This window comes from Rattus norvegicus, chromosome 3, assembly GCF_036323735.1.
Source record: "Rattus norvegicus strain BN/NHsdMcwi chromosome 3, GRCr8, whole genome shotgun sequence".
NCBI lineage: Eukaryota > Metazoa > Chordata > Mammalia > Rodentia > Muridae > Rattus > Rattus norvegicus.
Window position 1 is genome coordinate 115,311,953 of NC_086021.1, and position 72,089 is coordinate 115,384,041.

General features: G+C 37.5%; 2 long non-coding RNA genes across 2 annotated transcripts in view; both read left to right on the forward strand.

The window, feature by feature from the left end:
- Positions 1-30,550: 30,550 nt before the first annotated feature.
- On the forward strand, positions 30,551-58,333 carry LOC134486419 (uncharacterized). Its single transcript, XR_010065285.1, has 2 exons — positions 30,551-30,699; positions 56,347-58,333. It is a non-coding gene; the product is annotated as an uncharacterized LOC134486419 (long non-coding RNA).
- A 2,685-nt stretch (positions 58,334-61,018) lies between these two features.
- Positions 61,019-72,089, forward strand: part of LOC103691856 (uncharacterized) — a 13,468-nt gene continuing 2,397 nt past the window's right edge. Inside the window, exons 1-4 of the long non-coding RNA XR_591596.4 lie at positions 61,019-61,776; positions 68,069-68,260; positions 68,757-68,914; positions 71,083-72,089. The exon at positions 71,083-72,089 is cut by the window's right edge and continues 2,397 nt beyond it. This is a non-coding gene — a long non-coding RNA (uncharacterized LOC103691856). The remainder of the gene's footprint in view (positions 61,777-68,068; positions 68,261-68,756; positions 68,915-71,082) is intronic.

Below are 72,089 nucleotides of genomic sequence, written 5' to 3' on the forward strand. Positions count from 1 at the left end.
GACTTTTATTTAGGAAACCAGAAACTTTTATCCTTAATATATTTAACTCAAAGTTTTGTCTTGTCTACTTATAATTTGTGTACAGTTGTGGAATATCCCCATGTGCCACAAGAAAATTTCCTAACAAACTCAGGATATTGGCGATAATTAGATTTTGTACATAGTTAGATTAAGAGAGAGAGAGAGGCGCAGATAAATGGAAAGAAAATTATATATGATATAGACATGTAAGAATATATATTAAAGATGTCTTACAATTCCCATTTAAGTTTTGTAACTATTTTTATTCTATTTCTTAGGGATAGAATATATTATGTATCTTGATGTATCATTCATTTGTTCCATATTAACTATCCCTTTTTCTAAGGACCTACGGTACTAGTTTCTATCATGTAGCACATATACATGTTAAAACCTATAAACAAATTCTACAATATCTGAAAAAAGCTTGGGATGAGAAGTAACTTCTTATGCATCTGAGTCTAATGATGGCCTTTTCCCCCATCTATGCTTATTTCCACTGTATTGTTTTTCTCAAAAGAATATAAACCATTTCCAGGCAGGTAACATGGTTTTGTAGTGGCAACATCTGAAATCTTCTGATTATCTCCATTTGTCTTAATTTTAGATCTTGCCATGGCATATCCAATGAAAACATGGTAGGAAAAATAAAATGGAATGATGCATGCTATTTTAAGATGAAGAATTATAGCTATGATTTTGGTGCATGATCCAATGCTCAGTTCTTAAAATAACAAAAGCATTTTTGCCTGACAGACTTGATTTGAACAATTAAAACTTTTTGTAAATTAAAACTTTGTATTTAAAGCTTGCATCTTTTGAGAAACAATGAAATAATTTCAAGCACAATGAATGATACACTTTACTTCTATGTCAGGACATTCATGCAACAAAAGGGTGTATATATTTCACACACTGAACTGGACTGATAGAATTTCAGTGAGTAAAGTACAAGTGACCCAAATCCTAAAGAAAGCTGAATAGAGTGTACACACAGCACAGCAATTCAGTTAATTATATAGGGCGATAACAGATGCCAAGTGAAACAGAAATTAAGGCTCATGTGGATACTTAATCCCCAAAGTCATATATTAATGCCATTTGGAAATGAACCCTTTAGAGACTGATTAAGAATAGATCAGGTGAAGAGGGTATTGGATATAAGAAGAGACTTTCTATTTATTGTATTTATTCTGTGTGGCCATTCATATCCTTTCCCACCAATGATGTATCCTCACCAGGAGTTTGCATCATGAAACTATAACACCCACCCTCTGGGACTGTAAGAAGTAGCTTCATTCTTTGTAGTATGGATCTGATTTGTAGTTGTTGGTTTTTACAGGAGGAAATTAAAATTGACTAAGGTCAGCTATGCTACTTATTTTCATATATGGGAAGAAATCACATACTCAAGTTAACTGAAAAATAAGAACTTATTGGGCCTCACAATTATAGAAGTTTCAGTCCATAGTGGTTTGGTTCAACTGATTTGTTGCCTTTAAGAATCAGTACATCATGACTGGAGCATAAAGAAAATGGAATTGCTCGCCTTATGGAAACTGGGAAACAAAGGGAAGAAGTGGGGGAAGCTGGAGTGTCCACATCCCCTTCGAGGGACTGGCTCTGTGACTTAGGCTATCAATCCCTGTCTGTTGTAAGATTTATATGACCAATTCCAGCTATGGGCTGGGGAATATGGCTTCAATACACAAGTCTTTGAGGCAAGTCCAAGAACCAAACTAAAGTGGGGAGTATGATATAGTAGAAAAAATTGAGTTCCCCTCTACTAGAAAATCTTGCTGTGTTTTCAGAGATAGAAAAATGGATAAGAGCATACAAAGTCTGACAGAAAAGAAATATTTAACAGTTTAGCTTGGTTCCCCAATTACCTGTTACTTCTATCATTGGAAAATTGTTGATTATAGCTCAGTCTATAGGAATATAGCCCAAATTACCACTGAGATGAGGAGTCAGTGACTGGAGAGAGGACAACAGAGAAAACTAAGGTTTCAGCAAGACACTGGAAACAAGGGAGAAAGGATACTAGCAGCATATGTAGGTCAGCGCCTACCTATGTAAGAATTCACAACAAAATTGTTACAGCTTTTGAGAACACAATTCCACCCTGGATGGATATAAAGCTTTATGTAGAAAAGTGACAATTACACTGTCAAAATTCAAAAATGAAGAGAAAATTCATGAAGCAGGCAGAAAGGAAGAGGAAAATACATGGCATCGTTTACGGTTTCTAGTCTTACATATGAGACTTTGGGAAGTTGTTGTTCTGAACAGTCAACAACTGAAGAAACTGGACAATAATGAACTCTTTGACTTTTAGGATAACTGAAGTCACAGGAAAGCTCTGATGCTTTACTTATGCCAACTGTAGATAGCAAATTACCTAAGCAGAGACTCTTAATAACTGACCACAGCAGAAACCAGCATCAGGTTAGGTAGAAAAATGTGAGTTAGCATGGATATGTGACTGGTGGCTAGCAATTACAAAGCTGAGAGGAGCACTTGGGAGATGACTCCTGTGCAAGTTATCCCCAGAGCCTTGACTGATGTCTCTGAAAGTATTGAAGGAATATTCTTATCCCCCACTGCCCCAGTATGGGGAGGAGAAAAATATTTCAATATGACAGGATCTCTTTATTTATATCTGACTCTACTGGAACTCACTATATAGGCCAAATAGACTTCAAAATCTCAGAGATCAACCTGCCTTTTCCTCTCTGGTATTAAAGGCATGTACCACTACAACCAGCTTGAATATTCTTATTTCACTGAGCTAACTATAATTTACCGATAAAATGTAGTTATAGTACTTCTAGGTGTTTTATTGAAAGTAAATGAACATTTATATCAATGTAAAGTCATATTCAAAATGTTCATAGTCATTTTATTCATAATAGTAAAAATAATCAGAAGCATCGGAAATACCGAGACAACTACTAAGAAGGAAACTAATGAAAATATGTTCAGCATAATATACTCAGCAGTGATAAGGAGAAACTACTCACAAATATAAAATTGCTACATCTTTTTGAGCAATTGAAATGCATAAAAGCATGTTATATTATTTTACTGAAGTAAAAATCTAGAATAGACAAGATAAATAGATAGCTGTCATGACTACAGGCATGGCTCGGTAGAAAAATAACATTCTTACTTGACTGGCAAGTTATTATTATGATCCTGATGATAAATGTTCAAGTATGTTTCTGAAACCCCACATACCACATTTATTTGATTGCATATAAATGATACACAATAAAGTATGTAAAATATTTACAGTGAAAATAGCAACATTATTGAAAAGTACTATTCAAATGGATAAGATTAAGTGAGGGATTAGCAGAAGATCAATCAAGCATTCTGTACTATAAAAGAACTTTGTTTTAGGTTAGACTGAAATGGTAACAGTGTTCCACACAAAAGGCCACATAAGAAGAGATGTGAATGCAATGTAGCTAGAAAAGATGTGGAAGCTATCTGAGTTGGTATCTAAGATATATATCTAAGACTATAGAGAGAGGGAATATAATCTAGGGAAAGCCTAGAAGGTCTTGTATAAGAATTTCTTGGTACATTAAAACAAAAAGAGGTTCCTATGACTATATTATATTAAGAAAGCAAGGGTAATGGAAATGTTCAGCATTGTGTATGGTCTTTCGATTTTATTAAAGTTAAGCTTAGAGCCACTAAATTGCTTTGAGAATCATGGCATCTCTATTGATGTCATCCCTTCAACCTTCAGAAACTATTAAACTTTTACAATTATGTATCAGTGTCTTACAAAAAACTCTAGCAGGAATGTGGGAGGGCTGCATACACATGTAGATGTATACATAATTAGCTATACAGAGAACAGTACACAGAGTATCATAATTTATTCACATATTAGATATTAATTATAAGTTATGATACCTTTGTCCAGGCATTATTTACTTGGTACAAAGTTCTTTAGTATATTATGTTGTCAAATCTACAAATCAATTTTTAATTTCTGCATAACGCACAGAGCTTGTTACATGACTCCTCTTATTCACTGTGGGTGTTTTGGGAAACTCATTGAAAAAAGTTGGAAGGCAAATGCTTCCTTTTATCATCCTGCTTCAAGAAGCCCAACAGAAAGCAGTCAAATTAGGTAAGCAGCTCATTTTCCTCTAATGTGGAAAAAGGTTTCCACTACCGAGAAACAGTTCACTTAGACAGGTGAAGTAAGGGGAAGCAAAGTCCCACTCACTGTCATGGATCTCACAGAGCAAAGTGTGACAAAGAAGATTCCTCAAGCAAATAATGAAGTCCCCTTCCCCTGAAACAGCTCACAATTAGAGCTCCTGTTCACCATGGCATCCCATTGTTGCAGAACTCTCAGGAAATGTTTGTCTCCCAGCAGTTATCCTGACAATGGGTTCTCTGAGAACTGAAAAGGTCTTGTTTAGAAAGAGTCACAGATTTATAAATTCTAATCACTATTTTGAAATACAGAAATGATATAGGAAATTAGTAAGAATGTAATATGTTTATATTACAGCATATTTTACCAAGCGATTTCATCATATCCTCACTTTTTGAATATGGCCTTGGTCTAGTTCCTTATTTAGCAAATGGAACCCAAGCAGACATAAGGAGAACTTGTGTATTGAGACTTCCTATTGTCATATGGAAAACTTGAATAAATTTGTTGGAGAAATAAAGTTTATTTACTCTAGCCAAAAGTCACACATGAGTAAGGCTCTAATTGAATTTTAACAAACTCTCTTAGTTATTAAAATTATCTAGCCAGCCCTTCAATAATGAAGACAGATTCATATGGATTTATTCAATCAGCTTAACGCAATTACTCAGGAATTAATTCAATGTATTTTTCTATATGCTAGACTATCTACTTCCCAGCTTCACTACTTCTGTTTGAGTCTCACACAGGTTACGCTTGGTCCATCAGTCCAGCCTCAGGGGACATTTAACTGGATCATGTGTTTCTAGTCCACTAGGTCTCATAGAGACCTCCTTTTCTCTTCATCTCCTTTCTCCTCCGTCTGCTTATCAAACCTGCCATACTCAATTCAGTCCAGTAACTGAAATTTCCCCTATTTCTGTTCTCCAAAGTAATTGGCAGTAGCCACCTTTATTTAACTAATAGCTTTAATTTGGGGAGCAATGTTAAAATAGCATCACTTAGTGTATATGAAGATCTGCTTGGCATGGGCAAACAAATCTTGGAGGCCAGTATTTAACATTTGAATACATAGCAGCACCAGACCAATTCCTCCATAATAAGGACACAAGGATTAATCAACTCATGTAATGAAATGCCCATTGTCCACACATGGATGAGACCAGACAAATCAAACAGAAAATTCAAGTTTACTTAAACCCATAGTAGTCACTTACTTGAGTCGTGGATTAAAAATATTGCTAAACATATTTGTTATATGTCAATGTTTGACTGATAGACAGTATAGCTGTTTAAAGCTACAAAAGGTTTACATTGTAAAGGTTCATTTTCTGATTACTTCTAGTCATACAAAAGGTACTCACTGGCAAAAAAGTAATTTGATTCAGCTTTATGTTTTACCTTCATGGAACAGCTTCAGTGATTTGAAAACAGATGCCATTAAATGGGCACAGCATTAAACATACCCTTAAAGACTCCCATTATTTGCAAAGATGGCTATGCATGTAGCTTTTTGCTACCCTGCCTAAGCTCTGGGAACAGACAGCACTACAGCCTGTGCCTAGAGATATAGGATCCACAGATGAAAAGCTCAGACACACAAAGTTGTTCAATTTCAACTTGCCTTATTGGCTCAACTGCTCAATGCCTCTAATCTACCTTGACTAGAATGCCCTTCTCAGTACTCCAAGCTGAATACCCTAAATCTGCTCAATTTCAGTTGCTTAGCCATCTTCAGTCCCAGCTCAACATTCCCAACCTCCCATTTGGAGAAGCGACCTGTGGCCACTCCAACACAGATCTTACTTGGATGGTTAGCTTTGTTGACTTTTCTCCCTCTGAAGCTCACTCTCTGTCTCTCTGACTCTGTCTGTATGTATGTATGCATGTATGTTTCTCTCCCTCTCTCCTCTCCTTGCATCTTCCAGCTTGCCTGCAGGTACCTAGAAATCTTGTCTATTCCTCTGCCTAAAATTGGCCCATGGCAGCCTTACTAGATCAAAAACCGATCGGGGAATCGGACCTTAGCATTAGAACCACTCCCACAGATAGATGCATTGCTCAATGATCATCAGAGCTTGTATTTGCAGTAAATGTTGATTCACACAGAGATCCACAGCTGGTTAAGGTCCTGAGAATAAGAGACTGCAGAAAAGTCATCTCTAAAGGAGACCCCTGCCTTTTTTTTAAGTCTCAGGGATCATTGCAGAAGAAGGGACAGAAAGAGTGTGAGAGAGAAAAAGGTAAATTTAAGACTACAAGGAAACACAGTTTTCCTGGCGCATCAGGACATTTGCACATCCAAACTCACAGTGCCTGTGACAATATCCATAAGAGCTCTGCAAGCCCAAGCCAGACCACAGTGCTGTATACCTAGTAAAGGAGCTATCAGGAAATTGTAGCTACTGAATAGGAAGTTAGTTTATTTTAAAATTGCAGCCCCAGTAGCATTTTGGGAGCAAAAGTTGGCAGATATCTTTGAGTTCAAGTCAACCTGGACAATATAATGAATTTCAGGCCAGCCAGGATGACTCAGTGTTCATACACACACACATGATATATACATATACATTATATATAAATACATACACATATGCATCTTATACATATACCCATATATGGTTGACAGAGGCTACACTAATATAATATATATACATTAATTATATGTAAAATATATTTATATGATATATATATGTATATGTGTATATATATATGTATATGTGTGTGTATATATATATATATATATATATATATATATATATATATATATAAAACTAGAGTAGCTCCTGTCAACCAAGCTCCAGTAGAAGGTCACATATCCACAGATACTTGAGAAACACATATTGATCTCTATGAGTGTTAAATAATTAAGAGGATACACAGCTTAGTGGGTAAGATATGAAGAGGAGTTGAAGAAATTATCTTTTTTTTAATTTTTTTTATTAACTTGAGTGTTTCTTATTTACATTTCGAGTGTTATTCCCTTTCCCGGTTTCCGGGCAAACATCCCCCTAATCCCTCCCCCTCCCCTTCTTTATGGGTGTTCCCCTCCCCATCCTCCCCCCATCTCCACCCTCCCCCCAACAATCACGTTCACTGGGGGTTCAGTCTTAGCAGGACCAAGGGTTTTCCCTTCCACTGGTGCTCTTACTAGGATATTCATTGCTACCTATGAGGTCAGAGTCCAGGGTCAGTCCATGTATAGTCTTTAGGTAGTGGCTTAGTCCCTGGAAGCTCTGGTTGCTTGGCATTGTTGTTCATAAGGGGTCTCGAGCTCCTTCAAGCTCTTCGAGTTCTTTCTCTGATTCCTTCAACGGAGGTCCCGTTCTCAGTTCAGTGGTTTGCTGCTGGCATTCGCCTCTGTTTATAATCAAATATTATATGGAATTATTGATAACTAAAATTTTTTTAAATGAACAAAACAAATAGAAAAAAATCTGTAACATTACCTTCCATCCATAAGTGATGAAAACTGACCCACCTACTGTACCTTTGGGTTTATGTCAGTTTAAAGCATGCAAAGCACGGAAGATGAACTGCCAATCAGGATTTACTCCTCTAACCTGAAAGAGGCTGAGACATAAACATCACAAATACAACATCCATAAACATCACTGTATTTATCTCTCAAAATAATTTCAAATTTCTGACTAAAAACTTGCCTAACACCATGAACGTTCTGGCAAACACTACCGATGCCAATGATTTTTAAGATGTATTGCAGGAAAGAAATGAAGAAGAGACTGAGGGAAAAGAGGTCCAATGACTAGCCCAACTTGGGATCCATCTCCAGGGGAGGCTCCAAGGCCTGATACTATTACTGATGCTATGGTGTGCTTACAAATAGTAGCCAGTATGACTGCCCTCTGAGAGGTCCAACAAACAGCTGAAAGAGTCAGATGCAGATACTTACGACCAACCAATGGACTGAAATCAGGGACCCATGTGGTTGAATTAGGAAAATGCTGGAAGAAGCTGAGGAAGAGGGTGATCCCATAGGAAAGCCAGCAGTCTCAACTAACCTGGACCCTGAGACACTAAGCCACCAACCATGCAGCATACACTAGCTGGTACAAGGGCCCTGACACATATACAGTAGAACATTGGCCTCAGTGAGAGAAGACGCTGCTAACCCTTGAGAGATTTGAGGCCCCAGGAAATGGGGAGGCCTGTTGGGGTTGAAGGTTGGGGTGATGGGGACATCCTTTTGGAAACCAGAGGGGGAGGAATGGGGTAAGAATCACTGTCACTCCAGGAGGACAGACCTGGAGCAGGGTAGTGACTGGACTGTAAAATTAATAATGATAATAATAACAACCATATCAACAAATGTATATGGTTTGGGGAGGGAAATTTAATGGTGGCTTCTGGGGGAGGAGATGGAGGATTAGGAGTGGATTTGATCAAACCATGTTTTATGTATTATAAAAATCCCAAAATAACCAACTAAAAGATAAATTATACAAATAAAACATCTAGATGAGGAGGAACCCAGCAGCAACAGATTAAATACACCTTTGGGTTCCTGAGTTTATCCCACAAATGTCTTCTTAATGCAATCTTTCCTACCTCAAGGTTTATTCCTATTAAAATTTAACTGCCTGGATTCTTTCTCCACCTCTCAGGCCACCTTCATCAGACCTGTGGAGCCTGATGCACACAGGTAAACTTCCCTTCCCTCACCCATCTTCCCTATTTGCTGAGTCCACTAGAGCAAGCCAAGCTACACTGCGCAGCATGCTATCTCAGGGGGACCTCCCTTACACTTCCCCTTCCTCCTCCATCTGACCTACTGAGCCTGAAGCACACAGGTAAGCTTCCATTCCTTGGCACATTTCCCATGTTTGCTGAGTCCTCTGGGCAAGCCAAGCTACCCTGAGCAGGCTGCCAGCCCAGGCAAACATCCATTCTCCAGCCATCTCTCTTCCTTCATCAGATCTTCAGATCATGAACCATACAGATCTGAAGACCTGAAGATCCAGAACCATACAACCCAAGGACACTCATCAGAGGCCTGTCACACCAAGTACATCGAGGTTCACCCCTTCCTAATAGCAACTACAACAGGAACATGCAGAAAACAAATGACCCAGATAGCTAAAAGTCCTAGAAAGAAACACAATCAAAAAATGACAGGGCAATATGACACTTCAGAGCACAGCTAGTCTTCTATAGCAAGCCCAAAGCACAGGAAGATAACAGTAAATCCAATCTTATAACGATGATGGAAGTCGTTAAAGAGAAAATTAATAAATCCCATAAAGAAATACAAGAAAATAAAATCAGACAGAGGTCTTTAAAGAGGAAATAACCAAACCCTTAAAGATAAACTGAAAATGCAATTAAACAGGTGAAGTAAATAAATAAAATTTTGCAAGACCTGAAAGTAGAAATAGAAGCAACAAAGAAAACACAAACTGAGGAATTCCTGAAAATAGAAAACCCAGAGAAAAGAACAGAGACAACATATCCAAGTATCATATACACAGTACAAGAGATGGGAGAGAGAATCCCGGGTATAGAAGTTACAATTGAAGAAAAGTATACATCAGTCAAAGACAATGTTAAATCTAAAAAACTCTTGGAATAAACCATTCAGGAAATCTGGGATACCATGAAAAGTTCTAACCTAAGAATAACAGGAATAGAAAAAGGTGAAGATTCCTAGCTCCAAGGACCAGAATATATTTTTCACAAAATCAGGGAAGAAACCTTTCCCAACCTAAGGGAAAAGATGATGGTGAACACATAAGAAGGTTATTAGACTGGACTAGAACAGAAAATCCTCCCATCACATAATAATTAAAACATATAATCTACAGAATGAAGAAAGAATATTAAAAGCAGCAAGTGAAGATGGACAGATAAAATATAAAGCAGACCTTTCAGAATTACATCTGACTTGTCAACAGAGACTCTTAAAGCTAGAAGGGCCTAAACAGATAACTTACAACCTCTGAAACACCACAGATGCCAATCTAGACTACTATACCCATCAAAAATCTCATTCTCCTAAGCGCCATATTGTCTGTGGTTTGTAATGTGGGCATTTTGTGCTTCTTAGCCAAAATACGCAGTGAAGGGGAGATTGAGACCACCTCCAGTAGATAGGCATAGCCCCCAGTTGAGGGACGGGGCCACCCATGCATCTCAAAGTTTTAACCTAGAAATTTCACTGTCCAAAGGAAAGACAGGGACCAAAAAGAGCAGAGACTGAAGGAAGGGCCGTCTGGAGACTGCCCCACCTGGAGAGTCTTCCTTTCTGCAGACATCAATCTCTGACACTGTGGCTGTTGCCAAGAGTTGCTTGCTGACAGGAGCCTGGTGTGGCTGTTCCTTGGTAGGTTCTGCCAGCGACTGCAGCAAGTGATCAATGCAGATGTGGATACTTGGAGCCAACCATCAGACTGAGTTCAGGGACCTTGGTGGAGGAGCTGGCAGGAGGACTGGAGGAGCAGTGGGGGATTGCAACCCCATAGGAAGAACAATGTCAGCTGAATGGACCACCCAGTTCTCTCAGGGACTATTAACCAAGGAGTGCACAGGGAAGGATCCATGGCTCCAGATACATATATAGCAGAGAATGGCCTTGGCTGAAATCAATGGAAGAGGAGACCCTTGGTCCTGTGTAGGTTTAATGCCCCAGCATAGGGGGATGCTGGAGCAGTGGGGCAGCAGAGGCTTGATTTGTGTCAGATTATATGGTTAGTTAGAGAGAAGGATCTTTCAGGTGCTAAAAAGAAGATATAAACTTTTGTATTTGGATGAAATATTCTATAGGTGTCTGTAGGGTCCATTTCCTTCCCAGTGTCTGTTAGTCTCATTTTCTAGGTAAACTTTCCTCATCAGTTACTTGGTTAAAACTCTATTTCATTGTTTATTCTATTTTATTTTATAAATTTGCATTAACACCAAACTCACTTCCAGTAATCATCACTAATTGTCTTTGTAAGACAAGTCTCTTACTATTAATTGCTGTTTCTCATCTGCTATTTTATTTTTTATTTTTACCAATATGTTTCAAATAAGTGTACCTGCATTCCCAGAATTCCTTGCAGGTTTCTGTTTTCTCAATATCTCCTGATTTTCAAAAGACATGACATTTATCAAATCCTCTGATCTTAGTCATGTTTCAGTTCTCCTTTGCTGCCTCTGAAGTCTTTATTGGAAAGGCTTTGAATATATCACCCACTGAATCACACAGTCCATAACAATACCATCTCTGTGCCTTGCTTTTTATCTTGAAAAGTGTTTGTGCACGTCTGTATCAACAATATCACCTTAAGTTCTCCAATTTCCAATAAGCAGTATGACAGGAATACTTACCTAAATTGCTGCCTATAATTTAGTCTTCATTTTGCTTTTCAGAAACATCTCATCTCTAGTTACCTGCTTTTCTGGGATACTCTGAAATCTTTTTTATTTGAAGAAGGAAAAGAAAAATAAAGTCTTAGGCGTTGATTTGTAATTTTACACAATCATCAGGGTCATTTATGTAGATTCTCAAATGCCTTCCACAGGGTCTGTTGTTCACTTCCCTGATCTCTTCTTTCTCTGCTTAATGACTTCTGCACTGTCACTCTTTCATACACTTACATGACCTCACATTGATAGGATATCCTTAAAGACGCTCTTTTCACAACTGTCAGTCATGAGAAGATTGCTGCCCTAAATTTTACTGTTTCTAATGTGTCTCTGACTGAATCTGGCTTCAATCAACATCTTGTCACAACTTGCATACCTCGAGCAGCAACTAATATATATTCCTGGAATAAAGCACACAACTAACTGCATCTAAAAGAGTAATTTTAACTTCTCCCTTTCCAACTACGATGTCTGTTGTGTAAGATTTGAAAAAGTTAGAACTTACTTATAGGATGATCACCCTAAGGAATATATACTGAAGTCTAAAAAGAACAATTAGAATAATGGCCTAAATAACTAAATTATATTCTGATAGAATGCATGGAGAAGTCATAATCCTTTCTGCTTATGAATGTCAAAAAAAAAAAAAAACCAACACAGCAAACAGAGGTCACAATCATGCTCAGGTCTTTAACCCACTAATAGTCGGGAGTGTAAACTGATAGACTCATTAACTTTAACCATCCTTAAAGAGGAAACTGACTCTAGAAAATGTATTCCTTCAGTTTTCAGCTTGCATAATTAAAGCCATGGAGAAAGCTCATTTGCACAGTTTGTTTTCCCTAAATACATAGTTACCATGACAATGGTTATTGTTTATGGAATATCAGGATATTATTATGAGTATTATTCTGCACACAGTATCAGAGAGTGATCGTGGTCAGTGTCACTGTATCTGAAAAATAGAGAATAACCATTTCAAATTATGCCATAAAGGAGATTTCCTAAATAACTTTTATGAGGAATAGAACTTTTTTTCCAAAAAGGGGCAGTATTACTAATTTATTCAAATGTCACAAGACACTGGTTTATATTAGGTGATGCACAAGTTTGTTCCTTATAGAAGGAAAATATCTTCTTCTGGTAATTACCTGCTGTGACAATGTGACAAAAGAACATTTTTTCTTTTTTTATTGGTTTTTTTATTTACATTTCAAACATTATTCCCTTTCCTGGTTTCCTGTCCATAGTTCCCTATCCCAGTTTCCTGTCCAAAAGCCTCCTATCCCATCCCCCATCCCCCTTCATCTATAAGGGTGTTCCCCCTCCCCAACCATTTCCCCTTCCACTCCTGACATTTCCCTACCCTGGGAGGTCCAGCTTTTGCAGGACCAAGGACTCTCCTCCCATTGGTGCACAACAAGGCCATCCACTGCTACATATGCATCTGACGCCATGGGTCTGTCCATCTGTACTCTTTGGGTACTGGTTTAGTCTCTGGGAGTTCTGGTTGGTTGTTATTGCTGTTCTTATGGGGTTGCAAACCCCTTCAGCTCCTTCAAACTCCTCCAGTGGGGACCCTGTTCTCAGTTCAATGATTTGCTGCTAGCATTTGCCTCTGTATTTGTCATGGTCTTGCTGAGCCTCAGGAGAGAGCTATATCAGGCTCCTGTCAGCATGAGCTTTTTGGTTTCATCAATATTGCCTAGGTTTGGTGGCTGTGATATATATATGGACTGGATTATCAGGTGGGGTAGGCTCTGAATGGCCTTTCCTTCAGTCTCTGCTCCAAACTTTGTCTCCATATCTTCTCCTATGAATATATTTATTCCCCCTTCTAAGAAGAACTGAAGCATCCACGCTTTGGTCTTCCTTCTTCTTGAACTTCATGTGGTCTGTGGATTGTATCTTTTCAAGCTTTGGGGCTAAGATCCACTTATCGGTGAGCACATACCATGTGTGGGTTTTTTTTTTTTTGTGATTGTGTTACCTCACTCAGGATGACATTTTTTAGTTCCATCCATTAGCCTCTGAATTTTAAGAGAGACTTCACAACTGGAAGGAAATTCCATCCTAGAAAGTTACTACCAGAGGCTCTGGAATGCGGCTCATTTTCTCCTGCTTGTAAATGACATCTTCCATAGTATACTAAGATCCTTATGTACTAAGAAAGAATAAGGTATTGTTTTTTCTGGGCAGTTATGAGCATGCTGTATCAAGATTGAAGAGCCTTTTGTTTTCGGAAAACAAAAAATCAAAACTAAACTAAAACTAAACAAACAATGACGACGACAACAACCCTTTAACCTGTGAATAGAGTGTATCCTTGATCTTACCAGCGGTCACTTCCCTTATTCCACTGCCACTGCTTATATTTCCTCTTGTCAGTGAATTCCACCATCACCACCACTTAAAGGAAATAAACTTGGTAAGCACTGCTTCACAAAGTTTGGTTATCAGTTATAGTTTATTATCTTTACTCACAGAGATCTAAACCTTGGATCCTAACTTAGTTGATGTTAGAAATACTTAGTTACTGAAAGGTTTTGTGGGGATTCTTTCTGTATCCCAAAGCAGCTATTCTGCTAGGGATTCTACTTCCCTTTGAAGTCCTCAAACTGGATTACTTATGGTTTTCGAATAAGGACATTGGAGGACAACTAATAAAAACTGAAGCATTAATTGTAGACTATAAAAATATAAAATAATCATTTTGATAGAAAAGTAAAATGCAGTCATGAAATAAGTTATTAATGTAATGTGTGATTTTCAAAAAGTCCTGATTGTAAGGGGGTTTTATCGAGTGCGCCTCGCCCTGAAAATCCTCAACAGGGCTCGTCCTCCGTTTAGACTACTCTACTTGCAAGATTAGAAGATTTGTCCCACCTGGACTTTCTCAGATGTTAATGTTTTTTCAGGAATTTTGTTATTAGAAATCAACAATAAAATTAAATCACTATTAAGGTATTTATTTTTGCTTTTCAAATGTAAATATTAGTTTTATTTCAAATTAAATAAGGTCTGAAATTTATTATATATATATATATATATAAAACTGTCAATAAAATATGATATTTTTATGACATTTTCAAAGATAGCAAAGTTTTCACAATTAGAACCAGTCTCTAAAACCCCAATAAAAAATGTATCAGCACTGATATAAATTATGATTTTTGAATGCAAACTTCCTGTTATCCCAACACATAAGTGAGCGATAGGATCTGTGCAGCAAGTTGATTAGCTAGACTAGTCAAAAATTTTCAGTGAGACCCTGATATATGTATGCACTAACATATTTAAAGTGGCTAGCTAGTTATCAAGGAGAAAAGTTAACTCTAACCAGTTACGGATGAGTATTATCAGTTGTAAAAAAAATTTCCACAATAAATGCAAATATGCAGTCATAATGCCCTCAAGCAATTGCCCTTCTATTGTCCATGCACTTTATATGCTTTTAGAAAGTGAAAGTCTAGGGGTGACGCACGGACAATTCTGCCAAGGTATATGCCAAGTTCAATCTATTTATCCAAAAGTCCACCTGCCAGTTGCTCTTTCTGGGGTGAAAGTGCAAAATATACTCTATATGATGTGCTACAGTTGGTATGTTTTTACCCCTTGAGGAATATGTGATGTTTACAAAGTTATATATCATGATATGCCAACCATGGGTTCAGAAATATAAAGCCAAAATATCTCAAGTGAAATATTACAGCCAGTATCAAATCTCGATGGGGTCCTACTTTTAGGAACAAGGATTTTTTCATGAGCATTTGGATGACTCATCACACATATACTATATATTTAGCAAAACTTTCTAGAAACTATATTTGATAATTAAAAACCCTTATTAAAAGCCAAAGTAATTTATAAAATATTTGAAATAATTATATATTATTATAAAATTACCCCATGAAGCACACAGTAAAATAAATTTTCTCATGAGTCATTCATTCTTGGGCACAAAGTTCTTCTTAGTCATGTAACTCATATTCACTGCTAGTTAATTTTGGTTAAGTTATATGAAAAAGGACTATCTTCCTAGATTCTTGACTTTGCAAAAGACAGACTCTCTATCTAACATAGAATCAAGATTATACACATAATTCTACAGTTGAAAAAAGAACAACTAGTACAGAAAAAAATAGCCCAGAGTAAATGTTTGATGATTTATATATCTGCATGAAAATTTTAATTCTAGAGAGAAGTGCACTTCTTCTAGTCATATGTTTGTACAAGATTTTTAAATCAAGTGTTCCAATGATACAATTCAGCTAATCTTATACTAGGCTCTAAGAATTGGCTTGCCCTAAATGATATGGTTCCTTCAAAGCAGCCACTTTTGATGGCTACACATCAGTTTTGAAGAGGCTGTTCAGGGGCTGGGGATTTAGCTCAGAGGTAGAGCGCTTACCTAGGAAGCGCAAGGCCCTGGGTTCGGTCCCCAGCTCCGAAAAAAAAAGAACCAAAAAAAAAAAAAAAAAAAGAAGAGGCTGTTCAGAATGCCCCTGGACTAGGCAGAGAAAGAACATTACAAAAGGCAGAGTAAGGTAGGAGGACAGAGAATACACAGAGTGAAGACATAGAGGGAAAAGTTGAGTACTGGATACCCGACAATCCTCACAAAAAACTGGAGTCACGATTATTCGTTTTGTTTTACAGCTGTGGACACTAGAGTGAGGATTTTCAGAACTGCCTCTTTGTAATATGTACCTTATATTTATCCCTAAGCCACACCTAGTTATTGGATTTTAAAATAATAGTCTCAATGCTCTGGATGAGCAGTTTGCAATGGACTGCCTGGGCAGTTCCTCTGCTTGTCTTTTTCTCTCAACTATATGACTGTAGCCTTCATACAGACTGAAAGGAATAGATTGAGAAAGTCTGTGGTATTGCTCATCTCTAGGCATGGTTGGTGGCCAAACCATGTCTCTCTAGAATGCGATTTTAAAATAGTTTGCATAGTGATGGCTCTCCAGAAAAAGAGATTCTTATATACATAGTGTTTTCAAGATTCTGCTTCTGAAAGGGTTTCTTCTCTCTCACTGGCCCATTCATTGGTAACAGTCATAAGGCTAAATTAAGAGAAAGTTGAGTGCTGGGTACCACTGACATGAAAATCACATATCTGAGTGTCATGTGATTTAAACACTGGATCCAGATTCAACCCTATCTCTTTGTGATGAAAATGTTTTCCTCCATATTTAAACTGTTCTCTCAGTCATCTCTGGTGTGTGGAGATAAGTTTCTAATTTTCACTAAATGTTACAGACCCTGCTGTCCGTAAGGATAGTTGTTCACAGTCTACCAGAAGCAAACTGTATCTAATTAGAGTTTGTTTGCTGGGGAAAAATTATACTTGGAGTACTTAACTTTTACTATGGCAACAATCAAAGCTCTAATATCTCACTAGAATGTAATTATGATAGTTATTAGAAAATCATCCTGGTCAATTTACATCACAAAGAATCATAATCCTATCAAATTGTTCTGGCACTAAATTTATCTTTAAAAAATAACTTTATTGGTTTATATCTATCTGCTTATAATTCTCTCCTTTGCCAAATACCAAATAATGTCTTATTTTCATTTCTTATTTTCTTATGTTTTTAACCCTGAACATCTTGGTTACCTAAAAATTATTTAATGTTTCTAATCATCTACTGTGTAATAAATATGAATTAAGGTATGATGTTGCATGAAACATATACATGATTGTAGCATTCAGCATGCAAAAAAAGTTTTAACGTTCTATATTGTGTACATAGGGAATTTTAATCTATTTATATTGGATTAAATATTATATATATATAATTAGTTGACGTGCTGAATGGTTCTTGTTTCTTTTTATATGTTAAAATGTTATAACTAAAGCTTGCAGATTATATATGCTGTGGCATGTAGAATATAACTTTGTCTCTGATTCCATCTTTATCCAATCAGGAGCCTCTACAAGGCTAGTTGGCCATATCCTTCAGGATAGCCACCATGATGCAGGAGACTGTCATAATTAGAAATAGTTTTCTAGTGGCACTTATAAAATCTTGTGGCTCTGTAATCTAGTACTGCTAAAACATTTGGAATTCTCTCTTTTCCCTTTCCCCATTGATGGAAAGATTATGATTCTTTCCTTAGCTTATTTTCTCTAATCAACTTCAGTCAGTATCAAACAAATCATGCTGTGCATACCCTGCTCAGTGTCTCACTCACCATGACCACAGGTTCATAAATGAAACTTCAGCCTTCTGATTTGTTGCAGAGAATAATTATTTCAAATATTTGGTCAATACATAAGATAGGCCATGACTTTTTTTTTTTTTTTTTTTTTTGCCACTACTCTCACCTTTTTTGTATCTTGCTATTTCTGGCATCGTTTAATTTATTGGTTGTTTTTTTTTTCTTCCCACTCAATTTCAATACCTAAGTAGCTTATAACAAAATAATATTAGCAATGTGTTTACTGAGTTCAAGAGCAATAGTTTGAACATGGGTGTTGTTCTCTGCCTTAAATATGACTAAAATTGGTTAGATTCATATATCTTCTCATACTGAAACCTAGGCTGTAGAGAAGTGTGCCATTTGAGGATGCTTTTCTGTCATGGCCAAAAGCAGGAGCTAAGACATTTAACTGGAGTGTAAAATAACATTTCAAAAAATAGCCTTCTATTTGCATGTTGTTATTGACACCATGGCATATGACAAAGCTCAATGATGATTGCCACTTTGAAGCAAGGAAATTATGCAGGAGAATATGTCATTATAGACTTAAAATTCCAACATTCACATTACTTCAGTATTATCTGCAAAACTACTTATTATGCAGCAGAACAAAAATCAGTCTCACCAAACAGGCATGCCCAAACTAGTATCCCCAGGGTCACCGCATGGTCTTCTCTTCCATCAGATGCAGACTGCAAAGAAATCTTTTCATGAAAAAGTAAAATATAACCTTAAGAAGATGAAGATATGCTGCCAATGACAGGATTTTAAAATCATGTACCTCTGACTGTGTGACGAACGCCACACTCCCCAAAGCTGTATTAAATATGCGTGTGCATCGAAATAGCATAGCGCAAAAGGGGGAGATCAAGAACTGGAACTTACTTGAAGTACAGTCTCTCCCTGTGAAAACATTTGATGTTTCCCTTGTACTAGCATCTTGTAATCACAAAAGAGCATACCAATTTTGTTTCTGAATATATGTTCAGTCAACCAAGTCTTCTCATGGTCTACTTCTCATCTCCTTGACCTAGTAATACGATGTCATCTTTTATTGAATTTGACCTAGAAATCTGCAGATAAGCTAATTGAAAGCAGTCTTACCATCTCAAAAGGAGATTGATACCTCCTATGGGAAACAAGAACCAACATTCTCCTCTGCCTTAATGATTTTAGAAGAATACTACAATATTTCCCTGGAAATATCAATGGCTCTTCATAATAAAAAAAAAACTCCATATATTTTTACATTAAAAATTATTATTATTATTATCATTATTATTATCATATTACATCCTGACAGCAGTTTCTCTTCCTTCTTGCCTTCTCAGCTCCTCCCTTCCCCAATCTCCCACCTTTTCCTCTTTCCCCATTTCTCTTCAAAAAGGATAGGTGCCCTATGGATATCAACCAAACATGGCAAATCACGTTACAGCAAATCTAGACACTTCCCTCATATCCAGACTAGTCAAGGCAACCCTGAGTTTTTACCTTATACCTATGAGAATGACTAAGATCAAAAACACAATGGCAGCTCATGCTGGTTAGGATATGGAGCAGTGGTATAATACTTCTCCCATTGCTAATGGGAATGCATACTTGTACAGCCACTTTGGCTGTTCTCAGAAAATTGGCAATAAATCTACCTCAATATCAGTTCTACCACTCTTGGGCATGTACCCAAAGACATGGAGTCATCATAACACAAGAACACTTGCTCAACTATGTTCGTACCACTTTTTCTTTTGACATTATTGTACAATAACATTTCTTTCTTCTCTTTTCCATTTCAAACACTCTCTTATACACCTCATGGTCTCATTCAAATTTATGCTCTTCTTTTTTATTCATTCATTTCATTGTTATTGCACCTCATATTTGGACAGTCAATCATATTGGTGACACCTCTGGGTGTAGCTCAATGCATCTTCAAGGATTCCTATTATCCAAACCTCAGATGATTACCATCCAGATTTTTCAAAAAATTATTAGATCTCAATGTCAAGACTGAAGACTTTAAAACAAGATAAGAATCAATACACTATTAAATATATTAATCACTAGTTTTAAACCAGAGATATAAAAATGCTTCTAAAGCTTTAGTCAAAATTATCCATATGTATTTGGATGACAATTGAAACATTTCTAATAAATGAAATAAATTTTTACTATATAACACCAACTTTTATCTATTAACATATTACTGTATCTTAGGCATTTTACAAAATGCTAGGATAAATTTATTCAATTGTGATTCCTATAAAATCTATTCACTAGATACCAAGATTTCTCAGTGGATAAAAATACTTGCCACCAAGCCTGACGACCTGAATTTACTACTAAAATCCACATGGTAGAAAGAGAGAATCAAATCCCACAAATATTCTGCTAACCTCCACAAGTACACAGTAGCACATACATGTGCATACACTTACACACACACACACACACACACACACACACACACACACACACACACACACACTTGCAAACATTTACATAAAGTAAAAGGTATAACAATGACTTCCATTCCCTTTCATTTTTAATGATTTAGTTACTAAAGTTTCTACTTACTAAAAGTTTTTAGTTGACTGTGTTTGTTCTTTGATTATTGGTTCATAAATGTGCTTTAAAGCACTCAGGTTACTCACGGTTTGCTTTTATAGTTATGGGTACTGATTGCCTGCATGGATCTCATATCTTAAATATGTATCTTTCTCTTCAGTCTTTGTTTTTCCTTTCAAGTTTAAGGTTTAGTATTTTACAAGTAAATTTTTATTTTTTAAAAGTGTGTAAGGACAATTTTCTCCCCTTGTTCCAACAATTCTTCTCTTTGCCATCTTTGTCTGTTTGGGTAAGTTAACCTTTTAAAAGTTTTATCTTTATCTATAAATTTTGGAGAATTATAGCTTCTAATAGTCATTATTTGGATTTTCATTAGACTAAATGTGTTCATGATAACATATGCTGATTAGGAATAATAACATTATATAAAACCTAGCACATAGTAAAATCTCAATGCATTCACATATAATAAATTCTACTCCATCAGTTTTCCTGTTTACATTGTCTCTGGGTTGCAAACTGCCTTATTTTCATAAATGTAACAACTTCTATTTCCTGTATCATGTGTATTTATTTATTTCAGTGGGGGATTCAATTGTTTTGCTTATTTTGATTTTTAGTCTCAAGAAAATTTAGTAACATGAATAAAGCAAACATGTAGAGGAAAAGGTAAATAACTAAGATAAATAATGAATGTGTGAATAAGACATAACTGCCAAATATTAAAAAGAAAATAGCTCATTAAATCCAATACTGGATACAGCAATTATGGCTACAATTCAAGCTATTAGATGACACAGAAAGGAGGGTGCCAAGTTGAAAGCCATCCTTAACTATCTAGTATGTTTCAGACCAGGCTGTACTTCCTTATGCTTTTAAATCTCTGTGTATGAGGTGGGTATGGGAATGGTGCACAAGATCTCACACAGTTTAGGCTAACCTTGATCTTACTATGCAGCCGAGAATGGTCCTGAGTTTCTGATCTGCATTCCCTCACCTCCTTAGTACTGAAATACAGGCAAGGAACACCATACCTGGATATATGATGTCCTGATGTCCAATAGATCAAATTGTTGGCTTTATTAATTCTAGGTAATCATTCTAACAACTAAAATAAGTATGTTGCTTATAGAAAGTTGTTTTATAGTACTAATATGTATTGAGCAAGTATAAAGCATGGAGATAAAGTACTCTATAGTGCATGTATCATTTATCTTAGAAGAATTAACAGCAGTTAGATGGACAACATATACCTGAAATCCAAATAATCTAGAAAGTGATGAGGAAGATATGAGGCTATCAGATCCCTTAGAACTGGAGTTACAGACAGTTATGAGCTGCCATGTGGGTGCTGGGAATTTAACCCGAGTCCTTTGAAAGAACAGATAGTGTTCTTATCCACTGAACCATGTCTCCAGGAGCCAGATATGGGTGTCTCCTGAGAATCTCTGCCAGAGCCCTGCTGAAACAGATGAAGAGGGTTGCAGCTAACCATTGGGTTGAAAAAGAGGACCCCAATGGAGTAGTTAGAGAAAAGAATGAAGGATCTGAAGGGATTTGCAACACCATAGGAAGAACAGGATTATCAACCAACCAAACCTCACCAGAGCTCCGAGGGACTAAACCACCAACCAATGAGTACACATGGAGGGACACATGACTCCAGTCACATATGTGGCAGAGGATGGCATTATGCAGCAGCAATGGGAGGAAAAGCCTTTGACCCTGTGAAGGCTCATTTCCCTAATGTAGGGTAATGCTAGAACATTGAGGTTGGAGTAGGTAGGAAGGAATGGAGCATCCTCATAGAAGCAGGAGGGGGAAAAGGGATAACATTTGAAATGTGTGTACATAAAATATCTAAGAAAAACAGAATTATTAAAAAAAGAAGATGGTATTCAAGTGTAACCTGATGCCTTGGCTTCAAATTATAATACTACCTTTTTCATAAATCAAAACTCCAGAAGAGAGACATGGCCCCCAGCTGAGGGATGAAGCTACCCACCCATTCAAAATTTTTGACCCAGAATTTTTCCTGTCTAATGGAAATACAGGGACAAAAATGGAGCAGAGCATGAAGGAAGGGTCATCCAGAGACCATGGTAACTTGGGATTCATCCCTGGCACAGGCACCAAACACCAATATTATTGCTGATGCCATGTTCTGTTTGCAGACAGAAGCCTGCCTCTGAGAAATTCTATCAGCACCTGACTGAGACAAATGCCGATACTTACAGCCATCCATTGAACTGAGGTCACAGACCCCAATGAAAGAGTTAGGGGAAGCACTGAAGGAGCTGAAGAGGATGGCAACCCCATAGGAAGAACAAGAGTATCAACTAACTGGACACCTCAGAATTCCCAGGGACTAAGCATATAGATGTAGCAGAGGACTTCTTTGTCTAGCTACAAGTGGGAGGGGGTGTGCTTAGTTCTGTGAAGGCTTGATGCCCCAGAGAAGGGGGTTGCTAGAGGGGAAGGTGGGAGTGGATGGGTGGGTGGGGGAGTGCCCTTTTGAGGGAAAGGGAAGAGAGGAAGGGAAGATGGGATGAGGAGGATCATGGATGGGAGCCTGGGAAACTAGACATTTGAAATGTCAATAAAGATAATTAATTAAAAAAAACAACCTCAACAAATATAAAGACACCTAGGTAACACATTTTTAGTAAAACCTTTTCTTGAGTAATCACTAGAAAAAAAATCAGTCATATGTAGGAATTTGATATGGTCCTTAGATAATGTCTGAAATAGTTGATGTATGTAATCAAAATGTTGGTCAAAGTGGCCCTGTGGGAACACCCAAAGAACCGAAGCTAAGACTTCTTCCATTTATTCATTCATTCATTCATTCATTCATTCATTCATTCATCATTCATTCTTCATATTATGTCCTAGTTGATGCTGGCTGTGTCTCTGTCGTTACTGTTCATGAGCTAAAGGTAAGGCTGAAGAGAATACACAACTCATTGACCATGGACATGGAGCATCAATTGGCTCTCACCTAGAGCACTGTGGACTACTCACAGGACTAGAAGTTACTCTGCAGTTAACAAAAGATAAAGGGAAACAGCAATACAGCTCCACACTCTTCCTTGTACAATGATGACCTACTGGTAAGGTAATGCACTGTAATCATGACACAAAGCTTGTGCAAATCACAACCAATACCTGATAAGAATGAGGGCCAACTCCATGAAATAGAAGCCTTGAGATGGGACACTGTTCAGGTGGCCAAGAACCTGAGACCAGAGACTTAGAAAAAGAATCAACTAGTACTGATCAGCTAAAGGAACATAGGAAGAAAATAGCCCCTTATGACATCTATAATTCTCAAAGAACAATGACTTTCTTGGTTATCATTAGAGAAGCTTCCTGCTGAGGCAGATGAATAAAAACAGAGAGCACAGTCAGACACCATGCAGTCAGTGAGAGCCTTTGAGCCTTTTAATGCTAACTGGTATGTCTCCATTAATTAACTCCCCTTGAGGGGCTCAAAGAACAGAAAGAGGAGGCAGAAAGACTATAAAAAACAGAAAAGAAGCAAAACATGAAAAAGGAAAAAAAAAGAAAAGCAAACCTAAAAGAAGCCTTCTCTACCTAGCAGGACCTGTGCACTCATGAATTCATAGATACTATAGCAGCATGCTCTAGGCCTGCACAAGTCTGACTCAGGGTCATAGTGCTGCGAGAAGAAACAGACACAAATGTCTATCTTTACTGGTATTTCCAATTGATAATCACTCACAAAATAAAAGCTAGTTCACCCCAATAGAGTCTCACTGGAAACATAAACTCTACATGGCCATGACTAAAGAAACTCAATGGATTTTAGGAGCTTCTTCTCATAATGTTTTCTCTGGGCATTTTTTTTAAAACTTCTAACTCCTTTACATACATATTAAACATATACTATGACATCCTGTTTTGTGTATTTATGGAATGCCTGTGTGTACGAACATGTGTGTGTCTGTCTTTGTTTTTTATTCTTTTCCTTTTTTCTTTTTTATTATGTCCTATTATTTATGTTACTTTTTTATTATTATTCTGTAGATGCCTATTTGCTACATAAGGAGAAACAGAAGTGTGTAGATTGAGATGGAAGACGATCTTGGGTGAATTAAAACATTAATCAGAACACATTATATTAACAAAATTCTATTTATAATATAAAATTAATATGTGTCTTTTGATTTAAAAGCCGAAGATGATAACTTCTATCAAGAATATTTTCAAATATGCTTGGAAACAAAGTTAGTAAGCGAAACTGACATACATGCAGATATACCCGTATGTATGTACATATGTTTTGATTTGTTGTCTTAGAATTATCTTCCATAACTAGTCACTAGAAGGGAATCTATATCCCGTGTTAATGTAAACTAGGTTACCTCTTCTATCAGTCATTCTCAAAAGATATTTGTCAACTATTCCAGGTTGTCAGATACTTTGATGTTTTTGTTCTCAAATAGAGTACATAGGAGAATAAGAGTAAGATTTAAAATCTGAAGTATATATCCAATTCTCCATCCTCTTTTCTGCCTCCTCCTTCTTTAAGTAGGATTGATCTCTGAGCATCAATCAGGATTTAATCTAATTCCAGCAGAAATTTGGCAATTTCAGTCTTGGCATTTTTTTTTATATAACATTACCAGTTCCTTCTATCACCAAGCCCTTTTAGCATGACAGACCTTGCCTGGCTAGGTCCTGAAGTTTCTGTAGCATTTACACTCTCTTTTTCCAGATGGGAATATTGTTCATATGCACAGCAGTTCTTTTCTCGATTGAACTGCTGAGGTACTTCTTTTGTCCCGTTTAATCATTTTCATGCTAAATATCATTATTGGTACTCTCTAGACATAATCGCTCTGGGTTGGGGATTTAGCTCAGTGGTAGAGCGCTTGTCTAGTAAGCACAAGGCCCTGGGTTCGGTCCCCAGCTCCGAAAATAAAGAAAAGAAAAAAAAAAGAAATAATCGCTCTGTTGTCTTTCCTCCTTGCAATGCCCTGCAAGGACATTGAGTTATACGGACTTGAAGTAGAGAAAAAAAAAATCCTCCCTCAGCGAATCACATGATGTAAAGATATATTCTTGTGAAAGACTGTGATATAGAAAGGAATTTCAACATCTACCCTGTTCTCTCTCTCTCCTGTTCTAGATAGCAGGTTGTGTGGCTTCCTGGGCAAGTACATAAAGTGGTTCATGAAAAACTTTAGGGAGGTTTGGAACTCAGAAGAGGCTTAGCTATGCACTACTGAGACAGCCCAGTCTAGCCAGTCAAGATATGAGAATAAGGTTTAACCTTACAGGTCTCTCCAGACATGACAGGCTTTTTCAAGGTATTTATACACAGGAGTCAGGGATGACTCTCAGTCAGATGCCACTATCTTTTCCCCACATGTATCTCCAAATTGGGCTATATAGAAGTCTTATAACATGAAGAATGTCTTCCCCTGAATGAGTGTTTCAAAAGCAAGGCACATACTGCAGTGCCTTTTGTGACGCCAGCAGGAAGCTGTGATTCCGCTTATGACTTAGAATCACATTCATCACATTCATCACACTCTGGATCAAACAGACCAGCTGTGACTCAGCATAGGGAAAGCCAGTCAGGGTGTCAGTGTCATCAGGTAATGAGAGATGGCAGTCATTTGGGAGTTCCACCACAATCTAAAGTTCCTCATCAGATTATTGCTCCTTTAGGTTTACATAAAATTGCTTGGTTAATTATATTTATATTTATTCATTTCCATGTGTGCACATGAGCACCCTAGTGCACCATGTGGAGTCCAGAAGGCAATTTTGGTGATTTAGTACATCCTGTTACCATGTAAGTCCAGGAAGGAGCTAAGGTCCCCAAACCTAGGTGTAACAACCTTTACCTACTAAACCTTATTTCTTATCCATGATCACTACTTTGACGCCTCTCTCTCTCTCTCTCTCTCTCTCTCTCTCTCTCTCTCTCTCTCTCTCTCATTTTGGGTGACTTATTTCCAACTACACAATTATTTGATGAGAAGAGTGTTGTTTTTTAACTTCTTATAACTCATATAGGATGAAATACGGAGATACTTAAACTTTTTCTCTATGTCAGTTGTATAGTTTTACTCCATCAAATCTCCCATGATTTCTCTTCCCTCAGGTATTGCCCTTGCTGTCATCTCCATGTATAAATCATTTCTGAAGTGAGTTGAAGAAAGGAAAGGACCTGAAGCATGTTAGGTATATGTCCATGCATCCTCCCTCCTTCTTACTAGTTACTGACTAGAATACCAGACACAGAGTCACAGATATCAGTCAGTAAAAAACATAAATTAAATGTCAGTGGGCCAAATGGAAAGCATAGTGTAATAGTCTTGAAGTGGGCATATTTTGTTACTTTCTGTTCAAGTGAACTCATCATGCATGATATTTATGGTAACCAAAGCTTTGAGGATAATCAACCCTACCTCAGAAAGTTAATGAAGGGCATAAAGGAAGTGACTGTGGTCTGCTTCTATCTGAACAGATGTTTACATTCTAGATGCAACACATGGCATGGGCAAGTCCCTTGTGAGGCTAACTACTATGTGGGCCACTGGGTTGCATAGCTAGAACTGGTAAATAAAGAAACTAATTTCTCAGTCCCAGGATGGGTAGACACTTGTATGTTCAGGAGAGCAAAAGCCCACTCAGGCCATCAAGATAGGGGACAGAAGCCCACTCAGGCCATCAAGACAGAAAATGTGGTACATCTACACAATGGAATATTACTCAGCTATCAAAAACAATGACTTTATGAAATTCGTAGGCAAATGGTTGGAACTGGAAAATATCATCCTAAGTGAGGTAACCCAATCACAGAAAAACACACATGGTATGCACTCATTGATAAGTGGCTATTAGCCCAAATGCTTGAATTACCCTAGATGCCTAGAACAAATGAAACTCAAGACTGATGATCAAAATGTGAATGCTTCACTCCTTCTTTAAAAGGGGAATAAGAATACCCGTGGCAGGGAATAGAGAGGCAAAGATTAAAACAGAGACAGAAGGAACACCCATTCAGAGCCTGCCCCACATGTGGCCCACACATATACAGCCATCCAATTAGACAAGATAGATGAAGCAAAGAAGAGCAGGCCGACAGGAGCCGGATGTAGATCGCTCCCGAGAGACACAGCCAGAATACAGCAAACACAGAGGCGAATGCCAGCAGCAAACCACTGAACTGAGAATAGGACCCCCGTTGAAGGAATCAGAGAAAGAACTGGAAGACCTTGAAGGGGCTCGAGACCCCATATGTACAACAATGCCAAGCAACCAGAGCTTCCAGAGACTAAGCCACTACCTAAAGACTATACATGGACTGACTGTGGGCTCTGACCTCATAGGTAGCAATGAATAGCCTAGTAAGAGCACCACTGGAAGGGGAAGCCCTTGGTCCTGCTAAGACTGAACCCCCAGTGAACTAGATTGTTGGGGGGAGGGCAACAAGTGGGGGGGGGATGGGGAGGGGAACACCCATGAAGAAGGGGAGGGGGAGGGATTAGGGGGATGTTTGCCCAGAAACCAGGAAAGGGAATAACACTCGAAATGTATATAAGAAATACTCAAGTTAATAAAAAAACAAAACAAAACAAAACAAAACAAAAAAAAGACAGAAGGGGAAGAAGGGTCCATCCACAAACTTTTATTTGACTATTTTTCTTTAACTCACAAGAACCTTTAAATTCCCAAAGATGAATAAAGAATCTGATTGAACTGTAGATTTATTTTAAATAACATGCTTCCAGTTTTACTTTTAATTAAACCATCATTTAATTATAAGTAATCACACTAAAGTCTGACCTTCAGTGTCTCTGAAGATCTGTCAACCATACAGAATAGAAAAGGACTAACTGATAGTACAAAAATAAACTAAGACAGTCAGTATTATTTAAAGAAAAAAAAAATCCCATGGCATGGAGAAAGGGGCTCATCATTCTTAAGCAGGAGGGTCATGAAAGTGTCTGTGAATTAAAAGGGCTTTGTCATGGAGGTGTATAATTGTATTTGGATAAATGGAGAAGGAAATGGGGGCAGGGAACTTAGAACAAATTTTCTCATTGTGAAATCAGAGGGGAGTTTTAGGAGAAAAGAAAAATTTTAAGGGAATTGAAAGCAAGTGAGTTTACTGATAGTTCTAATAACAGCCAGGAGCCATTCAGGCATTTTTTTTCTTTCCCTTTCCATTTTCTCCTTTTATTCTCTCTATACTCTTATCTCTCCTTTGTATTGATTAATTTCTATTTATTTCCATTACAATTCATTATGTACGTTGGGTTCAAAACGGTATAAGAGTGGAAAAAGTACGATTCTCTGATATCTATAAGGTTTACATTTATTTTACATATAACTGTGAGTGATGATTTGTAAATGCTTAGCCCAGGGAGTGGCAGCATTAGGAGGTGTGGCCTTGTTGGAGAAGGTCTGGCCCTGTGTGTGTGGGCTTTAATAATCTTGTCCTAGCTGCCTGGGAGCCAGGATTCTGCTAATAGCCTTCAGATGAAGATGTAGAACTCTCAGCTCCTTCTGTACACGGCAGTCTGGATGCTGCCATGTCCCCATCTTGATGATAATGAACTGAACCCTAGAACTTGTAAGCAAGCCTCAATAAAATGTCTTTTATAGGACTTGCCTAGGTCATGGTGTCTATTCACAGCAGTAAAACCCTAACGCAGAAGTTGGTACCAGGGACTGGGGTATTGCTGTGATGTTTGATCATGCTTTTGTTAAGCAAAATTTGGATTTTGGGAATTTGGATTTGGAGAGCAATAGAATGCTTTAAATGGGGCTTAATAGGCTATTCTAGAAAGAATATGGAAGACTGTTACTGAGAGTTATTTGAATTGTGTGAACCGGCCCAGAAGGTTTCAGTGGATAATTTCAATATGTGGCCTAAAGACTGGTTTTATGGTATTTTAGTGAAGGATGTGGCTACTTTCTGCCCTTATCTGAAAAATCTGCCTGAGGTGAAGAGAATAGGATAAATCCAATACACAAAAGAAGTTTTGGAGATGCCCATCATAGACTTTGTTCTTTGGGTAAGTTTCATGAAGAACATGTTTAACACACATAGCAAGCTGGAAAAAAAATATAAGATAGATAGTTTGAGTATTAAAGGAGCATCAAAAAGTGAAATGGAGCTGAATCCTGTGTTCAAAGATATTAAATTTAATCAAAAGAATAGAGACCTTGGGGCAAGATTCCACCCAGCTAAGTTTAGGTCCAGGCACAGTAGTACAAGCCTTTACCCCAGGAGGCAAAGGCAATCTAATCTCTAAGTTCAAGGCCAGCATAGAACAGATCAAGCTATAGGTAAAGAAAAACTTAAATCCAGGCCTGATGAACCACAACTTTTATATCCCAGTGTTTAGAAGACAGGCATGTAGATCTCTGAGTTCAAGAACTACAGAGCATATTCTAGGATAGACAAGCTTAGGCAGAGAGGCAGTTGGAAAACAGAAAGCTGGTAATAGAATAAGGAGGGCATGTTCCATGCCCCAGAGAGCTGCAGGACTCAGCAGTTCAAGCCATGTGGTCTGGCTTTAGAGTGGAAAATATAAGGGACTCCTGTGACAATTGATTAGCTGGAGGCAAGAAATTAGTGGTGATTAAAAAGAGACCAGCATCATTGAGGTGAAATCTTCTGGGAAGTCTTTTCTGACAGTACAATGAACCTGTGTACCAGAGATAGTCAAAGTTATACCTGTGCTCAGCTGTACTTGGTAATGTATAAAAGTCACCTAGGTGGTACTGGTTTTGAAGGCATGAAGGGGTCATGAAGAGCACCTTAGGTTTGGTGCTATGAGAGGTTTTAGAAGGCCATTGGTTAAAGTGCAGGCTCAGTTATAGCTGATGGCCCAGACAGAAAGAGTAATGCAAAGGATTTGAGGCTTGGCACCATAAAGAAAGCCTATGAGAGGCTATTGGTGAAGCCTACTTGCAGTAGAAGACCCCAGCATAATGATGATGCCAGTACCATGCCACTACCAAGAACAGCAACGACAATGGAGTGGATCAACCTCAGCTTAAAGTGCTAGAGTAGGCAGAGCTGGAGGAGCCCAGAAGTTCATGTGTGGGTCCCAGACATTGAAACAAGAAGCTGTAACACTGAAGTTGCCTTGGAGACCCCAAGATGTTTATGATGTCAGATCCATGATCTATCTGCTAAGGAAAGCTGTACCATAGAGTAGAACCAGCCCAGGAGAAAGAAGTTTGCTGCAGTCAACAACGATGAAAAAGGAGTTAGCAATTTGAAAACTGCTTTGACATCAGTCATGGAGATGCAGAGTTTGGAGTTTGCCCAGATTGTTTCCTGCCTTGCTTTGGTAATTATAATTAAGTGATTCAAGGAATCTCAGAAGAGACTTTGAACTTTAGACTTTTAACATTGTTGAGACTGATATAGATTATGGGGACTTTGGAAGTCGGACTAAATGAACTTTTTAAATTATGCCATGGCCAGAAATTGCCCCCATAGACTCGTGTTTGAACAAGTCTATGATGACCAGGTAGTGGAATGTCATGGTTTGTATATGCTTGGCCCAGGGAGTGGCACTATTAAGAAGTGTGGCCTTTTTGGAATAGGTGTGGTGTTTAGTATCCTTGATCTAGCTGCCTGGTAGCCAGAATTCTGCTAACAACCTTCAGGTGAAGATGTAGAACTCTTATCTCCTCCTATATATGACTGCCTGAATGCTGCCATGTTCCCATCTTGATCATAATGAACTAAACTTGTAAGCCAACCTCAATTAAAATTTTTTATAAGACTTGCCTTGGTCATGGTGTCTGTTCACAGCAGTAAAACCCTAAGACACTGTCACTTAAGCCAAATTATATTTTTCAGATTCTAATGCTAAACCAACAATATAAGCCACCCCTCTATAAATGGTAATCAGACCACATTAAGATCCATAAGAGATAAGGAATTCACATGCCATAGCTGCTAGGCAGCCCTGTCACAATAGTGACAATACTGATTACTTTTTCTTCTAGAACATAAATGGTTCTAGGTTTGATTGCTGGAAACTGAGCAACATAAAATTCTAACTCGGACCCACGACACCACATCCTGTTACCACTGATCATTCACCTGAAAACTCTATTAAAATTTTGGAAGTTGGACTGGGGATTACTGGTTTCTTTGTGTCACGTGATATTTTCCTGAAAGCTGTCTTATGAGAAGGTGTTTTCCTGAGAGCAGACACATGGTGTTTTCCTGGAGGCTGCCTGGTGAAAGGACATGTGATATATTACTGGAGCTGAGGCTTGAGAGGACATGATATTTTTGAAAAGAGTATGAGTATAACACAGCAGACAATGGATCATGCTCTGTCATTGATCCACCTTGCTGGTCTTCATTGGGCTTCATCTTGGTGGTCTTCACTAATAATGTTTTGGCATTGGTTCACCTTGTTCTCCTCACTGATCTTGGTGTAGGGAGAAATGCACCAAAGTACTTTTGGTATGTTCTGGCTTCTTCTTAATGCTTTGGCAGACTTGTGCCTATTGGTATTGCCCCACAGTTTCTTCTGGATTGAGCCACTGATGCTGATTCATGCCTGGTGTTTTGCTAATAGACTAGACTGGAGACAACAAAGATTGGAATTGTTCCAAGGAACTAATTCTAAACATGTTTACAACCCCCTTGTCCTATTGGCCAATTTCCTTTTCTATCTTTGGTCAATGGGTCATAAGGGAGATTGAAGTACTTTAAAACCATATTAAAGTTTGGTTTTGAAAATAAGAGCCAACATGAAGTGATTGTGACTGGTTTTATATGTGTCAGTTTTCATTAGTAAAATGAAACAGTGTTGTTACTGTGTTGTTATATATAATTTCATTAGTTAGTTTTGTCATTCCTGTGACAAAATAACTGATAAGAGCAATCTACAAAAGGAAAGGATTATTTTATCTCACAGTTCCAGGAGATGAAGTCCATCATGGTGGGAAAAATGAGGCAGCAGGAGCCTGACACAGCAGATGTCAATTCACCCAAGGTTGGGAAGCAAAGTCATAGAAATTGCTTCATTTTTCCTTTTATTCAGTCTAGTTCCCCTGCTAGTAGAACAGTGCTATCCAAAGTTAGGACTGGTTGCTCACTCACACCCATCAGTAACTAACACAATCTAGAAACTATTTCACAAACATGCTTAGAATAGTTTTCTTAGTTCATCCTAGATCTTGTCAAACTGACAATCAATATTAATCATCACAAAGCTCTTAACACTGTAGATTAAAATCAGGCTTTTTAATGTCATGCATTTGGTGAACAGTGCTATAATATAATAAATAGGTGGATAAGAACTACAGCTTTATCTCTCTGGAATCTAAGAAACAGGAAATGACTCATCCTTAGAGGACAAGTCAGTATTTAGCTAACTCTGGCTCTCAGGTTTCAACTTGGAATTTAATCAGTATATTGTATATGCATATAACAATAATAATTAAAGAAGAAGAGGTCATGAATTTGGGAACGGGTAGGATGACCCTGGAGAAATTGGAGGGGTCATTGGGGTAGGAGTAATGTATTACTCATACATGAAATTATCAAAAATTAAAATACAGGTAGAAAAGTGTTTAATAAAACTTCTTGCTGCATTCAGAGATTTTTCTGTTCTGTCTGGGGCTTATGTCCTTCAGGCAAGGGCCTGATGAAAGGTTCCATCTAGGATATTAACAAATGCTTTCCCTACATACCTATTTATGTCCTGCTTATCAAGAGAAATGACTAGGGGCTGAAAAGATGGCTCAGTTGGTAAAGCACTTGCTGCAGGAGCCTGATGACTTATATTTGAAGCCCTACATAAAAAAAACAAACAAAAAAAACCAAAAAAGTTATTTGTTTCCTAAGATCTGATTGGGTTATAGGGATACAGAAACAGAAAGATACATGTAGCTCATTGTATAACTATTCTATCCAAGTTTGCAAGCACCAGACCCAGCTCAAAAATGGAGTGAAGAAGCAATTCAATACAATACCTAACATCAAACTCTTACCTCTAAAGATGTATTTACATGTGCACATGTGCATGCATACACAGAGAACATACATACACACACACATACACGCAAACATGAGATTTATATACTCTCCAATTCTAATATAAAATGGTGGTTGGGGATTTAGCTTAGCGGTAAAGCGCTTGCCTAGCGAGCGCAAGGCCCTGGGTTCGGTCCCCAGCTCCGAAAAAAAAAAGAAAAAAAAGAAAAAAAAAGAGACTAATATAAAATGGTGACCATTTATATTAACAGGAAACTGTAGAATGCTGTTAAGTGTTAGGTGAGAAAATGCATTTTTTTCTGTTTGATAATACCACATTAGAAGCCCATCTCTACCTGGAGGTCAAGATATAAAAAAGATCATGTATGTGTTCAGTTAGAAAGTTTCAGTCACCTTCAAAAATGACCTCAAGTCTAACTTTCAGCCTGATCCCCAGCCTCAACAGATGCTAAAGAAGCAGAGTATGAATTCACGGAATCCCCAAATTCTCACATGGAAATCAACAAACACAATACAATGTCAATTCATAGCGGTTACATTAATAATTCTTAGTCCTAAATAATTTCCAAAATAAGCATCCATTACTTTGTGTTTATTGGCCTCTAAGAATAATACCAAAATGCTAAGTTTACATTATGAAAAGGCATGTATTCAATAGTAAAAATAAACTTTTTGTATGTTCAGGAATAGGCTACATGGCTATTAAAGATGAATTGTTGACAATGGAAGAAATCAGAAAAAATTCACATAACCTTATGTTTAAAGAATTGTTGAGGACCCAGCTATACCTTTCTTGGGCATATACCCAAAAGATGTGCCAACATACAACAAAGACACATGCTCCTTAGCAGCCTTATTTATAATAGCCAGAAGCTGGAAAGAACCCAGATGCACTTCAACAGAGGAATGGATACAGAAAATGTGGTACATCTACACAATGGAGTGCTACTTAGCTATCAAAAACAATGACTTCATGAAATACATAGGCAAATGGAATGAACTAGAAAATATCATCCTGAGTGAGGTTACTCAATCACAGAAAAACACACTTGGTATGCACTCTTTGATAAGTGGATATTAGCCAAAAACTCAAATTACCCAAGATGCAATCTACAGGAAGCTCAAGAAGGATGACCAAAATGCAGATGCTCCCATTCGTTCTTAAAAGGGAGAAATATTCATAGGAGGGGATATTGAAACAAAGTTTAGAGAAGTGACTTAAGGAATGGCCATTCAGAGCCTGACACACGTGTGGCCCATATATATACAGCCACCAAACTAGATAAGATTGATGAAGCTAAAAAATGCATGTGGAAAGGAACTGGATATAGATCTCTCCTGAGAGACACATCCAGAGCATGTCCAATACAGAGGTCAATGCTAGCAGCAAACCATCGAACTGAGAATAAGACCCCCTTGGGAGGAATTAGAGAAGTATTGAAAGCGTTGAAGGAGCTTGCAACCCCATAAAAACAACAATGCCAACCAACCAGAGCTTCCAGGGACTAAACCACTACCGAAAGACTAAACATGGATTGACCCAGGGCTCCAACTGCATATGTAGCAGAGAATAGCCTTGTTGGGGCACCAGTAAAAGCCCTTTATCTTGCCAAGGTTGGACCCCCAATGCAGGGGAATATCGGGGAGGGCAATAAGGGGTATGTATAGGGGGAATACCCATATGGGGGAGAGGAAGGGGAAGGAATGGGGACTTATGGACAGAAAAACCGGGAAGGGGAATAACCTTTGAAATGTAAATAAAGAAATATATAATAAAAAATTTTAAAAAATGTTCTAGGAATTAAAATATCTATTACACAAAAAATAATATTGATTTCCAACTCAATAAATTGTCATATGCAAAGCAATATTAAAATTATAGCATCTCATCTTACTAAATTATCAATTACCAATGTGGCTTACAGGGATGTGTATTGAATGTACATTCCAGGAAAACCTGTAAAGTATATTGAAACAGTCATTGTACTTGTTAATAATAACAGTGGATAGTATGTTTATTAAATATCTTCTGATTACCGTTACTTAAAACAAATAATTGTGATGATAATATAGCTAAATTATATAACTACCCTATGCAATGCACCTCACTGCCCTCCCTCCCGAAAGGAAAGGTTATAATAACTAACCAAAGACACATAGTATGACAAATAAAAACAGACTCCAATTCTAATGGTCTGGCTGTAGATCTTGTACTCTTGCTGGTATGAACTGGCTTGAGCTGAGTGCATTAGAATACATATTCCCTGTACACATACATAATACTATAGGGATGACTAACAGACATGGTTTGTGTTCTTCATGCTTGAGGACATTTTCAATTGTTTCCTTTAGTGATAAGTTACATCTATCCACTTGCACATCTGCCTACACATGTGCACACAAAGTGTCTGTTTATTGTACCTTTTGATAGAGTCAACTTAGCAGAAATGTGCTCCATTTTCTTAACACCATCAAAGATAGACAAATGGAATAAGGGTTGATTCTCTCTCTCCCACCCCTCTCTCTCTTTCTCCCCCTGCCCCATCTTTCTTTTTCTCTGTGTGTGTTTGTGTCTCTCTCTTTCTCAGTCTTTCTTTTTCTTCTCCTTTACCTTATTTTGTTTCTTTCTTCCCCCTCCTCTTTTTCTTCTTCAAATATTCTTATTTACGTCCCTAAATATGCTTATTACATGTCAAATATATTAATAGATTTAATTATTTCAAGTCTTCTAGTGAGGTAAGATGGCATTAGATATAATGTCTGGAGATTCAAAAAGTTGAGTTTTAAGACAACACTGATTTAAAACCAAGTTTTTCTAAAAGAAAGTAATTTTGTAACTTTAACCATATTTCATTACTTAATACAACTTACCTACAAAAATTTAACCCTATACAAATATTTTGAAGAATTGGTCCTCTTTTTGACTCTGACATAAATAAGACCATACATGAATACACCATGATTATACTTTAGTTAATAATTTCAAATAACCCAATACATATTTTTTCTTCTCTGATTGAGTGGAGATGTACACGTACTATTTGTCCTCATATGAATAATATTTTGTACTCGATATTCAATCATTAACTATAACTTGGTCAGTAGGCACTCATGTGATTATGTGGTATGATATAATGTGATATACACATTCCTCTTTTAAATTTCACTTCTAGGAAGCATTCTAGTTTTGACACTTTGTAAAAATACCTGTAACATCTACAAAACCTCATTTTCCCTTCTCATAAATAGTATTTTACTTCTTGACTCTTGCCATTTCATAAGGATTAAATGAGAAAATGGATCAATGTGCATGCTGTCCTAATAAAATTTAATACTACATGCTTGCATACGTACATTTAAATATTTGAATGAGAAATGCCTCCTATGGTCTTAGGTATATAAATCCTTGGTTGCTAATTGTTGGCAGTCTTTTGGGAGGTGTAAGTGGTAATGCTTTGCTGTAGGGAAAACATCACTAGGAGCCAGCTTTAATGTGTAAAGTCTTGCCTGTGTCTACTTTATTGTCTGCTTCATGATTGGGGTTCAAGGAGTGAACTCTTAGCCTGTGGCTCTAGCAACCATGCAGGCCACTTACTTTCATGCTGTACACTTTCCCTCCCATCATAGACTTTTACACTCTTAGATCATAAGCCTGAAAAACTCTTTATTTCATCAGTTACATTGGTCACAGTGTTTCGTTAAGACAACCTAAAAGTAACTAAAAACTGCAGACTGGAACTAAAGAGATCATCTTCTGAGAACTGTCCTGTGTTCTCAACACAAAATAATTCTTCAGGCAACCTTGGGGAACTAGAGCTGAGATTATGGTTAAAAAGAACAAATCGACACCAGGACTGCTCCACTGACCATGTCTTTTGCCTTTTGTCCCAATTTTAGTAGTCTTATTTAAAATAAAAAATAAAATAAAATAAAGGTTTTTCGAGGAGGATGCTGGACCCAATTTTCTGTTCCTTTCCCCTAAATCACTACAAGACCTTACGTCTTTCTGCTTTTTACCATAACTCATGATTTTAATTGCTGTATGGGCAATAGATGAGTGATTTAGCATACCATACTGGGGCTACCAGAGACTGAATTTTGCTCAAATAACTAGTACCTGGTTAAATCCTATCCTTTTCTCAGTTACATCTCAAAGAATATAACAAACACAAAGAAGCCAGAGACAAAAATGCTAACTGTGTAAGAGTAAAATGAAGGGATAGAAGGCATGTGACAAACTGGAAATTACTCTAACTTAGAAACCGCACAAGAAATACATTCCACAGACATGGGACTGGTGCTTCCAAATGGAATTTTAAGGATATTTTAAACATGGTATTATGAAATACCAGAACTGTGATCCAAAATAGTATAAATATCATGATTCCTAACCTCAAAACTGAGTATAAAATAAGCACGTAAGCAGCATGAATCAATAAACAAAATATAAAGTGAAGGTTTTCCAGGGTGTGCAATGGCATTTGAAAGCAGTTCTCATGCATGCGCATAAATGACCAGGACTGAACTCTAGATTATAGTTTCTCCCATTTATGTGATACTCAGTACAAGCACTAGCACTTGCCTAAGAATGATATAAGCTTCCTTTTCTATCACACACAAACACCTTTTCATATGTATACTCCATCAGGGCAGATATAATGGAGCTTCTTGCATGTGATTCATATGTGCATGTTCACACACATGAAAAGAAAAAAAAAAGACATGCAGGGATCTGAGAATGCCATGTCCATTTAAGAGGGCCTGAGAAAAAAAAATCAGAGGAACAACAGATTGACTCCTCCAGGAGAGAGGAAGAAAAAGTCATTTGTAGGACACAATGAAGGGTGAAGTCAAAATGACAACAGCCATTTTCATAATAGTATAAAACAGGTAAAATGCACTATCTGAAAGAGCAGAGTGGACTCAGGAAAAAAAGCACAATAAAGGAATTTATTTATGTTGAAAACAAAAGTTTACTAAATGTCTTTTAAATATGCCTCCACTTAAATTTATGATGTTGATATTCATGAAGTAATCTCAGTAGATGACCTGTAAGACATTAAAAGTAACCATTTGTACATAGAAATAAAATAAAACCAATAGTAAGTTATCCTTGAAGCTACCACATTATACAGAGACTAAATTTGAATCCTACAAACACCTTGACAGGCAAAGACCTGCATAGATTCTACTATGAATTAAAGAGCAAGGAAGGAAATTTAATATACTTAGCAGAAGAAAGAATTGATACGAAAAATAAATAAAATAAAAGCAAAATGTCCTGAAAGCAGCCAAAAACTTCATCTTTACCAATTTTTTAAGGAACAATCCAAAACCTTCTACTAGAACTTGCATTGTATTGTAAATAGGGGATTAGAGAATAACTTTACATTGGCAATTTGTTTTTCCAGCCAAAAGCATGGATATAAGTTTAATTGAAAACCTCAGATACAAAACAGAAACAAAGAAAACAGAAATGCTTCTTGAACCCAATCCTGAACAGAAAAAATTTAAATATACTAGAAGTCAACTCAAAATAAACACCTCCAATCACTTAAATACACACAGCCCTCAAAGAAATCGGCTACTATTGTGATAGAATTGGTTTGGCTATTCTGGGTTTTTTGCCCTTCCAGATGAATGTGAGAATTGCTGTTTCCATGTCTTTAAAGAATTGTTTTGGGATTTTGATGGGTATTGCATTGAATCTGTAGATTGCCTTTGGTAGGATGACCATTTCTATGTTTTATGCTAATTCTGCCAATCCATGAGCATGGGAGATCTCTACATTTTCTGACATCTTTGATTTCATTCTTGAGAGACTTGAAGTTTTTACCATAAAAATATTTCACTTGTTTGGTTACAGTTGCCTCATGATACTTTATATCATATGTGACTATTTTGAAGGGAGTTGTTTCCATAACTTCTTTCTCAGCCTGTTTACATTTGTATAAAGGATGGCTACTGAATTTTTGAGTTAATTTTGTATCCAACTACTTTGCTAAAGTTGTTTATCAGCTACAAAAGAATTTTTGGGATCGCTTATGTATAGTATCATATCATCTGCAAATAGTGATGCCTTTAATTCTTCTTTGCCAATTTGTATCTTCTTAATCTCTTTTTATTGTCTTATTGTTCTAGCTAGCATTTCGAGTACTATATTGAATAGATATGGGGAGAGTTGGTATCCTTGTCTTGTCCCCAATTTTAGTGGGATAGCTTCAAGTATCTCTCCACTTAGTTTGCTATTGGCTGTTGGTTTTCAATAAATTGCTTTTATTATTTTTAGGTATGGGCCTTGAATTCCTGATCTCTCTATTACTTTTAACATGAAGGGGTATTGTATCTTGTCAAAGGCTTTTTCTGCATCTAAGGAGATGATCACGTGAATTTTTTTCCTTTGAGTCTGTTTATGTAGTGGATTAGGTTAATGGATTTTTTTATATATTAAACCAACCTTGCATCCCTGGGATGAAGCCTATTTGATCATGGTAAATGATGGTTTTTGTGCTTTCTTGGATTTTGTTTGCAAGAATTTTATCGAGTATTATTCACAAGCGAGACTGAAAATAAAGCATCTTCAATAAATGCTGCTCGTCTAACTGGCTGTCTCTATGTAGAAAAAATGAAAATAGACCCATATTTGTCACCATGCGCAAAGCTCAAATCCAAGTGGATCAAGGACCTCAGCATAAAACCAGATACACTGAATTTAATTGAAGAGAAAGTGGGAAAGAGTCTTGAACTCATTGGCATGGGGGAAATCTCCTAAACAGAACCCCAATGATTTAAACTCTAAGATCAAGAATTTATAAATGGGACCTCATGAAACTGGAAAGCTTCTATAAGGCAAAGAACGTGTTCAATAAGACAAATCACCATCCTATAGATTGGGGTTAGATCACTAACCCCACATCCAATAGAGGGCTCCTATCCCAAATATATAAAGAACTCAAGAAACTAACCACCAAAAGTCCAAACAACCCATCCAAAAACTGTGGTATAGAACTATACCGAGAATTCACAGCAGAGGAATCTTGAGTAGCTGAGAAACACCTAAAGAAATGTGCAAAGTCCTTAGTGATAAGAGAAATGCAAATGAAAACGAGCCTGAGATTCTACCGTAAACCAGTCAGAATGGCTAAGATCAAAACCTTAGGTGACGAGACACGTTGGCGACGATTTGGAGAAAGAACACTCCCCCATTGCTGGTGGGATTGTAAACTTGTATAACCACTCTGGAAATCAATTTGGAGATTCCTTAGAAAAGTGGACATAGTATTACCTGAGGACCCAGCTATACCGCTCCTGGGCACATACCCAAATGATGCTCCAACATATAACAAAGACACATGACCCACTATATTCATAGCAGCCTTTTTTATAGTAGCCAGAAGCGGGAAGTCCTAGATGTCCTCAACAGAGGAATGAATACAGGAAATTTGGTAAATTTACACAATGGAGTACTACTCAGCTATAAAAAAAATGACTTCATGAAATTATTTGGCAAAAGGATGGAACTAGAAAATATCCTGAGTGAGGTAACTTAGACCAAAAAGGTCAGGAAAAGTATATTCTAACTGATAAAGAATATAAGCCAAGAAGAAAGAAAGAAAGAAAGAAAGAAAGAAAGAAAATAAAAGAAAAGAAAAGAAAAGAAAAGAAAAGAAGAGAAGAGAAAAGAAAAGAAGAGAAAAGAAAAGTACAAAATAACCAAGATACAGTCCACAGAACTCACAAAGGTCAATAAGCTGAAGGGCCCAAGTAAGGATGCCTCAGTCCCACTTGGGAGGCAGAAAAAAGCAACCACAAGGGGGAAGGGAGAGAGAGACAGGAGAGGGATAGGGGATGGGTGTAGGGGAGAGGGGAACATGATTTGTTATTAGGTGGGAGAAAAAGACTGAAGACCTGAGGGCCAACAGAAAGAATCGAAACAAGTGACCTCAGGAGGAAGGAGGTTTGGAGGACTCTCTAAAATGTACCAGAGACCTGGGAAGTAAGAGACCCTCAGTAATCAAACGGGGAGACCCTAAATGAAATGCCCTACATTAGGGAGAGCGAACTTATTGAACCCACCTCCAGCAGAAAGACGGCATCAAGTGAGGGGTAGGGTTGTTATCCCACAGTCAAAACTGACCCATAATTCTTCCTGTCTGAAAGAAATGTGGGGATGGAAATGGAGAAGAGCCTGAGGAAAAGAAGATACAGTGACAGGTCCAAAGGGGGATCCAGCTCAAGGGGAGGACCCATTATCTGACACCTTAATGAAGTTATAGGGAATTCACAAAAGGGTCCTATTATGACTGCCCACCAAAAGACCCAACAAATAGTTGAAAGTCAGATGCAGATATGTGCACCCAAACAATGAACAGAAGCTGCTGACCCCTCTGGTTGAATTAGGGAAAAGCTGGAGGAAGCTGGAGGAGGACCACCAGTTTCAATTAACCTGAACCCCCAAGATTTCTCAGACACTGGATCACCAATTAGGAAGCATACACCAGCTGAAATGAGGTTCAGTCAGAGAAGATGCACCTAACCCTCAAGAGACTGGAGGTCCCAGGAAGTTTAGAGGTCTGTTGGCGTTCATGTGGTGGGCACATCCTGTGGAGACTGGAGTGGGGTGCGGGAGTGCGGGGGTGCGGGGAGGAGGTATGGGATGTGGAAAATTCAGGGGTAGACTGGGAGTAGAATAAAATCTGAGGTGTAAAAATAAATTAAAAAAATTTAAAAAACATACAAAACTAAGAAATCAAATAAAAACAAATGGTGAGGATATGAAGAAAGATGAATCCCTGTCTGCTACTAATGGGAGTATAGCCTAGTGGTGCCTTTATGGAAATCAGAATGAACTTTTAAAACAACATAAAGTAAATGTAACTGTCATAAAACTCAACCATACCACTTTCTGCACATACCCAAATATTCTGAATATTACCACAGTGACACTTGCACATGCATACTTTTGCTGCATTATTCACAGCAAGGAAATGGATTTCTGTCGATAGAAAATGGAGAATGAAAATGTGGTATCAGGTGAGGATGCTTGCAGCTAATCATTAAACTGAGAAAGGGACCCCAATGGAGGAGCTAGACAAAGGACAGAAGGAGCTGAAGGGGTTTGCAACCTCATAGGAAGCACAGTATCAACCAACCAGAACGCCCCCAGAGCTCCAGGGAATAAATCACCAACCAAAGAGTACACATGGGGGGACCCATGGCTCCAGCTGCATATGTAGCAGAGGATTGTATTGTCTGGCACCAATAGGAGGAGAAGCTCTTGGTCCTGCGAAGGCATGTTTGCCCAGTGTATGAGAAACATTAGGGTGTTGAGGGGGAAGTGGGTGGGAGGAGTGGAAGCATCTTCATAGAAGCAGAGGGAGGGCGAGGGGAGGGAGGAAAGGGGATAACATTTGAAATGTAAATACATAAAATATCCAATAAAAAAGAAAAAATGGACATACCTATGCTTTGGTTAGACAGTCGAACGACTCGTAGTTCCTTTTTATGTTTTTGTAGCACTCTTAGAATTTTATAGAGAGCATGAAACATAATTCAAGAAATATGCATGTGTTAATTTAACTGTGAAATAAACTGCAATAATTCTGTGAAGTCGTTTTCTAGAAAGCAAGTACCTCCTTTAGCTGGTGGCATGGTTTTAGCCTTTCCTTGCTCTCAGCATGAGATTTTTTGAAAAATCTAAACGTTCTGTGGAAATCCCTTGTTGGCATGGAACTCTCCTTGAAAACCAGGCTAGTCTAGAACTCAGAGATTCACCTGCCTCTGCCTACAGAGTGCTAAGTTAAAAAGTGTATGGCAGGACCATCCAATGGTTACATTTAAGGGATACTTCAGGGAAGACAGAAGATAACAGGTTCAAAGATAGCATACTCATAAAGAAATTTAAAAAATTAAAGAAAAACAGTTAAATGTGCGCTTTAGTTAATATTTTTAAAAAGAACAAAACAAATGTTCTGAAAGTTAAGCATAATTTATCAATCGTTTTCTTTATTTAAAAAAAAGAGTCATTTCATTTTTAACTATATGTGCATAAATGTTGATCTGTGTATAATCACATGCGTGTGAATGCGGGTGTCCGTGGAGGTCAGAAGAGAGGATCCAATCCTCGGCCGGCAGGGGGTGGCAGGTGTGATCCACCTGATGTGGGTGCTACTAACTGAACGCAGGTCCTCTGCAAGAGCAGCAAGTGCACTTAACCACGAGGTCATCTTTCCAGCCCCTTTAATCATTGTGAAACCAACTCACGTTCCACCATTTTGTTCTGAATACCTCAATGCATTTCACTTCTCTAGTAGGTGAACCACCAGCTATGTCTCTATTTGAAACCTTTTAAAGAATTCTAAGAATTTCATTGAAAATTTTTGGTTGAATATTTAACATTGTGCTAGTTTTCATAACAGTGCATTATTTGTTCACATAATTTATTTTGACCCCTTTCTTTTCTCATTGCTCTTTATTAACTTACTCCCATGTCCCTCTATTCATATTCCTTCTTCTAGGCCGGCTTTTATCTAATTTATATCACTACAACAATGACACACTTATCTATGTATTTTATATATTTCTGTATCTATGAAATCTAGGTTCCACATATGGAAAAAATGAACTATTTATTGTTGTTATGTACTGGTACCTTATTTTGCTTAACAAGATGATCTCAAATTGTATGTCTTTCCCAACAAATGACAACCTTTCATTCTTTCTAATGGCTAAATAAAACTCCACTAGCTCATATGCACTACAAATTATTTATCCATTTATCTACTGACCAGCAGATGGAATGATTCTGTAAGTTCAATATAGCAAATAAACACCGGTGTGTGAATGTTTTGTGATGTATATACTTAGTCTTTCAGTTGTACACTGAAGTAGTATCATTAACTAGTCTTTTTTTAATTCATAAAGAAATTTCATACTTATTCCATTGGTGGAAAAATTTGTGTGTATAGACGTTCTATTCAAGGAGTGAGTGGGAAAAGAGAAGAATGTAGTGTGAAGGGGTTCAGATTTAAGGTATATAGGTTAAATTTTTTGTTGTTTTTTAAGGCATTTTTTAGTAGATATGGCATCTCAGTAGCTTGTGAGGTTGAACTTTCGCTTTCACTATCAGGTATTATTTCACAGAAACTTCTGCTCCGCAAGCTCTTGTTTTTTTATTTGTTTTGAATATGGTAGGTTCTCTCTTTTTCCACATTGATTTCAATATCTGATGCTCTAATGTTATTTTTTCCATGTTTATTTTTACATTCATACAGAGGCTCTGATGTAAACCCACCAAATCTCTTATTTTAAATAGATATTAAAACAAATCAGGACTGAGGCTGCCTCTGCCCTTAATTTCAGCATGAGTATCCTTGCTCTTCTGGATTTACCCCAGGCTAGCTCCTATAAGTTATTCCCATGGTTCTCTGGGTCTCCGGGTCTCTATCTCTTAGTAGTTGGAAGCAGGGACTTTGGTTTTAGAGATGTGACTAGCTAGACTTCTCTAATGTTGTAGAAATTCTCTTGGGATCTGTTTCTGCTCTGTCCTGGCAATGGTAGGGAATACAGATATCCAAGGAGTTCCTGTGTCTGCTTTTTGTGGATTTGTCCTTAGCATGCTGCTTTTGTTGTCTTAACTTCAACAGATTTTCTTTCTTTTTTTCTTCCTTTCTTTCTTTCTTTCTTTCTTTCTTCCTTCCTTTCTTTCTTTCTTTCCTTTTTTGCCTGCAGTACATGGAGAAGTGAATTTATTTTTCTTCTTGTTGCCAAAAAGAATAAGAAGTCAAAAATGAAGTCCAACATCTATACAGGAATTTTGTCTTTTTAAATTAAACTCAAGCTCCATGAAGAAAGTTTGATTCTATGATAGTCATTAGAGTGTCCTGAGATCCCTAAAGTATATATGTGTGTCACTATATTGAGGTGGGCATGTGGAATATCTCTATATAGCTGATTTCTATAGAAAATGAAGAAGAAAAAACAAAATTGTTAATGATATAATATGGGTGCTTAGGGGACATTAACTCATATCTATATCTATATCTATTCTATATCTATATCTATCTATATATAAAGTTTGGTCAACAAGCATTTTTATTAATCTAATAAGATGGCACAACATATAGAGGCATATTAGGCTAGAAAGCTTGAGTTGGAATTCTAAAACTCACATGAGAGAAGATAACTGACCCCTCAATATTTCTGTGATTTGTACATTCATGCTGTGTGTGTATACCCACACACAACCCAAACAAATAAATGAATGAAAAACATCATTAAATGAATAGTCTTAAAACCCATTAATATAAGCATTTTTCAACTAATACATATCCTAAAATTCTCCTACTACCTACATTATAGAAATAACTATAATCCAAATACCTCTATGGCATCCATAGAGCCACATTATATCTCTGTTTCTTCATTCCAACTTTAATCAGTTAGTTGGATATATCTAGCCTCTCCAGTTACATTCTCAGAGTAGAATTACAACATGACCACTCAATATCTTAACCTCCTTATTTCTCAGTAATGATGTCTTAGTTTTATACTCAGTCTCTAAACCTGTTCCCTAGGTATGTAGAATGCCCTTAGCAGACCCTTCTATTCATCATGCAGACTGCCATGACTCACATGACCTTAGCTGCAGAGATGAACAGCTTCAGTGCATGACAGTAATCTGTCTCATGTGCCAGGCAAGTCTTAAGCTTTCTGCTTCCTGTTTCTTTTTACCTATCTTGGCTTCAGAGAATCTGCCCAGAGGTTTTACTCATACGAACAACCTTTAACCACTGCCTATGGTAAACCTGAACTTAACTGCCCTTTATCAAAATGGGCCACAGTAGAAATGTCTATCTAACACACGTTTTCTGTACCTTTTACCTAGCTTTTCAAGATCATTTCTCAATAATACACCTGTAATTTAAATCCCTATCTCAAGAATTTTTTCCAGAGAAAGCCAACAATAAAATCTAACAATTCAAGTAAATACATTTCTATTCTTAACTTGTCATTTTTGAACGATTTGATCTTTCATCTTCTCTATAAAATTTCTTTTCCAGTTCTGTTTATGTTTTAACCACTTGCTCTCAATCTATGCCCACTTTTGTTGACTTCTGGTTTCTTCTAGTAAATTAAAGAGATATTACATCTGTTCTAATGGCATCTCCATAGTTCATGTCCAAGATTCTTTTTATGATATATCCATCTTTCAGGTTAAGAGTTGCCAATTATTTGTTGGTGATTGCCAAATCTACCTTTGTATCTCATGTCTCTCTACACTTGCAGACACATATTCTCCAGTGTTCATTATGTGTCTTCACTTAGATATCACCAAATTCAATGCATAGTACTTATATTCTATAACTGATTTCATAATTCCAAACCACAACTATGCATTTTCCTTTTGATATGTTTTGATATGTTTTCTGTATTAATGTGCTCCCATCACCCACATTCATGATCATTATTGGAACTCTTATTTGTTTCTTCATTTTTGATAGAAATTAGCTATACCAATTTCATATACCCCCCCTATGAATGTACAAATACATTAACCATATTCCATATACCGATATTAACTTAATATTTTATATATATTTTTCTCCATGTGTATTTACAAATACATTTTCTATGGAATGTATATTTTCATTTTAAAGTAATGTTACACTCTGGCTAATCCTAACATCATTTCTCATTTGGAACTTTAGCATATTAGTCCAGTATATTGTATTAAGCATCCAGAACACAGTAATTGGGCACTAAAATCAGAACTTACCATGAGAAATTTTGCTTGCATTGACTGTATCATGCATTTAAAATTTTCATTTACTATGCAAATCATCCATATAGGAAACAGTAATCTTGGTAAAGGTCCAGACATATAAACTATGGCTGGCATAAATGATCATGTTTGAGATGTTACAGAATATATATATTAATAAATGGTCCTAAGAAATAAGAAAGTTCAAGCATCAAGACTCAGGTGAAAGAAGATTCTTAAAGGGAAATTTATCACAGCTGCTTCTACATTTTTTTGTCTGTAAGGATATCAAATAGGTCCTACAGAATGAAAAGTCTAAATTGCCCCAGTATAGTTTTTGTATACTTAGACAAATTTTACGTGATATTTATAATCTAATCTTCACATTACAGATTCTCAAAGCATATTATTTTCCTGTGTAGTGATAAACCAGAGAAGAATTGGCACTAACTTTTGCTGCTGCTTCTCTACTACAAGAAAATTTGTCTGAAATATTTTCAGTCTTTTTTATTCAACCAATCCTGACCACTATCAAAGGAAGATAGTTAAAATACGCCATTGACAAACTGATAACACTTATTTTCTCAACAATGATCTTTTGTGGGTGACAAAATGCTACTTGCATTGTAAAGAGAAAGGGCAGCTGCCTGGGAGAGAACAGCGATCTCCTCAGTTTTGAGCAAATGAAAGGGCACTGTGTAACAAATCTGCAAAGGAAGGAGTTATTTCAGGACTAGTGGGTGATGTCAGATGTGGTCTTTTGAAGGTCGGCAATTTCAAGGTCTATATTATTCAATATTTCTAGGAGGCCTGAAATATCTGAATTTTAGGTACATTTAATGTGAAATTTTATGTAAATCACTTTGCTGGTTTGCAGAAGTAAAATTTTCACAAGTAAAATTGATAGTTTAAGGCCATATTTGTTGATTTCCATCTTTGAATATTGAAAAATGACTGATGGGCACAGTGAGAACTGAAAGAATCTAACTAAAAAGGATGGTAATGTTTAAAGGACCCAACAGTATACAAATAAGATGCAGACACCTTAACATGCTAAGCAAAGATGTAGCAACTGCCTACTGTTCTTGGTTTGTCTTCTACATTCTCAGCAAAGTGCTTAACATATTGTGATAAACATCTAAAACAAGAAGATTGTCTTAAAATCTTCTTTACATGCATGTGTTATGATATCAATGTCTCACTTCTACATATTTTTTGATGATAGCTATATTTTTTCATAAAGGTGTAAAACACACAGGCACATAGATCCCCCCCACCGCCCTCCTCCCCCCTCTCTCTCCATGACTGTATCCATCCTTGTAGATTAGCAGACAACAGGAAATAGTTGGTTCTCTGTTTTCATGATGGAGAAATCAAGTTTACACAGTCACGTTTGGCAACAAGTACTGCTGAGCTATCTCACAGCACCCAAGAAAGATAGTTTGTTTATGAATATTGCAGGGAATGTCAGGGCAAAATGCAATTTTGAAAATGTTATTTATACAGTCATTGCCATACAATTGACATGATTATAAATTAAGAGACATACAATGTCTCATGGTGTTTAAAGACAAATTCTAGAAATGAGTTTCAAGCTCTCTCCTAATTTGAATCACCCTTAGTGGATGGCATATTCTACTTTAGCCTCCTAAAGTAGAGAACCTTTATGGTTCTCAATTTTCCTTTATATTAAATTTTATTTATCTTCACATAACTCAGTTTTAAATTCAACCAAGGGTTAGGTAATTAGATTCATTCAATTCCTAATTGGTTTACAAATTATCATACTTGTTTGCAGTACTTGTAATTGTTTCCTTTAGATTTTTTTTATTTCAACAATGTATGCATGCATTTGTGCATGTAATAAGGCTACACCTATGTGTAGACATTCTTTTCTATATTTTATAGGCACGGAGAGTAAGGCTTGACAATGAGATGCCGTCCTCAAACATTCTCTATCTTAATTTTTCAAAAAAAATACAGAAATGTCATCAGTATATCCCATCAAAATTTTCCATGACTTTCAAGTTTGAGTTATCAAAACATAAAAAAATGACATATGGATTTTTATTTACAAAATGCTCCAGTTATTCTTTTCAACAGACCTCTAAAGAGGTTTAATGACTTTCCAAATTAGCTTAAGCAACAGAATATGATATTAAATATAATCATTGTTATGAATGTAAAACACTTTCCACAATACTTAATGTACAACCAGTCTCTTGGATCAACAGAGACCTAAGAAACCTATAAATGTTAGTCCTACATGACAATGGTTCTATTCTCAGTTCCATGAACTATTACTGTGTTACACTCCATAGATGATTTCCTTTTACAATTATGTTTTTTCTTATGCTTAGCAGACAATGTACCTTATTTAGGGTTTCATTGCTCTGAAGACACCATAACCAAGCCAGGTCTGTGTTTTTTTTTTCTTTTATTGGAATTTTTTATTTATATTTCAAATGTTACTCCCTTTCTCAATTTCCTGGATATAAGCTCCCTATCCCATCCCCCTCCCCTTCTTCTATAAGGGGGTTCCCATCATAATTCACTCCCCCTTCCCACCCACCCCCAACCTACCCCTATTCCGAGAGTCCAATCTTGGCAGGACCAAGGGCTTCTTCTTACATTGGTGCCCAACAAGGCCATCCTCTGCTACACATGCAGCTTGAGCCATGGCCAGTCTTTGAGTAGTGGTTTAGTTGCTGGGAACTCCAGTTGATTGCCATTGTTATTCTTATGGGGTTGCAAGCCACTTCAGTTCTTTTATTCCTTTCTCTAACTCCTCTAACTGGGGTCCCGTTCTCAGTTCAATGATTTGCTGGTAAGATTTGCCTGTGTATTTCACATGCTCTGGATGTGTCTCTCAGGAAAGATCTATATCCATATATATATATATATATATATATATATATATATATATATATATATATATATATATATACACACACATTGTCTCTGCTCCAAGCTTTTCCTCCATATCCCATCCTATGAATATTTTTGTTTTACCTTTTAAGAAGGAGTGAAGAATCTGCATTTTGGTCATCCTTCTTCTGGAGCTTCATGGGGTCTATGGATTATATCTTGGGTAATTCGAGCTTTGAGCTAATATCCACTTATCAATGAGTGCATACCATGTGTTTTTTTTATGTGATTGGGTTACCTTACTCAGGATATTTTCTAGTTCAATCCATTTGTCTATAAATTTAATGAATTCATAGTTGTTGATAGATGAGTAGTACTCCACTGTGTAGATATAACACATTTTCTAAATCCATTCTTCTGTTGTGGGACATCTGGATTGTTTCCAGCTTCTGGCTATCACAAACAAGGCTGCTATGAACATAGTGGAGCATGTGTCTTTGTTGTATGTTGGAGTATCTTTTGGGTATATGCCCAGGAGAGAAATAGCTGGGTCCCTAGATAGGTCAATGTTCAATTTTCTGAGGAGCCTCCAGACTGATTTCAAGAGTGGTTGTACCATTTTGCAATCCCAGTAACAAAGAGGAGTGGTCCTCTTTCTCCACATCCTTGCTAGCATCTGTCATCACCCGAGTTTTTTATCTTAGCCATTCTCACTGGTGTGAAATGGAATCTCAGGGTTGTTTTGATTTGCATTTCACTGATGACTGAGGATGTTGAACATTTCTTTGTTTATTTGGATATTAGCCCTCTCTCAGATGTAGGATTGGTAAAGATTCTTTCTCAATCTGTTGGTTGCCTTTTTGTCCCAATGACAATGTCCTTTGCCTTACAGAAGCTTTGCAGTTTTATGAGTTCCGATTTGATCTTAGAGCATAAACCATTGGTTTTGTTCAGAAAAATTTTCCCAGTGCCCATATGATCGGAAGTCTTTCCTACTTTTTCTTCTATTAGTTTGAGTGTATCTGGTAGGATGTGGAAGTCCTTGATCCACTTGGACTAAAGCTTTGTACAGGGCAATAAGAATGGATCAATTTGCACTCTTCTACATGCTGACCTCCAGTTGAACCAGCACAATTTGTTGAAAATTCTATCCTTTTTCCATTGGATGGTTTTAGCTCCTTTGTGGAGGATCAAGTGACCATAGGTGTGTGGGTTCATTTCTGGGTCTTTGATGCTATTCCATTGATCTACCTGCCTGTCTCTGTACTAATTCATGCAGTTTTTTATCACTATTGCTCTGTACTACTGTTTGAGGTCAGGGATGATGATTCCCCCAGAAGTTCTTTCATTGTTGAGGGTAGTTTCCCATATCATGGGTTTTTTGTTATTCCAAATGAATTTGCAAATTGTTCTTTCAAACTCTATGAAGAATTGAGTTGGAATTTTGATGGGGATTGCATTGAATCTGTAGATTGCTTTTGGCAAAATGGCCACTATTACTACATTAATTCTGACAATCCATGAGCATGGGAGGTCTGTCCATCTTCTGATATCTTGAACGTCTTTCTTCAGAGACTTGAAATTCTTATCACACAGATCTTTCACTTACTTGGTTAGAGTCACACCTAGGTATTTTATATTGTCTGGGACTATTGTGAAGGGTGTCATTTCCCTAATTTCTTTCTCAGTCTGTTTATCCTTTGAGTAGAGGAAGGCTACTGATTTATTTGAGTTAATTTTATACCCAGCCACTTTGCTGAATTTGTTTATCAGGCTTAGTAGTTCTCTGGTGGAAATTTTGGGGTCACTTAAGTATACAATCATATCATATGCAAATAAGGATATTTTGACTTCCTCCTTTCCAATTTGTATCCCTTTTGTAATGCCCACCTCGTCCAGCAAGGAATACACAATACCGTTGGATTCTTCTCAACAGCCTTTATTGCAGGAACACCTCATTGTTGATACCGGGGACCCTGAGGAACAAAGACACCAGCCTTATATACAAGACAGGCTATGCCTATATACTTGTCCTCTAGGGATTGGTGGAGCATGAAATACCTCATTAGCATGAATATCACTCCAGCCTGAAGCTGCTGGAGAAATGCCAACACATGCGCATTGCAGGTGTCTATCACCAATGACCACTGGATGTCGGTGCCATCTTTAGCCGCTCCCTATACCTTTGACCTCCTTTTTTGTCTGATTGCTCTGCTTAGGACATTCAGTACTATTCTGAATTGGTAGGGAGAGAGTGGTCAGCCTTGTCTAGTCCTTGACTTCAGTGGGATTGCTTCAAGTATATCTCCATTTAGTTTGATGTTGGCTACTGGTTTACTGTATATTTCTTTTACTATGTTAGGTATGGGCAATGAATTCCTGATCTTTCCAAGATTTTAACATGAAGGGGTGTTGAATTTTGTCAAATGCTTCCTCAGCATCTAATGAGATGATCATGTGTTTTTTTTTCCTTTGAGTTTGTTTATATAGTGGATTATGTTGATGGATTTCCATATATTGAACCATCCCTGATTCCCTGGGACGAAGCCTACTTGATCATGATGGATGATCGTTTTGATGTGTTCTTGGATTCACTTTGCAAGAATTTTAGTGACTATTTCTGTGTCGATATTCATAAGAAAAATTGATCTGAAGTTTTCTTTCTTTATTGGGTCTTTGTGTGGTTTAGGTATAAGTGTAATTGTGGTTTCATAGAAGGAATTGGGAGGTGCTCTGTTTGTTTCTATTTTGTGGAATAGTTTTAATAGTATTGGTATGAGGTCTTCTATGAAGGCCTGATAGAATTCTTCACTAAGCCCATCTGGTTCTGGGCTCTTTTAGGTTGGGAGACTTTTAATAACTGCTTCTATTTCTTTAGGAGTTATGAGGATATTTATGGTTTATCTGATCCTGATTTAACTTTGATACCTGGTATTTGTCTAGAAAATTGTCCATTTCCTCCAGATTTTCCAGTTTTGTTGAATATTGGCTTTTGTTTTAGTATCTGATGATTTTTGAATTTCCTCAGAGTCTGTTGTTTTGTTTCCCTTTTCATTTCTGATTTTGTTAATTTGGATACTGACTCTATGACCTATGGTTAGTCTGCCTAAGGGTTTTTCTGTTTGTTGATTTTCACAAAGAACCCCCTGGTTTTGTTGATTCTTTGTATAGTCCTTTTTGTTTCTACTTGGTTGACTTCAGCCCAGAGTTTGATTATTTACTGCCTTCTACTCCTCTTGGGTGTATTTGCTTCTTTTTGTTTTAGAGCTTTTAGGTGTGCTGTTAAGGTGCTAATGTATGCTCTCTCCTGTTTCTTTTTGGAGGCACTCAGAGCTATATGAGTTTTTCTTTTAGCACTGCTTTCATTGTGTCCCATAACTTTGAGTAACCTATAACTTCATTTTCATTAAATTCTAAAAAGACTTTAATTTCTTTCATTTCTTCCTTGATCAAGTCATCGTTGTGTAAAGCATTGTTCAACTTCCATGTATACATGAACTTTCTGTCATTTTTGTTGTTATTGAAGACCAGCCTTAGTCTGTGCTTATCTTATAGGATGCATGAGTTTATTTCTATCTTCTTGTATCTGTTGAAGCCTGTTTTGTGGCCAATTATATAGTCAATTTTGGAGAAGGTACCATGAGGTGTTGAGAAGAAGGCATATTCTTTTGTTTTAGGGTGAAATGTTCTATAAATATCTGTTAAGTGGATTTGCTTCATAACTTGTTAGTTTCTTTATGTCTCTTTTTAGTTATGTCTTCTATTTCCATGATCTGTCCATTGATGAGAGTGGGGTGTTGAAATCTGCTACTATTTTTGTGTGAGGTACAGTGTGTGACTTGAGCTTTATTAAAGTTTCTTTTATGAATGTAGATGTCCTTGCATTTGGAGCATAGATATTCAGGATTGAGAGATCATCTTAGTGGATTTTTCCTTTGATGAATATAAAGTGTTCTTCCTTATCTTTTTGGATGACTTTTCGTTGAAAGTTAATTTTATTAGATATTAAAATGGATACTCCAGGTTTTTTTCTATGGACCATTTGCTTAGAAATTTGTTTTCTAGCCTTTTAATCTAAGTTAGTGTCTGTTTTTCTCTCTGAGGTGTGTTTCCTGTATGCAGCATAATGCTGGGTCCTCTTTATGTATCCAGTCTGTTAGTCTATCTCTTTTTATTGGGGAATTGAGTCCATTGATATTAAGAGATATTAAGAAATAGTGATTGTTGCTTCCTGTTTTTTTCAATGTTAGAGGTGGAATTATGTTTGTGTGTCTCTTTTCATTGTAAGGAAATTACTTTCTTGCTTTTTCAAGGGTGTAGTTTCCCTCCTTGTGTTGGAGTTTTCCATTTATTATCCTTTGTAGGGCTGGATTTGTAGGTAGATATTGTGTAAATTTGGTTTTGTCATGGAATATCTTGGTTTCTCCATCTATGTTAATTGAGAGTTTTGCTGAATACAGTAACTTGGGCTGGCATTTGTTTTCTCTTAGGGTCTATATGACATCTGCCCAGGATCTTCTGGCTTTCATAGTCTCTGGTGAGAAGTCTGGTGTAATTCTTATAGGTTTTCCTTTATATGCTACTTGACCTTTTTCCCTTACTGCTTTAATATTCTTTGTTTTGTGTATTTTGTGTTTTGACTATTATGTGATGGGAGGAATTTCTTTTCTGATCCAATCTATTTGGAGTTCTGTAGACTTCTTCTATATTTATGGGCATCTCTTTTTTTAGGTTAGGTAAGTTTTCTTCTATAATTTTGTTGAAGATATTTACTGGACATTTAAATTATGAGTCAGCACTCTCTTCTATATGTACTATCCTTAGGTTTTATATTCTAATTGTGTCCTGAACTAACTGGATGTTTTGGGCTAGGAACTTTTCAGATTTTACATTAGTTTGATAGTTGTGTCATATTTTAGTGACATGCATTATCACTATTTATCACAAATCTCTTCCTTGGAGGCTTGATTGAGGGACTAGTCAGATGTATGTGGATCAATTTCATAAATCAGAAGAGGGAGAAGCAAACTGCTGGAATTTTACTTGTGTGAGTTTGCCAAGCAGCCAACTAGCATTTGGCCATATGAAAAACAAAAGGGACAGCCAATTAAGAAGGAGTATAGTAACAGCTGAAATGAATTTTTACTGTTGATTTTTCCATTGGCTTGAGGCCAAGAGTTAGACTATAAGTGTAGAAACTACCTTTGAATTGTGAGTTTCACTAAAATAAAGGAATGGAAAGCAAGGAGTTTTGGGGTATGATGGCCTTTCCCCCAGTTGTACTTCCGTAAGAATCTATGCACTTAGTCTGGCTTGTGTTTTGGAAACATAAGGGTAAAGTAATAGAGTAGAATTGTTTAAAGATTTGGGAATACTAGGAACAGAGGGAAGAAATGATATAATTAAGCTGTTTTACAAACAATGGGCCAAAAGTTAATGAATCCTCAGGGAGATATCAGGACAGATATTCCTTTCACAAAGGCCACTATTCAGCCTTACATACTACAGGAGGTCATTGATGAAATGAATACATTAATATTTATAAACTGGAAGGTAGAAAAAGGAGAAATAGATTTACAGGGCTGAGGAAGGCAAAGTAAAAATCAGACACACTGTAAAATGATTGAATTAACCAAAAAGTACTTTCAAAGAGCTTACTTTTAATAGGTGGTAGGTTTTCTACAGAAAATCCTCATCTTTTAGAACTTCAGATTCTAGGAGGCAGAATAAAGGTACATATAGAACAAATCATCTGCAGGAGTTCTCTGATAGAATTTTGGGTGTTACTTATGTATACTATCACATCATCTGCAAACAGTGATACCTTGATTTCTTCCTTTACAATTTGTATCCATTGATCTTCTTTTGTTCTCATATTGATCTGGCTAGAACTTTAAGAACTATATTGAATAGCTAGGAAGACAGTGGACAGCCTTGCCTTGTCCCATATTTTAGTGGAATTGACTCAAGTATCTCTTCATTTAATTTGATGTTGATTTGATTTGGTTTTCTGTATATATTGCATTTATTATGTTTAGGTATGCCATGAATTTCTGATCTCTCCAAGACTTTTAACATGAAGGGGTGTGGTATATTGTCAAGGACTATTTCAGGATCTAATGAGATGATCATGTTACATGTTTCTTTGAGTTTGGATATATAGGAAATTATGTTGATGAAATTTTCATATATTGAACCTTCCCTGTATCTCTTGGATGAAACCTACTTGATCGGGGTGATGTGTTCTTGAATTCAGTTTGTAAGAATTGTATTGAGTGTTTTTGCATTGATTTCATAAGCGAAACTGACCTGAAGTTCTCTTTTTTTGTTGGATCTTTGTAGGCTTTTGGTATCAGAGTAACTATGGCTTCATAAAATGAATTCACATTGATCTAGGGAAAAAAAATTCCTGAACAGAACACCAATGGCTCAGACTCTAAGATCAACTATTGATAAATTGGATCTCATGAAACTAAAAAAAAGATTCTGTAAGGCAAAGGACACTGTCAATAGAAGAAAAGAGCAGCCTACAGATTGGGAAAAGATCTTCACTAACTCTACATCTAATAGGGCTAATATCCAAAATATATAAAGAACTCAAGAAGTTACACTCCAAAAAGCCTAATAACCCAACTAAAAAATGGGCTGCAGAGGTAAACAGAGAATTCTCACCCAAGGAATCTTGATTGGTGCAGAAACACTTAATGAATGTTCACCATCCTTAAACATCAGCAAAATGCAAATCAAAACAACACTGATATTCGGCCTCACACCAATCAGAAGTGCTAAGATCAAAAACTCAAGTGACAGCATATGATGGAGACGAGGTACAAAAGGAGAAACACTCTTCCATTGCTGGTGGGATTGCAAACTAATATAAGTACTCTGGAAATCAACCCGATGGTTCCTCAGATAACTGGAAATAGTTCTACCTGAAGATCTCCTATACTACTCCTGGGCATATACCCAAAAGATGTTTCACCATACCACAAGGACACTTGCTACACTATTTTCATAGCAGCCGTATTCATAATAGTTGGAAACTGGAAACAACCCAGGTCTCCTCAAACAAAGAATAGACACAGAAAATATAACTCATTTACACAGTGGAATATTGTTCAGCTGTTAAAATTGAGGACATAATTGATTTTGCAAGTAGACAGATGGAAATTGAAAATATCACCCTTAGTGAGGTAACTGATACCCAAAAGCACATGCATGGTATGTACTTACTGATAAGTGGATATTAGCCAACATTACAGAATACCTATGATACAAGACACAGACCATAAGAAGTTTAACAAGAAGAGAAGGGCCAAGTGCAGACAATTCTATCCCACTTAGAAAGGGAGACAAAATAATCATAGTAGGCAGAGGGAAGGAACTGTGTGGGAGACGAGATGAAGGGATAAAAGGGGCAGGATCAGACACAGAGGCAGAAGACAAGAGAGAAGCCCGGAGAGCCAGGAGAAATATTCAGCAGTGGGGGTGTGAGGTAGGGAGGAACCTCTAGAAAGTCCCAGAGACTTAAGATGTGAGAGGTTCCCAGGACTCAGTGGGGGGTGACCTTAGCCTAAATGCCTAACAGTGGGGAGATGGAACCTGAAGAGATCATTTCTAATAGATAGAACCCCCAGTTAAGTATGGTATCGGCAACCTACCTTCAAAATTTTTGACCCAGCATTCTTCCTATCTAAAAGAATTGCAGGAGCAAAAATGAAGCAGACACCGAAGGAAAGGACATCCAGTGACTGGCCCAACTTCGTGTCCATCCCAAGGGTGGGCCTTAAACACTGATACTATTACTGATGCTAGGTTGTGCTGGCAGACCAGAACCTAGTATGGATGTCATCTGAGAGGCTCAACCAGCAGCTGACTAAGACGGATGTAGAAACTTACAGCCAATTGATAAGATTGAGGTCAAGAACTCCTATGGAAGAGTTAGGGGAAGGATTGAAAGAGTTGAAGGGGATGGCAACCCCATAGGAAGACAAATGGTGACAACTAATGCGGAGCAATGGGAGCTCCCAGACAGTAGGCCACCAACCAAAGAGCATATACATGGACTTCTCTGAGGCTCCTGGAATATATCCACCAACAAAATGCATGTACAGGCTGGTCTGAGGCCCCTAAAATATATGTAGCAGAGGATTGCCTACTTGAAGGGACTTGAAGAGAAGTGGGATGCCTGGGGAAGGGGGTGAAGGGGGAGAGGGGACACTCTCTTATAGGTAAAGGGGGTTGAACATGGGAAGGGAGACTGTGATGGGGCACAATATAACATTTGGGATGTGTATTACATAAATGAATAAATAGAACAAAATTTTAAGGTCTGGACATAAGTAGAAATACCTAGATTTTTACTATAAGTGTCTCAACATAAAGCAAAAGGAATAAAATTGCTAGAAGAATTCTGTTCATCTACAAGTGACTAAATATGGAAAGGTTTGGCTGGTGCCTACACAGAAACTTCACCCCCTTGTTTCTGGTATCTTTGATATAGGATTGTACTTTTCAGGGTACCTAAGAGTAACATAAATGCCAAACCAACCACAAAAATCTTTGACCTCCAATCTGTCCTATCTGTAAAATATTCTACGCCAATAGTGGCACAAAGGGTATGGGAACAGCCAGCCAAAAGCTGATGTTACTTAAGGCCCACTCCATGAGATGGAACCCACAGTGACACTGCTTGGATGACCAAAAATCAAAGACTAGACATCTCAGTGACCTAAGGTAAAATCAAATAAGACTGGTCTACAAAAGAAAGTAGCAGAAGAAGGGAGAGGGGACCTGACTGACTAGAGAGGAGGGGGAAGGGAAAAGGAGAAGAGGATCAGGTATGGGGGTGGGAGAAATGAGAGAAGCCCAGTGGGGAAAGAGAATGAATGGAGACAAGCAGCATCATGGGGTGGGAGGTGGAGGACCCTCTAGAAAGTACCAGAGACCTGAGAGTGGAGACTCCAAGAACTCAGTGAGGGTGACCTTAGCCAAAATGTCCAATATTGGGGAGGGGAAACTTGAAGAGTCCACCTCCAGTAGATAGACAGGGCCTCAAGCAAAGGGACAGGGCTACTAAGGCACAGTCTTAATTTCTGACCCAGAACTGTTCCTGTCTAAAAGATCTACAGAGTACAGAGGGTCAAGAAATCGAACAAAAATATGTAACAGGGGGGATGAGGAACTGGGAACAGCCACTGGACGCTCCTAGGACCAAACAGGGATCACTTTAGCCGAAATGTGCAAAGAAGGGGGGATAGAACCTGTAGTGACCACCTCCAGTAGATAGGCATTGACCCTACTTGAGAGATGGGGCCACCCACCCGGTTCAACCTAGAAATGTTCCTGTCCAAAGGAAAAACTGGGACAAAATGGAGCAGAGACTAAAGGGCCAACCAAGGACTGCCCCACCTGGGGATCCATCATGTCTGCAGACACCAAGCTCAACACTGTCGCAGTGGTCAAGAGGGGTTTGCTGACAGGAACCTAGTCTGGTGATTCCTGAGGGAGTCCGGTCAGCAACTGACCAATGTAGATGGGGATCCTTGGAGTCAACGATCAGACTGAGCTCAGGGAACTTGGTGAGGAAGCTGGTGGAAAGACTGGAGGGGTGGAGGGGGCGGGTTGCGACCTTTTTGGAAGAACATCAAAGGCTGGCCTGACTACCCAGTGCTCCCCGAGTCTAGTCTACCAACCAAGGAATGTACCTGGATGTATCCATGGCTCCAGATACATTTGTAGCAGAGGATGCCCTTGCCTGACAGCAATGGAAGGGGAGCTTCTTGGTCCTGTGGAGGCTTGATGCCTCAGCATAGGGAATGCTAGAGTGATGGGGTGGGAGAGTGTGAGTTGGTTGGGGTGCACCTCATACAAAGGGGAGGGGGTAGGCAGATTTAGGGAGGGGTTGTGGAAGGGTAGCCGGGAAGTGGGATATCTTGGGATAGGGGGTTGGTGGAGGCGTAACCCGGAAGTGGGATATCATTTGAGATGTAAACAAACGGAATGCCCCCCCCAAAATTAAACAAACAAACTGCAGAGTCAAAAATGGAGATGAAACTGAAAGAAAGGCAGTCCAATGACAGCCCAATCCTGGGATCCATCTCATAGGAGGTCACCAAGGCCTGACATGATAATTGATGGTATGATGTGCATACAGACAGGAGCCAAGCATGGCTGTCCTCTGAGAGGCCCTACCACCAGCTGACTGAGACAGACACAGATACTTAACACCTAACCATTGAACTAAAGTTGGGGCCCCGTATGGCTGAATTAGACGAAGGACTGAAGAAGCTGAAAGGGAGAGGGACTCCATAGGAAGACCAACAGTCTCAACTTACCCAGACCAGGGGGAGCTCACAGAGACTGAGCCACCAAACAGGAGCATGCACAAGCTGGTCTGAAGTCCCTGGCACAAATATAGCAGAGGTCTGCCTGCTCAGGCCTCAGTGAGAGAATATGTGCTTAGTTCTTGAAAGACTTGAGGTCCCAGGAATGAGGGAGGCCTAGTGAGGGTGGAGCACCCTCTTGGAGGTAAGGGGGAGGGAAAATGGGCTGAGGAACTATGGGATGGTGGAATGAGGGGAGGTGCAATGACTGGAATGTAAATATAATAATAATTATTATTACTATTATTATAATAATAATAAAGAAGATAGCAATAAACTGACTTCTAATGATATCCTGCTATGCACATAAATTGATACCTTATGGTAGTATTCCTGATTATATCACATCAGATGACAGCTGTCACGGAGAAATAGTAATGACTCACTCTTTCATAGGCTTTATTTTTACAGAGGAAACCTACTTTACCTACTAGCACAATCTGTTAGTAGATCGTGAACTAAGAAATGAGACCTGTTACAGTATCCATGACAGACAGCACCACACCTGGGCTATAAATATTGTCATTTAACTATTAAAGATTTGAATATGCATAGATGTTTGTATTATGAACTGATGCAGAAGGAAGCTGTGGTAGATGAACCTCTGAAATCCACTGTATGACATTTTCTTCCTGATTCCTATGTTTATTAAGCATATTTAGTTATGTTTTAACAATGCATATATTTAAAGTTGCATAAATAGGTTTGCATTTGAAACCATTTACCAACAGAGTTCCATTGGAAACACTGTAAAACAGCATGGATGTTTTCACTTAAGGAATTTTAGTACATCACCATTTTTCAAAAGAATAAGAAATGCTATGTTAATATTTGAATGTTTATTCCATAAAGTTATTTACCTATTTACTTAAAGATCCAGTTCAGAGACCGTTTGCCTCTAGTGAATATTTCCACTAAAGTCTGAAGTGAGTAAATGGATGAACTTTAATTCCAGGAAGAACTTTGGAATTGCTTTCCTGAATGGAGACTCTTTTAACACATAATAAAGAGAGTTATGTATATCTTATAAGTATCTCAAAGTGTTTAACTGAGAAATGTTCCTGTCTAAAGGAAGAACAGGGACAAAAAATGGAGCAGAGACCAAAGGAAGGTTCATCTGGGGACTGCCCCAGTGGGGGATCCATCTTGTCTGCAGACACCAAATAGGACACTATGATCAAGCAGCACTGGCTGACAGGAACCTGGTATGGCTGCTCCTTTGGAGGCTCAGCCAACAACTGACCAATGCAGATGTGAAAGCTTGAAGCCAACCAGCAGACTGAGAGACCCTGGTGGAGGAGCTGTCAGAAGGCCTGGAGAAGCAGAGGGGGATTGCGACCCCATATGAAGAACAGCATTGGCTGTCTGGACCACCTAGTGCTTGCAGGTAGACCATCAAACAAGGAGTGTATAGGGAGAGATTCGTGGCTCCAGATCCATTTACAGCAATAGGAGGGGAGGTCTATGGTCCTGTGGAGGTTTGATGCCCCAGTGTAGGAGGATGCTGGAGTGGTGGGGCAGGAGAGTGTGGGTGGATGGGAGAGAACCCTCACAGAGGCAAAGAGGAGGGGGAGGACAGATGTGGATGAGGGGGTTGTGGAGGAGTAACAGGGAAATGGGATATCATTTGAGACTTAAATGAATGGAATGACATAATTTACAAAGGAAAAAATGAAAATCAAATGCTATCATAAAAATAAGTATTTAATAGAACTCATTCCTTAATTCAGCTAATACTTAATGTGCAATATGTACTAGAATTATTTACATGCTACTGCATTTATTATTGGAAAGAAGAAATTTCATTGTTTAAAACATTTAAGGAAAGCACTTTACAAAAGGGTGATTCATTTTGATCATTTTTAGTGTCATTATTTTTATCTCAAAGTACAATAGATCCTACTGCCAGAAAGTAAAGGGAAAACGAGTTACTTTTCAATTTAGTTACCTTTATATATACATATATACATATTGTATATATACATATATTCATTCCAAGATTTCTAAATTTGCAAACGTTCTATTGGTTCTACAATTTCCATTAAAATTCTTCATTTTGAAATATAAAACCCAATACATCTTCTCTTAATACAGAGGCTTAGGATTTAAGCTAATTTAATAAAGATTTTAAATGAAGTTGGAATAGTCAGTGACTCATAGGTCACAAGTGGGTGGCAGGTGACAGAGGGGAAGGCCTCCAGGCAGAAAAGAGACTTTTAGTACTTGTTCTCCAGTCAAATGGAATGAGATATTATGAGGTATTACTTCCTCTGTTATTTTAACCTATGGTTAGTGCATAAGTCACATTTCCCCACACTTCTATGCATGAAAGTAATATTTACAGAATTTGTGAAAAGAAACTTGTCAACTATCCTCCCTCAATACCAACAAAACTGAAGCTTAAATATTTTTTTAAAAAAAATTAAGCTTATGCTTACAGATTCAGGGTGATTCCTTCTGTTCTTTCTTCCCCCATTATTGAAGGAAAGCATTTAGCTGTCTACTTGGGGTTCTATGACAAAGGAAATCATAGCCATTTTATGCAAATATTAACAGATTTGGGTGATCACCCTGAGTAACTTAGAGTTCCTCAGAGAAAACAAATAATCCATTTAAACCTACATTATATCAAGTGAATGATTTTGCTTTCCTAACTAGACATGTTCACACATCCATCAATATCTAAACAGAAAGTTTGGTACCATAACTTCAGCACTATTTTCACATTTTTAGAGTGAACTATCCATAATTTTTAAGGTCAATGATGTATTTAAATCCTCAAATTCTAGGCACTTAATAGTAGTACTAGCAGAGTAAATCTCTTTGTTTTATCTGAATACATTGAACAACAGACTAATTTATTATTGAAGCACAAAAATCATAAATTAATAGTAGAAACATAGGAGTCTAGGGAGATGATGTGTGGTTAAAGGATTGTGATGCTCTTATAGATGGCCAAGGTCCCGTTATCAGGATGCTCAAAACCGCTTGTAACACCAAATGGAGCTTCAAGATTCCAACACACTCATAGCATCCATGGTTACCCAAGACCCATTCTAACACCCTACCTCTCTCACACCGATAGATAGATAGATAGATAGATAGATAGATAGATAGATAGATAAATATTAAACCTTTTAAAAATAAAAATATAAACTCAATAAAAAATTTTATTTTTATTTCTTTTAGAAATTATGATATTAATGGTCCACATATAACCTTGAAAACAAATCTATACAAATTATATTACTAAATTTATTGTGTCAATTTGTCTTTATTAACACATAAGAATTACAAGGGTTAGATAGATATTTCAGTAGTTATGAGCACTTGCTACTCTTGCAGAGGACCTGGGAGGTTCTGAATACCGTATAAGACAGCTCTCAACTGCCCATAGCTACCGTTTAAGAAAGATCCAATGCCTTCTGGTTCCTGAAATCAGCTGCATGCACATAGCATACACACACGCACACGCACACCCACACACACACGCACACACACACCCACACACACACGCACACGCACACACACATACATATGCACACACACATCCATGTATTTCCCCACACACATATACATAATTTTTTAAGTTTCTAAAATAATAAATCCTTTCAAATGAAATAAAATGCCAGTCTATATAAGTGTGATTATAATTAACAAATTCTATCTTACAAAGTACTGCTTATAGTTAACAATGTTAAGGAAATCCTATATGTTAATTTAATTAAATACCTTGCATGAGTGAAGGACATAGAAATCATTTAACTTACTAGATTTTATCAGGGAAGAAATGTTTATTTTTCAATATATAATAATAATTTGCTATAGAACAAGCACAGGGATAAGCTCTGAATATACCTCAGGGAACTTAATAAAAATATCTTTTTCTTCTATCATTCTGATAAAACCTGTGAGTAAACATCAGCTTAAAATGTAACTATTAAAAGGCATGAAAAAAATTCCAAAAAAATTATGGAAAGTTCACATAAATCATGTGATCACAAATTGTCAGTGCCAAAAGAGAAATGACTAGCTTCTTAAGGAGAAAGGAGCACCTGGAATGTTAATGTCAACTTAAGTATGACCCTTAAGATGTAACCAAGTCAGTCGTGAGGGTGACAGATTAAAATGTTTGTAATTTTTAATATTTGGGATATTCCAATGATTCAGTGACAGTGAAACAGTAGAACAAATGTGAAAATCAGTAGAATAGTGACTGAGATCAGACAATAACTGCAAGTCCTTAGTGAACAATGAATGATAAAAAGCAAAAGCTAATCTCAGATATTAAAGAAGTGATAATAAAACCCCATAGTCCTATATAGAATGCTATGGAAAACACAGTAAAGAGAGGCTGGGACATAGAAATATGAGAAAATGAGATGGTATAGAGACATTAAGGCTGGGAAAATATTTGAGGAAGCAACTTCTTGACTTATTAGGGAATCACTGAATTTACCACTATCCCTACTCCTCAGTTTAAGACAAGAATTACAGTGATATTTCAGTGTGCATTTCTGACTGGAGAATAATCACAGTAAAAGTGTGTGAAGGAGATGATGAAAGATGAAATGCTACTGGAAACTTTGATAGCAGGAGATCAGAAATGAGAAAATAGGTATGCTTTTAGGAACAGCAAGGGTTCATAATTAGAAGGTCTTCTAAGTTAAGGATTACAAATACAGGATGCTCTAAAAGATGAAAAAGTATATGCCTTAAGAATGCCTAACATAAGCAGAAAATGTCACGGTAGTCGAAAATATCAAGTTGAGTTATACTTGCTGCCTATTGGGACCAAACAATCTTTTGTAATCCTTTTCCCAGTGTTTTCAGAAGTCTGTGGGAGTGGAAGAAAGAGAAATTCAGTTACCTAGTTAAAAGACTGCTTTGTAGGAAGGATTAAAAGCAATAGAGACATTTCAACAAGTTTTGGCAGAACTAGAAATGTTAAAAAGTAGTAGAATAAATAGTAGGATTAGATTTCTTAATAACATACATATTTGCATAAGCCTGCAAGTGAATTCCATAATAAAGGAAATAAATTGGACACAAAAGCTGAACAAATTATACTGAAAATCTTCAAGGACCTCATAGCGCAGCAGTCCCTTCTCCAAAGAGCTTGAAATGAAACCTGGATTGACATGGAATTGAAGATAACACTGTGGAGATAAAAGAAAAGTTAAAGCAAGATTCAATTGGCAGAAACAATAAATGATTATAATACTATATATATATTTTCAGAATTATGAAGGTAAAAAATGGAAGGCAGTTACATGTTTTAAGGAGAAAAGAATAACCTAAATAGGTTGGTGATGTTTGAGGGCTAAATGAAAAGAATGATACAATTCCAGGCAGCTCCTGATGCCCACCCATAGATGGAGTCAGCTAGTTTTGCACTGCTATGTTTCTTCTTTCATTTGCTTCCGATTGCCTGACAGCAAAAACAGAACGAGCAAGCAGTGAGGAGATAGATGCTCAGGGGTGATGTATAGGAAGTCAGCAGCATCTCTGAAGATTGGAAGTAAAATGGAGTAATTTAAAGTTAGATCACATACATAAATAAAACGAGGTACAGCACAGCAATTCTGTTTTGTAATGAAGAGCATTAGAATGAAGTGCTTTCAAGATGAATGATAGGCATAACTCTTCCCCGAGAAGCTCATGCTCATGGCTTTGATGTGGACTGTTCTTTCTCCAAGTTAAATCTCTCTTCTCTCAGTTTTGCAATGCACATCTTTCTTTACAAATGTCTAAAAGTCTATTAAAATATTGTCTCCTTTTAAAAAAATTATAAGTTTGATAATTACATTTCTTCCTTCACGGTCTTTCTTCCCAAATCTCACATATAACCTTTGGCACTTCCTTTTAAATTCATGGTCTCCTCTTTTTTCACTGATTTTTATTTCATGCACACACCTGTGTGTGCATTCATACACAGAGATACATACTCTTACACAAATGCACACACACACACACACTTAAATATTGTACACACATATGACAGTATCTTCAGTCAGTATAATGCTGCTTGTACATGTATCTTCAGGGATGACCACATTGTACTAGACAATCAATTGATGTGGCGTGCTTGAAGAGGATCACCTCTCCTTCTCACAAGTCTTCTAGTTGTCTATATTTCTTTGTGATGGTTAAGAACTCATGAGTTTTTCTCCATCCACTTTAACATATCTCTTGGTGCTTACATTATGCAGCCATGTTGGAACCTTAACAACTTTGTTTCATGCTATAATATTTTTCAGTGTTGAAGCTAACCATGTTGGTTCCATATGTACAGAAAGACCTCCTCAGTCTACTACAGACAGCAGAATTGGGTTGTGCCTTCTGCTGCTGGTGCCCCCGCCATCTGTATTAGTGGTCTATACAATGATATTCATAAGCACTATTTGTGGGTTGCCTTCCCTGTGGCTTAGCTACTCCACTCTTTGGTTTCACTAACTTGATTAATTCTGACTTCTCCCCCTCCTCCTCTCTTATTTTCTGTATTGTTTTACCTTTGGCTTTTGGTCAGACACACACTCAGTGTTTAAAGAAATATCACTTGTCCAAAGATTAATCTTTTTAGATGTCCCTGTCCTGTGCTTAGTGTAATGATCATGGTTGAGTTGGAGGACAGCAACTTAAGAACAGATGTGGTCTTGACCTAAGCCACTCTTTTGTCAGAAAGAAAGTGCCTCAAGGCCGTCAGTTGAAATCAATGTTGTGATAATCAACAATGTGAATGTCCTTAACTAATACATTCTGGCTGTGAAGCACATCAGGAATGCTTTGATGTATGACATTATTGGATCGTTTTCTTGTTCCTAAACCTGTACCTGTTGGCTTTACTAACCTATCTATTTCAGTGTAGGTGAAGCTTGGGGTACTCTGTCACAGTTTTGTCACATTTTTCTACAACCTTCAACTTTTACCTGTTCACACTGGTTCGAATTTTCATCTATAACATCTTGCTAAGTGATATTCATCTTTTAAAACATAAGTGATATTCATCGTTTAAAACAATGGTAAGGAAATACAGTATGATATGTATACTTAGAAGTCTCCACCTTTATCTGTTGATCTTTCTGCTTTCATTTTTAGAAAGGTAAGTTTTCTATTTCTACTAAGAGATTTATACATTTGGAAGTACAGACATTGGATTAAGGATTGCTTAGTGGCTTAGTGTTATAATGATAATAGTCAAACTAATGTGAACATGACAGTTCATTCCCATAAGCCCAGCTTTTGGAATTGGATGCACAAAGATTATGAATTCAAAACTAACCCTGAACCTAGGCTGCAATTTGGGAATCAACCTATATTACATAAAGTTGTCTCAAAGTAGATATTATAGTAATTTAAAACTAAGTAATAGGGGTTGGGGATTTAGCTCAGTGGTAGAGCGCTTGCCTAAGAAGCGCAAGGCCCTAGGTTCGGTCCCCAGCTCCGAAAAAAAAGAACCAAAAAAAAAAAAAAAACTAAGAAATAATAAATATGAATGAAAGCTATAAAATCTTTGGGTCTTTTGGTCTATATTTATGTATGATTACATGGTTTTATATGTACCCTACCTCTTTGTGTATGATTATGAGGTAGCATAAGCTTTGCTTTAAATAGTAAAAATGTCAAACAGCTACACAAAATACTGAAGTCTTGATCATGACATGGTCTTGCTTTCTCAGTTCTGCAATGTAACACGAGGAGAGCAGGTCTCTCAAGGAGTAATTACTCACACTTCAGAGTGAAGCCTTGCATTTATGGATAACTGTCACCATATGGAGATTGCTTTTATGTGAGTCTCTGCTGTCCTGAAATTCAAGGTGACAACAAGTTTAGAATAATGACTTTTCATTCTGCCTTCAGCCTTGGGGAAGGTAAGTCAAAGAGCCATTCTCTAACTGATAACATGCCTATGCAGAGGCAAACAGGATTGTATCCAAAGTAAAGGAAACAGACATGAAGGGACAGTTAACATGCCGTCTCTTTATCCTGGCTTTAGCAAACCTTGTGAGCCCAAGTGAGTCAGTTCCTCTTAACAAAAGTAGGTTTTTGAGGAGAGACAGAGCAATCTAGTGCTTTCTCAGAGGACCTGATGATAGAACGAAAGGAACCTAGTTCTGTGTCCTTGCCCAGGAGTAACTTTGGCAAGGGAGTCTGGGGGTCTGGAAGGAGTTAAGGTTTTGGTTCTCAGGAATTGGACTTTTCCCTCCTGAAGAGACTGATGTTACCAGTTGCACAGCACTGTGTGTTGGTCTGTTATGTTGGAGTTATCCTGTGTTCCCACTGTGCAGCATTCCTTGATTAGCTTTCTGCTGATTTTTCCCATATAAAAGGATGCATTTTTGCTGACTCTGTCATATTTTTCTCCAGGAAATAATGTATAAGATGCTGTACTTCTCTATAAGTTTGATTAGCAAGCGACATCGCCTGGGAAAGAACCCCTAAAACCAGCTCTCACTGTGCGTTTAACTTCTCAGCTCCTGGCCAACTCCCCATTATGACACTGTCACTGAAGAATCTGTTTCCAGGTTGGCTTTTGACACCTCTTATAATATATCTTAAATCTATGTCTAGTTAATTTAAATTTGTTGGAAAGAAAAAACCAGGAGGCTCTAGGACTATTAGCAGAATTTGTCTGTGTTTATAACTTTTAGGTATTTAAGATAAAGTGTGCTTCCTGGGTGTCACAGAAAATCTGTGTCTACACTGAAATATATAGAAAAATTACATTTTGTTGGAAAATATAAATGTTATAAGTGAACTATTGTAAAGAAAATATAAGATAAGAATCATCATCAAGTGGACAAAAAGTAACATAAAACCTAGCTGTGGGAATATGGTTTTAACATAGATGGTACTTTTAATGATTTATTTTTATTTTTAAATGTGTGTGTCTGTTTGGGTGTCTGTGTGTCTTTGTGCATGTGAATATATGTGCGCGTGCATGTGTGCATGTGTGCAGACATGAGTGTGTGTGTGTGTGTGTGTGTGTGTGTGTGTGTGTACATGCATCTGTTCACCATAGAGACAGCAACAAGATGTCTATTGATATTCCAGATCTAGAATTACAGGTTACTGAGAGTTGCTACACTTAGGTACTAGAAACTAAGCTCAGGTCTTCTCTAATAGTGGTACATCTTCTTATCCATTGAACCTGGTTACCACCTCTAATACAGAATGTTAAAATGGTTTGCACCATAAGCCAATATTGTCTTAGCCAAAAAGGGTTGTTTTAAATGTAAATAGAGAAATCAGTACAAAAGTAGAAAGTTTAAGAACTCCATGAAGACAAAAAGTACAGCCCTTAAGGACATATAAATATAGACATAGATCAGTGCTTTGCTGAATCCTCACGGAGAAGCTGTTTCTTCTACCTGTAGAATGTAATTAACACGGAGACCACTGCTGAATAACATGCAGAGAATGAGGCTTTGGAGCACTCGGTCCTAAAAGGGACATCTGAATCACCCCCCTCTACTCAAGGCTCAGGGATTTATCCAGAAGAGGAGGTGGAAAGATTGCCAGAATCAGAGGTGATAAAGAGCTGAAGGATGTGGCATTTTCCATACAAAATAGGGCTGAGGCACAAATGAATCCACAGCCTATGACAGCATGGTGAAGACCTTTACAAGTTCAAACCTGACAAAATCCAGGAATGAAGAAAGATGAGAGGGTTGGCAGAAAATCCCATTGCCAACCAAGAGACTGTTTGCAATTAATAACTGCCGGGAGATGGAAAATTAGTTTTCTTCAAAAGAGAGACCCTGCAGCATGCCAAACACACTTCAGGGAAAGCAGTTAGCTCAGGAATTTTGGGCAACACAAATGAGACTCTCTTTAGTTTGGGTTTTGTTTGTTTTGCATTTTTTCCTTGTAAATTGTTTTGTTTTAATTTTAAGAAAGAATATTAAGTGGGTTGAAGTAAGAAAGTGGTAAATCAGGGATGGAAATGGAGAAAATGACCAAAATATATTTTAGGAATAATAAAAATGAATGAAAATAAATATCAGAGAAACAGAAAGATTGAAGATGGTAAGAATAATTTCTAGCTTAGATTTTATTATAGATTCATGTCACCTATTAATCTCCCCTCCTTCTTTGGGAAAAAAGCTACAAAAACAGATAATGGAACCCCAAACATCCCTACACTAAAATTTAAATTCAGCTTTGGAGTTTCGACAATGGGAATAAAATAGTGACTTCCAAAAAAAGCTCTGGGGAGTGACTAGAGGCATAAAAAGGACGGTAAGAGTGAAGCACTAGAGAATTGTATACTTCCCTAGGCAAATGAAGCCATCCCATAACCTCTGCTAGGTGGAAAGAGATTCTAGGAGTCAAGCCTTGTGGCTGTACAAATCCTGGAAACAGAGAAAGCACTGTCAGCAAGGTTCTAAGAAGCTGAGCCCCTGTTAGCTCTGCAAAGGGAGAAACCATTTTAAGGGACAGTATCCTACCATTCAAGGGACGAAAGGACTTTAAGCTCAATTTGCTGCCCTTAAATTGTAAATCTGCCCCATTATTTCCTAGTGAAGCTTTCTCTCAAGGAAATAAGCATCCAAGAGCTCCAGGTAGCTCAAAGTAGCAGGCAAAAATATTAAGTTCATTTTCTGCACTGGGACTTTTTTATGGTTAAACCACGTCTCCCACCTAAGTGGTTTTGTGAAATAACATTCTTACTTCTCTGTTGTTCTGACAGAAACAACTTGAAGGAAACATTTATTTGGGATCATACTTCAAGGTGAAAGGTGAAGTCCATCCTGGCACAGAGTTGAGCCAGCAGAACCTTGAAGTAACTGATTACATTAGGGCCATAGTCAGGAAGAAGAGAGCAATAAATACTGTGAAAAGGCAATGCTTTCCTCCAGAGAAAGTCCAACATCACATCCCAGGAAATGGTGCCACCCACAACGGGATGTCTTCTTATATCAATTAATCAAGACCATCCTTCACAGGTATTCCCATGGCTAATATAACCTGCATAATTATCTCTTGTAGGTATGTTCAGAGACTTCTTTGCTAAGAAATTCTAGATCTTTAGTTTTTATTAATTATTCCATTTGTTTACATCTCAAATGATATCCCACTTCCTGGTTACCACTCCACCGACGCCCCCATCCCACATCTGCCCTTTCACCTCCCCTTTGCCTATACGAGGGTGCTTCCTGGCCCACCCATACTATCCCACCCCACTAGTACAGCATCCTTCTAGGCTGGGGTATCATACCTCCCTGGGACCAAGGATCTCCCCTTCTGTTGCTGTTAGTCAAGGCCATCCTTTGCTATATATGTAACTGGAGCCATGGATCCCTCCTGGTACACTCCTTGGTTGGTCGCCTAGACTCTGGGAGAACTGGGTGGTCAGGCCAGCCTGTGTTGTTCTTCCAATGGGGTTCCAATCCCCCTCTGCTTCTCTGGTATTTCGACCACCTCCCCCACCAAGTTCCCTGAGCTCATGATGATTGCCTCCAAGCATGCACATCTGCATTGGTCAGTTGCTGGCCAGACCTCCTCAGGAAGTACCACACTAGTTTCCTGTCAGTAAGCACCTCTTGACAGAGCAACAGTGTTGGGTTTGATGTCTGTACACATGATAGATCCCCAGGTAGGGATGTCCTTAGTTGGCTATTCCTTCAGTCTCTGTTCCATTTTTTTTTTTGTCATTGTTCTTACTTTGGACAGGAACATTTCTGGGTTTAAATACTT